The 68,149-nt window shown below is 42.3% G+C and overlaps 2 protein-coding genes across 4 annotated transcripts; both read left to right on the top strand.

Annotated features, from left to right (window-relative positions):
• Positions 1-10,332: 10,332 nt before the first annotated feature.
• cdc25b (cell division cycle 25B) lies at positions 10,333-46,556 on the top strand. 3 transcript variants are annotated; one of them, XM_073042136.1, is made up of 16 exons: positions 10,333-10,707; positions 11,724-11,797; positions 15,454-15,505; positions 22,530-22,571; positions 26,434-26,467; positions 27,919-28,035; positions 30,052-30,162; positions 32,354-32,482; positions 33,240-33,326; positions 33,428-33,604; positions 34,467-34,568; positions 39,101-39,163; positions 39,519-39,617; positions 40,807-40,937; positions 43,584-43,701; positions 44,523-46,556. In XM_073042136.1, exons 1-16 carry the CDS (start codon positions 10,484-10,486, stop codon positions 44,661-44,663), a joined length of 1,701 nt encoding a protein of 566 aa, XP_072898237.1. In that variant the 5' UTR covers positions 10,333-10,483; the 3' UTR covers positions 44,664-46,556. The 3 variants fall into 3 exon arrangements, with proteins under 3 accessions (XP_072898237.1, XP_072898238.1, XP_072898239.1); XM_073042138.1 differs by lacking the exon at positions 10,333-10,707 and adding an exon at positions 11,362-11,569; XM_073042137.1 differs by lacking the exon at positions 27,919-28,035.
• A 14,142-nt stretch (positions 46,557-60,698) lies between these two features.
• On the top strand, positions 60,699-63,343 carry ap5s1 (adaptor related protein complex 5 subunit sigma 1). Its single transcript, XM_073042135.1, has 2 exons — positions 60,699-61,113; positions 61,914-63,343. Exons 1-2 carry the CDS (start codon positions 60,902-60,904, stop codon positions 62,338-62,340), a joined length of 639 nt encoding a protein of 212 aa, XP_072898236.1. The 5' UTR covers positions 60,699-60,901; the 3' UTR covers positions 62,341-63,343.
• Positions 63,344-68,149: the final 4,806 nt, after the last annotated feature.

Genomic DNA, 68,149 nt, shown 5'->3' with positions numbered 1-68,149 from the left:
ACTTCATCCCTCCTCTCTCACCCATCCATCCATCTTCCCCTCGCCCAGCTTCACCTATCACCTTGCAGCTTGTACACTTCCCCTCCCCATCTTCTTCTGCCCCTTTCCTTTCCAGTCCTGATGAAAGGTTTCAGCCCTATACATTGACTGTTTATTCCTTTTCACAGATGCTGCCTGACCTGATGAGTTCCTCCAGCATTTTGTGTGTGTTGTTCTGCATTTCCAGCATCTGCGGAATCTCTTGTGTTTATAGCTTCTTTTCTGCTGTTAGAAGACTCGAGTGGATCTCCTGTAAAACAAAGATGAAATTTCGATCTTTCAGTCCACCTCCTTGTGGCCTTTGCTCCTTATTGTCTAGCTGTTCTGTAGTTTTCCTGTTTTGCATTCTAGTTTTGTTCTTCCCTTTATGCTACTTCGATGTACTTTATGTTCTGAAGTGATTTGTACGGGTAGCAAAATAAACAATGTTTTTCATGGCATCTCACCATAGTCAAATGGAGAAATAATGCCCCTGAAAACAGCTGAGGTAGGCCAAATGAGAACAGGCATACTCTTACCACAGATCTTTCATGTTGCAAGTGGGGATAAAGCCTATGCCACACTAGACCTTGTAGGGTCAATGGAGTCTTATCTCCATCCACAGACTTGCCCACAAAAGGTTAACTTCCAGGTTTAGTCAGTGGCAAGGAAGGCAAATGCACTATTAGCATTCATTTTGTGAGGACTAGAATATAAAAGCAAGGATGTAATACTGGGACCTTAGAAGATATTGGTCAGACTGCACGTGGAGTATTCTGAGCAATTTTGGACCCCTATCTAAGAATGGATGCGCTGGCATTGGAGAGGGTCCAGGGGAGTTTCATGGGATACGTCCCAGAAATGAAAGAGTTAATGTGTGAGTAGCGTCTGATGGCTCTGGGCCTGTGCTCACTTGATGCACCATCAATAACTGAGATGTGGGTTAAGGTAGGCTTTTATTGGCTGGAAGAAAGCACAAGCAGCAAGTGACCATCACACAACATCCTGGAGACTGAGGAAGGGTCTGTGGCTCCAATCGCCTTTATACCGGGGTCTGTGGGAGGAGCCACAGGAGCAGTCAGCCGGGGGGGGGGGGGGGGGCGTGTCCAGACAGGTATATGTAGTTCACCACATCACTGAAGTTTAGAAGAATGAGTGGGGATTTCATTGAAGCCTATCGGATATTGAAAGGCCACAGAAAAGTGGCTGTGGAGAGATTGTTTCCTGCAGTGGAGAGTCTAGGACCAGAAGGCACCAGAAGATATAAGGGATATCCCTTATATCCCTTGAATAAGGGATATATTCAAGGATATCCCTTTAGAACAGAGATGAGCAGGAATTTCTTTGGGTAGAGGGTGGTGAACTGGTGGAATTCATTGCCACAGATGGGTGTGTACACCAAGTCATTTGGGTATATTTAAAGCAGAGGTTAATAGGTTTTGATTAGTAAGGGTGTCAAAGGTTATGGGGAGAAGGTAGGAGGATTAAACTTGATTCTGATTCTGAATGGGACCAAGCGGAATAAGAAGTCAGTCATGATGAAATGGTGGAGCAGACACCATTAGACCAAATGGCCTGATTCTACTCCTGTACCTCATGCTCTTAGGGTCCACAAGGTACGATGAAGGAGGGTGTCCCTAATGGGCGGCTTAGATCCTGTCATTGAGAAGTTTGTGTGATCAAAGGTGATATGGGGACACCTGAGAAAGCAGCCTCACCTTGCAAATTAAGAGACCCACAGCTCAGAAACAGGCCCTGGGAGAACCACATCCAGCTGGGACCATTGCAGGGAAGTTGCAGGGGTCTCAAAGCAGGATGATTATTGGAAGCATGGAACGAGAAAGAGCAACACACACAAAATGGTGGAGGAACTCAGCAGGTTGGAGAGGAATAAACAGGACATCTGAAATTAATCCTTTTTTTCCACTATTTGCACCCCTGTGGTTTTGTCTCTGAGATTCCCCCTTCCCACCCCACCATCTTATTCCAGCTTCTGTTTCCTTCCTTTCCAGTCCTGATAAAGGGTCTCAGCCCGAAACATCAACTGTTTATTCCTCTCCAAGGATGCTGAGTTCCTGCAGTACTTTGTGTGTGTTGATCTGGATTTCCAGCATCTGCAGAATCTCTTGTGTGTGGAATAGGAACTAGAGTGACAACTGGTTCTGGATTTGAGGAGTTAACTATTAGGTGCGGTCTTTCTTTGATTCTATTGTGTTTCTTGGATTTACTGAGTAAGCCCGCAAGAAAACTAATCTCTGGGTTGTATATGGTGATGTATATGTACTTTGATAATAAATTTACTTTGAACTTTGAACTGTTCCTCTATCCACACATCCTGCTGAGTGTTTCCAGCGCTCAATGTACTGTTTCCCTTTCCTTTTCATTATTACAATATGCATACGTAATGTTGTTCTATGGACAACAACAATTCATCTGAAGCTAAGCATTTTTTAAACTATGTCATCAGTCTCATTGTTAGCCTGCATTGCAATATCGCGTTTGGGACGGAGTGTTCCAGGAAGTGTAAAATGGAAAAAAAGCAACTGCAGAACACCAGCGAAAATCTAATGAAGTACCTTGGTTTAAAGTTTAAGTTATTGCCTACTTCCAGTACTTGAGAAAGTGAATAAGGGAGATATTGAGACACTCACGGTATCCTTTAATACCTCTGTTAAACACAAATCAGTCCCCGATGTTCACAATTAAATGGAAGTTAATTATCTTTTGCAGCAGGGAGTACCACACTTCTATCATTCTGGAACTTCTGCAGAGGAGCTTCTGAGCTCAGTCTGTGAGGCCTGCCTCTATACTGTAGATTTCTCTCTCGGTCTTAGCTTTTCCAGCCGACAAAAATAACTGCTAGTAACCTACCAATTCTGTTCCCATAGGCCATGAAATACAGAAGCACTCTTAGGTCATTTGGCCCATAAAGTCTGCAGCACCAACCAATCAAGGCTGTTTTTTTTGGTAATTTATTTTTTAATTGAAGTTTATCATCAAACAAACATTTCCGTAAGATGTATTTCAGATACTGTACATGTATATCATATATTGGTCACAAATCTCCACATGATAATTATCTGAGGTATACACTCATAGAAAGGAGAGGAGAGAAAGAACCATTGAAATAAGAAAACTACGTCCTCACCATAACCCTTAGCCCCTTTACCAACCAAGAATTTCTGCCTTAAGTACACCCAGAGACTTGACTTCTCTGACTCTACATGGCAACAAATTCCACAGACTCACCACCCTCTGGCTGAAGAAATTCCTCCTCATCTTAGTTTTAAAGGACATCTCTTTATTCTGAGGCTGTGTTCTTGGATCCTGGACTTTCCCATGAAAGAAAACATGCTCTCTCCATCCACTCCATCCTTGCCTTACAGTATCCAGTAAGCTTCAATAAGATTTCCCTACCTCATCTTCCGAACTCCAGTGAGTACAGGCCAAGACATTAAGTGCTTCTCAATGTTAAGTCTTTCATTCTTGTGAACTTCCTCTGTCCTCTCCAGGATCAGCACATCCTTCCTTTGATATGGGCCCCAAGGTGGCTCATAATGTTCCAAATGCAGTATAACCACTGCCTTGTAACTCCTTAGCAGTACATCTTGATTTTATTGTCCTCTCTTGCTTGTCCTGTCAAAATGAATGTCAACATTGTATTTTCCTTCTTTAACACTGACAAGTTAACCCTGAGGGAATCTTGAAGGACTTCCAAAGACTGCACATCCAATTTCTGAATTTTCTTCCTATTTAGACAATGGTATACAATTTTATTCTCCCTACTTTCCTACAATGTACTCAGTCTGCATCTTCTTTATCACTTTGCTAACCTGTCCAAGTCCTTTGGCAGATTCTCTGGGGCGTTTCCTGTTCCTCCACCTGTCTTTGTATCATCTGAAACTCAGCCACAAAGCCATCAGTTCCTTCATCCAGATCATTCATGTATAAGATGAAAAGTTGTGGTCCCAGCACTGACCTCTATGGAACTCCACAAGTTATTGGAAGCCATCCTGAAAAGGATCCCTTTAACCCCACTGTCCACCTTCTGCTAGTCAGACAATCTTCTATCTACATTAGTCTCTTGTCTCCAACAACATGTGTTTTGACCTTGTTCACTTGCTTCATGTGTCACCCTGTCAAAGGACTTCTGAAAATCTAAGTAAATAACAACCACCAACTTTCCTTTGTCTATTCTTACTCTTTCCTCCTCAAAGAATTCCTACAGATTTATTAGGCAAGATCTACTTTTAACCTTTAATATGTTCTGTCACAGTATTTCCTAAATTAACAGTAATTGCCGCTTGAGGTTATTCAAGCCAAATTTCCTTGAATATTTGCACAGAATTCACTGTTTCCTTGAATGGTTGCATCACTGTCTGGTATCTAAGGGCCACAGCACAGTATCAGAAAAAGTTACAGAAAATTGTAAACTCAGCCAGCTCCATCATAGGCACTAGCCTCCCCAGCATCGAGGAAACTTTGGAAAGGAAATGCCTCAAAAAGATGGCATCATGCATTAAGGTCCCCCATCACCCAGGTCATGCCCTCTTCTCATTGCCACCATCATGGAGGTGGTACAGGATTCTGAAGGCGCACACTCAACATTTCAGGAACAGCCTCTTCTCCTCCATCATCAGATTTCTGAATGGACAATGAGCCCATGAACACTACCTCACTTAACAAGAGAAAATCTGCCGATGCTGGAAATCCAAGCAACACACACAAAATGCTGGAGGAACTCAGCAGGCCAGGCAGCATCTGTGGAAAAGAATACAATTAACATTTCAGGCTGAAACTCTTCAGCAGGACTTCATCAACACTACCTCACTATCTTTTTCCTTTTGCTTTATTTGACTCTATTTTGCACGACTTATTCGATTTAATCATATATATATATATATTTCTCATTGTAATTTATAGTTTTTATTATTAGAGAGCTGTGCAGAGGCCTTAAGCATATATATAGCTAAGGTGCTTAAGGATTTTGCACAGTATTGTATTTGTCAACGTGGAGCAGAGAGCGGGTTGTAAATCTGGCGGGAGCAAAGGATGTTGGCAATGGCGAGAGTGAAGGGGTGTGGAACACGTGGCAGAGAAGGTGTGCCAGGGGAGGGAGAGGTGCGGGTGCCGACTCATCCAGCCCTGAGACACCAAGCAAGGTCATTTGATTCCAAACAAATGGTTCGTTAATCGTTACAGAATGTCTCTCTGGTGCTTCCTGCTCCCTCCCCTCTCCCTTCCCCTTTCACCAACCAAGATTCCCCTCTCCTTGCCCCCTTCGCTCTCTCAGTCCACAATAGAGACTCATATCAGAATCAGGCTTTTCGTCGCTCACAAATGTTATGAAATTTGTTTTCTTTTTGAGCCCACAGTACAGCGCAATACATAAAATCACAACTGCACTGTGTGAAAGACTGAGGCACCCCATCTATAAACATGTGCCTAAAACTTTTCCACAGTACTGTAGGCATTGCAATGTACTGTGCTGCAAAACAGCAAGTTTCATGACAAATGCCAATGATATCAAACCTGACTCTGATTCTGAATTCAGAAAATTTGTGTGAATTTTGGGGTGTTTCAGCACCGCTGCTGTTTGGGAGTGTGCAATTATAGAACAAGAGGATTGGCCTGCTCGTGTTCCATGTCAATGCAAATGTGTAAAATTATAGCAGAGAAACTTGAAAGGAAGACCCCACACACACATTACAACACGACAATACAGTAATTCAATTTTCTGATTTTAGGTAAATATTCAAATAGGTTCTTTTACCAGATTCTTACCTGAAATAATTGCTGAACAGAACCTATGGACTTACTGTCAAGGACTACAACTCAGCTTCTCAGTGTTATTTATCTATCTATTCTGCCTGTCTATTCATTCATTCATTCATTCATTTATTTATTGCACAGTTTATCTTCTGCACATTGTTGCTTGTCACCCTTTGTAAGCCTTTCATTGTTTCTATTGTGTTTCTTTGATCCACTTTGAATGCCCATCAGAAAATGAAACTGAGAGTTGTATATTGTGACATATATGTACTTTGATAATAATTTTACATTGAACTTTTCAACTTTCTCAGGAGGTTAAAGATATTTCATATGTCCTTGTTGACTCTTGACAAATTGTATTAATGCAGCATAGAAAACATGCTATCGGGATGCATCATAGCTCAGAGCAGCAACTGCCCTACATGTGCCCACAAGAAACTGCAGAAGGTTGCGGACATTACAGAAAACAGCCTCCCCTCCACCCCTCTAACTTCTCACTGCCTCAATGAAGCAGCCAGCATAACTAAAGACCCAGCCCACTCTGGAGTTCTCTCAAAAACTTCTTCTCCCCCCTCCCCCCCCCCTCCCCCCCATTGGACAGAAGATACAAAGGTTTAAAAGTATGTACTACCAGGTTCAAGAACAGCTTATTGTAACATCCTTCATTGTCCTAGTCAAAAGCTGAGACAAGAAAACCTTATAGCCTGCCTGGGCTGTCTGCAACACAATTTCCCAGTTTTAGGTAGCATCACTTCCTTATCCCCTTCCTGACCCCTCATCACTCTCTCTCCCATCCCCCTACCTTTTCCACACATCCATCCACCATTACCTATTTCCATCCCACACTTGCTCCACCCTCCCAGTTCTTTCTACAGGATTCACCCACCTCTCCTCGAATGTTTCCCATTATCAGCTCCTTTATCTATCAGATTCCAGACGTGTTCCACTTATCACCATGCAGCATATCTCCAACTCTCTCCTACACTGTCTTCCTGGACTGTCTGCCTTCATCTGTTATGTTGTCCAATGCTACCTCCCCCTCCCCTACACCCCCATTCATTCTCTCTCTCTCTCTCTCTCTCTCTCTCTCTCTCTCTCTCTCTCTCTCTCTCTCTCTCTATATATATATATATATATATATATATATATATATATATATATAACTCTCCGATCATTCTCTTTTCCCCCCTCTTCTACACTAATTACTTTCAGACTTCCACATTGTATAAAGAACATATAGAATTATAGCACAGTGAAAAACCTTCGGCCCACAAAGCGGTGCCGACACTTTAACCTAAACCTAAACCTTCCATCTCTCCTACACCATCTTCCTGTATTGTCTGCCTTCATCTGTCATGTCCTCCAACTCCACATCTCCCCGTCCACCCACTCCCCCTACCATCCATTCTCTCTCCGTCATGCTCTCCAATCTCTCATTCTCCCCTCCTCTCTCTGTCTCCTGCATGTTCCCACTCTCTCTTTCTCATTCCATTTCCAACTACCTTATTGTATAAAGAACATATGGAAAACTACAGCAGAGTCCAGGCCCTTCAACCCACAATATCATGTCGACCCTTTAACTTAATGCAAGGTCTATCTAACCCTTCTGTACCACAAAGCCCTGATTTTTTTCTATTGTCCATGTGCCTATCTATTGTCTGTTAATTATCCCTAATGTATCTGTCTCTACCGCCACTGTTGGCAGGGGCTTCTGGATGTTAATTTTCAGTGATCCATGTACAAGGATACTTAAGTTCCCGTGTGATTGGAAAGAGTACTTGTCGGAGTTCCAGTTCCCCTGTCTCACTGCACTGCAGGTTGAATAGATACTGTTGAAGAGTGTCAGGGAGATATTTCCGTGCATTTTGTAGATGGTCTACCTCAGGTTCAGTGAGCCAGGACAGGGGAATTCTATCTCCTGCTACCCTCACCTTATTAGATCACTGATCCACAATGGATCCTGGTCCTGCAACAGCTCAATGTTAAAAGTCTCCTTTTTGATGTCAGATCCCTTCCCTTCTCCATAAACTACTTTCCTACAACATCCGGAGACCATAGTAATTCTCTGGATGTAGACTCTTGCCCTGATCGGTACAGGTTTTTATAGATGCACCACATAAAACGCATCCTCTCCAGGTGCTTCACAGTTTGTCATTGGCAACTGCTCTGCAAATGACCTCAATAAACGACGGAGGGTGGGGGACACAGCTTAGCACATCACAGGAAGTTGCCTTCGCTCTGTACTTCCAGCTGCCCCAGTAAAGCGGTCAGCATAATCAAAGACCCCCCCCCACTATGGAGATTCCCCCTTCTCCTTCTCAACCCCCCCCCAGGACAAAAAATACAAAAGCTTTAAAGTATATACCACCAGGCTCAAGAATAGCCGATTTTAACTTCCCTCATTGTCCTAGTCATAAGGCAAGACAAGAAAACCTCATATTCTGCCTGGGCAGTCTGCAACACAATTTTCTGATCTTAAATAGTATTCAATTCTTCTTCTCCTCCCCCATCCTCAGCACTCTCCCTACCTGTCAAACAATCCATCCACCATTACCCATTTCTGTCCCCCACCTGTCTCCCCTCTCAGTTATTTCCACTGTAGTTTCCCCCCACCTCACTCCCCTCCCCCAATGGACCATCTACCATTTACCTCCCCTCTAATGTTTCCCATTGTCACTTCTTTTATTCAGCAGATTCCAGCAATGGTAGCCCTTAGTGATCCCACTTATCACCCTCCAGCATGTCTCCACCTTCACCCTTGCTATCTCTCTCCTGCACCATTTTCCTGTAATGTCTGCCTTCATTTGTCATGTCATCCAATGTTAGCCCTCTCCCTCTCTGTATTCCAGCTACCTCCTTCTCTCACTCTCTCCTACTCTAACTTTCTCATTCATTCTCTTAGACTAATTGTTTTCCAGGTACCTCGTGGCATAAACAACATATATGGTACAGGTCCTTTGGCCCATCATGCTCTGCTACATTATGCTTTGTTTGCCCTAGTAGTTTTTATGTCTTACAGAGTCGTGCTGCCACAAAGCGATACAGTTCATGGCATCTATATCAGTGATAATAAACCTGATTCTTACTTTGGGAAAGCTGCTGGGTGAGGGGTTAAACTGGACAGCTTTTCACAAGGATCACTAAAATATTTAGCACCACATGGAGTTTGTTTTCAATGCACCATCTTGCTTTTCTTTTGCTCCATGTTTTGATAGTCATTCCTAGAAATGTTAGAAAGGAAAAAAATCTTATAAATAAGGATTAAAGGATAAAGATAAGCCTTCTTTGAAAAATTGCCATTTTTCGAGAGAATACTTACTGCTGTGTTTTAACATAGTCAGCATGTCAAATGCAGAAATGTCAACCTGGATTTTGGAATGTTTTCTCTGATGTTCAACTTGAACCCAAAGCCCTTGGATTCTGAACTAACAGGCTGAACAATAGTTAATTCGTCAAGTATAGTATTGTAATTTGTAAGGATTCTTTTAAAAATATATTTTATAAATTTAGAAAACATCGCTGCAATTTTGTATTAATATTTTAAAGTTAAAGCTAATGTTAGGTTCCCATTTAAAAAACAAAGAAAATCCTTACAAAATTGGTATTTTAATAGCATGTAAAATTTTATATTGCACATAAAAGAGCAACCTAATTAGAGAAGAAATTCTTTAATTAATTAGAATGATAAGAGAAAGAAATGTTTTTGTAACATTGTCTCACTGACTGTTTTGAATGCAGCTAAGTACATTGATATTTTCAGGAGCTAGGGTGGGGGGGATGGGAATTTGCCTTGTGAGTGATTTGGGGACTCAGTGTGTTATCAGAAGGTTGTCAATTTTCTATTGCGTGGAGACCTTCAGTTCTGGTGTACTACTAAAGAATTCATATTTAAGATATTGAATGAATGCAAGTGTGGAAGTTTCCCCCCTTTGTCTGTCTTCTCTCCTGGAAATAAAAAAAAATAAGCATAGCAAAACCAGATGTGAATGTGATGTATGAGGAATCTTAACCACAAGACTTTTGCAAAAGAATCCAAGTTTATAAAACTAATCTCAAGTGACATTTCAAAGTCGGGAACCTTGGTTTAAAATCCCCGCTCAGCTGTTTCCCGCGGGAAAGAAGATACAAAACCGAACCCCGCATTCACAGAGCAGGGAAGGTCACTAATATTTTTCACACTAACATGGGAAATTATAGATAATAAATGCTTAAGTAACTTAACACTATGTAAATAAACTTAGATATGTTATACGAAAGTTGTTATAGTAAAATATCAGGTGGGCTGGAGGACTTATAATAACTCGAAAGATTCTAAACACCGCTCTTCCCTAATGGAATGATCCAGCTGGCTTTCACGTAAGAGCCATAGCGATTGGCTAAGAGACGTGAGCGAAGAAGTCCTCGGAAAGGGCCGCCCCCATTGGGAGAATCTCCGCCAGCGGAATTGGAACTGCTTTCTGATTGGTGAAGATTCCCATACGATGCTGATCGGGGCGGGGCGTGGCGCGGTGTTGATTTTCGAAATAAAGGCGGCGGCTGGGAGCCGGGGCCTGGCTACATGAAGCTGCAGTGTCCCGGCTGGGCAGTGAGCGCTGGGCCCTTCCCCTCCCCAGCTGTACTATTCCCTTCCTATCTACGCCGTTGCTTTTAGTTTGGCATCTGGAGACGATTTTAATTTGGGGTCTGAAAGACGATGAGCGGAGCCGGCTCCTCTCGGCCCGTCCTGGACGCGGCCAGGCCCCCCGGGCCCCGTGGCGCTGACCTCGTTCCCCGGCGACCCTACATCTCCCTGCAGAAGGCCAAGTCGTGCAAGGCCCTGTTCACAGGCAGCGGGATCGATTACCCCCGCGACACACCAGTGCTCAGCCCCGTCACCAACTTGGCTCTCAATATGGACAACCTCAGAGGCCTGGGCAGGTAAATTGACCGGGAGAAAGGGAGACGTGGGGTGGGGGGCGGGGGGAGAGGTGAATTAGAGAATGATGTATTACGGAGGAAGCTTGTGTTGGTACTTTGGGTGTAAGGGCCTTGGAAGGATTGTGACCTTGCTATCGTGGCTGGAGCAAAGGGTGCAGAAACTTTTCTTTAAGAAAATATGTTCTGATGTTGGAGATGGTCCAAAGGGGTTTCACGAGAATGATTCGGGAATTAAAAGATTAGCGTATAAAGAACATGTACTGATTCCGCGCCTTCACTCTATGGAGCTTAGAAGATGAAAGTGGATCTCGCTGTAATCTTTTGTATATTGAAAGCTCTAGAAGAGTGGACGTGGAGAGGAGGTTTCCAATAGTGGAGGAAGTCTAGGACCAGGGGGCACAGCCTCAGGATTCAAGGAAGTCCCTTTATGGGGAGGGTAGTGAATCTGTGGAATTCGTTGCCACGGACGACTCTGTAGGTTAAGTCGCTGAGTATATTTAAAACGGAGGTTCTTGATTAGTCACAGTATCAAAGGTTATGGGAAGGACGCAGGAAAATGGATTTGAGGGAGCTAATAAATCAACCAGAGTGAAATGGCAGAAGCAACTCGTTGGACCAAATGACTTGATTGCGATCTTTTGTCCTACGTACAGTGTGGTGGGGGAGAGTAACGCAGCCAGGGACCGCTGCTGGGTCTAGAGGAACTGAGTCTTGGGGGGAAAGTTTTTAGATTTAATGATCAGTTAATCTTGGTACATATATGTGTAAATGTTGATGCATAGGTGTGGATTAAAACGTGGGCGTGAGGATTGGGTCGTATTTGCGGTGTATCAGGAAATGTGCTGTTTGTGAACCCTGCGATGTAGGAATGCCTTTATTTTAATATATTATTAATAATTAGTGAATTAAAACTACCGCATCTTCAAATTGTAGTTGAGTATTATTTGAAAAACTTGAATGGATCTTAATTTTAAATTTCTTTCAGATTCGTAATTTTTTTGTTTTCATTTTTATAGCAACAATGATACACCGAAGCGTCGACCAAACGGATCTCCTTTAATTAAGACTCTCTCATCTGATTCTGATGCCGGTAGGTGTACGATGTTCAGATTAATCGTTTGCTTGTAGTTGCATCTGTTGTATTAGTTTAGTAATAAACTATTTTTATCCAGAAGATCGCAAGGTTTTTAAGGATCAAGGCTAAGAGTGTGAGAATTGTTCCTCAGAACGATTTGTTAAGCCTCTTCCATTGAAGTGGCTTTCTTTCAAGGGCACTTCAGTTACATTTTAAGAAGGTGCTGTCTCATCCGAGTTCTTTTGGAGAGGGAGGGGCTCTGTTGGGTGATGCATCCCTTAGCACCCAAGAGGGCCTCCTGAATGGGAACAGTCCTATTACTTCAAGGAACAGTACCAAAAGCATTGACTATGAATTTAAGAATGAAAGCGATTGCATTGTTTGTTGTCGGTAATTTTTTGTCATGAAGTTTATTTTGGTATAAAGTGCCTTTTATAACCATATAACAATTACAGCACGGAAGCAGGCCATCTCGGCCCTTCTAGTCCGTGCTGAACGCTTACTCTCACCTAGTCCCACTGACCCGCACTCAGCCTGTAACCCTTCATTCCTTTCCTGTCCATATACCCATCCAATTTTACTTTATCAAAGAAATTTTGGGTTTATCAAAGAAACCCAAAAATTTAAAGACCCAAAAGTCTGATTTAATGACTGGTAGTATTGATAAAACCACATTCTGGGTGGTACTCTGTGTGGTTTCCTGTTCATTGAGTTTTAACAGAAAATAAATTGTGCAGGTACTGTTCAATCAAGTGTCAAGGCTGAGTCATGCCATCCTCTCTCCCTCCCTGGGTGGCATCAATTGCTATCGTTTTGTTTCATTTTCCCAGCGTGACATTGGAGGTAATGAAGCCTCATTCCATTAGACTGCCCAGCAGCTCTGTGTGATGTGCTGCTGTGAAATGCAGCCTGGCTCTGCAGATTGGGATATCGCTCCCAAGTGGTTAGTTTTAACACTGAACCACTCACGGCACGAAATTGTAGGGGAGTTGCAGGAGATTTGAGGGCATCAACTGATCCCGTGGTGATCTTAGTGTGCAGTTGGTTTTCTCTTTAAAATTTGCAGCCTGCTTTATACCTAAACTGCAGCTGGGCATTAATCTGGAAAATCATGATGCTGATTTGTTTCAATTATCTGGGTCTGTGAAGGTTCTAGTTTGACCATAATGCAACCAATATTGCACATTGGGCCATGATGGTAGCATAGAGTGTGACACTATTACAGCTTGGGGCATCGAGTTCAATTCCGGTACTGTCTGTAAGGAGTTGGTATGACCGTGTATTTCCTCCCAGTTTTCTGGTTTCTTACTTTCCAAAGGTTAGTGGCTCAATTGGTCATTGTGAATTGTCCTGCGATTTGGCTAAGATTAAATGGGTGGGTTCTGCTGATTGGCTTGTTGGGCCTGTTCTGCACAATATCTCTAAAGAAAATATATCAGAAGCAAAAGGAAATCTGAGCAGCACACAAAAAGTGCTGGAGGAACTCAGCAGGCCAGGCAGCATCTAGGAAGAGTACTGTCAATGTTTCGGGCACTCAGTCCAGATCCGTTCAAGCAAAGGGAGCCTGCTACCTCAGGGATTGAAAGGATGGAGGCAGAAAGAGAAGGAATCCATGTTTAAGTAGGATCTCGAATAGAACCCGAGCATCTTGTTGGCAGTTGCTTTTGTGCTGTAAGATTTACATTTGAAAGCAGCTGGGCTTTTGAAAGAGGTGACGTGCACCAGGCTGCTGGGTGCTGACTCTGTGGCTTATTCTGGAGCAGGTGGGCTCCGTGCTGGCAGTTTTCTGCATGTGTGCTGTAGCTCTTCTTTGTAACTGCCGTTGTTCCTGATTATGAGAAGTTTCCCCAAGGGTGAGATGGCAGCTGTAGTCACAGGTGGATGTGCAAGGAGCTTATGCACTGCATTTTCAGCTGTTAACTTGCCCTGGGAATATGGAGCATGAGCGGCAGTCAATGATGCACATTGTCTTGAATACTTTCTCTATTGCTGTAACTTGGCGTCTTTGTCATTCTTATTTTTACTGATTGTTAATTGTATTATATGAAGGTAGTGTTTTAAAGGGGATTAATTTAAGATGTGAATTCGTTCTTTGTTGAGTGCCCCCCTCCCTCCTTTGAAAATAAGGTTGCTGCATTCCTCAGATTTCAGGTGTTCATTGTAGTTTGTCCTGATAGGGTGAATGTTGAGAGTTCTGATTCAGACGTCAATTCCTGTCATTTTTCCTAATCTCAAATCCAAATAAAAATAGATTTATACTATTTGGATTTGAGATAAGGAAAATCCTTTGGTGCAAGTCATCTGGCATTGTAGAGATTAGTGAACCGCAGGTCTTTGTGTATTCAAGGAGTTTAAGATGAAGGTGAAATTTATGAGTTGCATGTACATTAATTTACAGTAAAATGCCTCATTTGTGTTAGTGACCGTCAGAGTCCAAATGTGCTGTGTTCAGCTGGTAAGTGTCTTTTATTTATTAAGATGGTGTGCAGAATCACCACTTCCAGCACTTTGACCCGTGTGGCCTAGTTTAACCTATCCTAATCACGAGACAATTTACGTTGACCAATTAACCTAACCAGCAGGTCTTTGCACCCCACTTCTGGCTCCAGCATGCCATACCTATGATGCACTAACCTTTAATCAGTTCATCTTTGGAATGTGGCAAAAAACCAGAATATCTGGAGGAAACAGTGACGGGAATTGAATACTGATCACTGTCAACATGGCTAATGGGAATCCATTGAGTACAAAAAACAGTTGAAAGATGAATTACTGTTACTAGTGTGTGTCACGGTCTTTGCGTAACAGTGTGGCATGTACCTGGGGGTACTTGTCTAACTAACAGAAGCCAGGTCAGTGCTCTCTAAGTTATTTCAAAACCCACCAATGAAGCTGGACAGTTTAAGTTTTAGTTGATAAATCTGGACGACAGTGGCATTGCCAGTAATGGTCATCATGAGATAATGGGCTGTGAAAAGCAAGTGATGGTTCACTGTTTTCCTTTCGTGAGATCTTTTCCTAACCTAGTTGCAATTCTGGATGCCTCGTGATTGATGCTTGGCCTCTGAAATGGCCAGTGGGTGCCTGCTGTTGGATAATTCCTATGCTTGTTTTTACATGATGGCCCTTGTGCATGTAATTGCTAAGTGAAATTTCAGTAATTACAGTGCAGTTGCTTATGTATTTTTCTAAAATTTTAGCCTTTAGTAGTAATCAGGCTATTTTATGGGTTGGTTGTTACCAATTTGGGTTTTCTCTAGTGAGTCTGAGACAACTGTGATTGCTTTCCTTGTGTTCTCTACTCTTATTAATTATTTTCCATTCTCTTAATAGAACTTTTGCAAGCAATAATCTTTGTCTCATAAACAAGAGAAAATCTGCAGATGCTGGAAATCCAAAAAACACACACAATATTGGAGGAACTCGGCATTCATGATAGGAGAAATACAGTCGACATTTTGGGCTGAAACCTTTCAACAGTCCTGCCGAAGGGTTTTGGGCCCAAATCGTCGACTGTACTTTTTTTCCGTAGGTGTGGCCTTGCCTGCTGAGTTCCTCCAGCATTTTGAGAGCTTTTGTCTCATTCTTGATTTCGGAGGAGACTTTGCATTGTAAAACGAGCAGAATCCAGAACAAAAAATAATGTGTTCTTTGATGTTTGTCTTGTACAGGGCTTTGTATGGATTCGCCAAGTCCAATGGATGAAAAGGAAATTGATGAAACGTGAGTCACACATTTAAAGTTGTTGACTGTGTTTTTGGTTCTTGATGTCAATGCAGTGGTTGCTTTTCAACTTGTCATTGCTGATGTATTCTGTGTGTACACTTTGATGCTTGTGTTGCACCTTGTTCGTTCGTTATGTGATGTGGGCATTCATGGTCTTCACATGGCAATGATTATTCCGGGTAAATTTTTCCACAGAAGTGGTTTGTCATTGCTGCCTTCTGGGTGGTGTACCATGGGCCCAATACATTCAGAACTAAAATCAGAATCAATTTTGTCACTGACATGTCATGAAATTTATTGTTTGGGGCAGCAGTACAGAGCAAGACATAAAGAAACTGTAAACTGCAATAACAAATATCATCATGTGCCGCGGCCTGGCTTGTTCTTGGTAAATTTTTCTACAGAAGTTGTTTGCTATTGCTGCCTTCTGGGCAGTGTTTGTACAAGATGGGTGACCCCCGATTATGAATACTGTTCAGAGATTGTCTGCCTGCCGTCAGTGGTCACACGACTAGGTCTTGTGACGTGCACCGGCTGCTCATACAAATATCTACCACCCGCTTCCGTGACTTCCAAGTGACCCAGGGCTAAGCAGGTGCTACAACTTGCCCAAGGGTGACCTGCAGGCTAGCAGAGGGACGGAGCACCTTGCACCTCCTTTGGTAGAGATCTATCTCCACCCTTTATTGCACCTAGCTACTTTATTCATGACTAGGTGCTGTTGTCCACTTGCACCGTTTGTAGACCACCTCTGTTCAGTCAGGGAGTAATCCTGAACTAGTTACTTGCCATTTCACCTTCTCGCTCCCATCCTGACCTTTGTGGCCTCTTCTACAGTTACAGTGAGGCCCAGTGAAAGCTTGAGCTATAACACCCTTCCATCTAGAGCTCCAGTAGTGGCCACAGGTCACGTGTTAAAGGTGGAAGCGGAAGATGAGGGAGATTTTCAGTCTGAGGTGTGGAGTGTGCTGCAATGCCCATTGCAACATTCAACAAGTTTAGATAAGTGCGTGGGTTGGAGTGGTATGGAGAGCTGTGGTACAGGTCAATGGGACTAGGCAGAGACTGGATGGGCTGAAAGTTTTGTTTGTCGTAGTGCTATGGCATTCTGACTTTTGTCAGGTGCAAGTGTATTTGCCCTAAGAATGATGCTCAATAGTTGCTGTTCAGTAAGCCTTCCAACCTTGATGTTTGCTGGCAAAGTGCAAGTGGTGGAAATCTCAATCCATTAGTATTTGGCTTGAGACTAGCATAGCCCTGTGCATAGCTTTGAATGAAGGGCCATGTTCCAGCTCCCTGATCATTGGCATTTTTGGAAAAACAAGAATTGTTGCTGTTTCAGTATTAGATACAACTGTAGAAGCTGCTGATAACGTCCAGTATTGCATGACTATTGAGTTATTCAATTTTAGGAGTTCCCCAGCTCCTTCTTTGGTCTTATTTTTCTCTTCACAACACACCCCCAACAGCCTTCTTTCTGTTGTCCTCTCACTACTTTTTCCCCCATCTACCCACCTCACACAAGGTTCACCCCATCCACCATCTGGATGGAATTGGTTTGTACTGAGTTACAGTGAAAAGGTTGACTGAATCCTGCTCATACAGATAAAATCATTACATAGTACACTGAGGTTGAACAAGGTAAATCAATAACAATAGGATTCAAGAAGATAACAAGGTTGATTCCTTCTGCTGGTCACCTCATTCTCACCAACTTATCAGGCACACAATCAGTTACCACTGCTGATATTTCCCACCAGCAGTTGTCTCTCATCACCCTCTACTCCTCTACCCTCTACATTAGACCATGAGATATAGGAGCAGAATTAGGCCATTTGGCCCATCAAATCTGCTCCACCATTTCATGAGGGCTGATCCTATTTTCCCCTGAACCTGAATCTTCTGCCTTCTCCCCATGTCCTGACCAGTCAAAAATCTATCAACCTCTACCTTAAGCATATGTAACTCTGGCTTCGGCTAGCGGCTTAATATAGGGGGTGATAGCCCCTGGCCCGGCCAAACTTGAAGTCTTATTTGGGTGAATGCTGCGCGATGTGCCCCCTGTTACAAATCAGCACCCCGAAATAACAAACACTACACAATATGCAATTAAACAATTAAGCTTTATAATTCTTAGTTGACTATATGGTTAGTAAAGAAACGGGGGTGGGGGGGAACGGCCCAATCTTGTCTGTTACGTAATGTTGGAGCTCATTGTTAAGTCAATCGTCCACTATCGACCTACTCTGATCGTCACTGCCCTTCGGACCTTTGTTCCCGGTCCATCTATCCGGTGGTCTTCCAGCTCTCTCCACAAGTGTCTTCCTTCTCTCGCCAACCAAAGACCGCGAAGATCTCTTCCAGCTCACAAGAAAGAACAGCAGCATTCCAAACCCCATTATGTCTGGTCATAACCCAAACATTGCTGCTATAGAGAAACCATTACATTATCAGGGACACCCTACAGCATGTTACACCCCCCACCCCCCATCAAATTTATTCGTGTCCTCGTGATGTTGAGATAATTTGCCAGCCCTTCCTGCAAAACAAAGCCCAATCCAGGTTTAAAAGCCAGTGACATAGCTCCCCAACACAGTAGGGGTCACACTCTGTTCCCTTGGTGCTATGTAGGTCAGCCTTTCAAGTGGTCTCCTAATTCTCTGAGAACTCATCAAGCTCTTCAGGTTCAGACACTACTGGGTCTACCTCCGATCCATCACTTAAGCCCACCTGCAACTTGAAGCCCTCTGTTCCGTGTTCAAACCCCGTCCTGCTGCAACCTAGGCTGCCCAAAGGTAGCTCCCCCCCCACCCCACCTCACCTGTCTCAATGGAAGTCTCACTGGGGAGTTAGCAAAAGGCAGCATGTACCACACATCCAGGTCCTCATCCTCCGAATCAGTATCTCTCTCAGGGGTGGGGGCCAGCCTAACCCCTCCTGTTGGGGGCCCAGTAGTCCCCCTGCGTTTCTGAAGAGTCCTCTTACTAGATTCAGGCTCCAAGTCGGACTCTGGGTCTACCTGCACCTCTTGTTCCAGGGGCAGCTGGTGGTTCAGATGGAGAATCTTGACCCTCCGGCTAAAGAATTACTCATCTGTTCTAAAAGGATGCCCCTCTCTTCTGAATGTCAGTGAATACAGGCCCAGAGCCATCAGCCATTCAATTTTAGTGAACCTCCTTTGAACCCTCTCCAGTTTCAGCACGTTCTTTCTAAGTGTTCCAAACCTACTCAATACTCACAATGAAGCCTTGCCAGTGCTTTATAAAATCTCAACATTACATCCTTGCTTTTATATTCTAGTCGTCTTAAAATGAATGCTAACATTGCATTTCACCTTATCACTGACTCAAACTGCAAATTAATCTTCAGGGAATCCTGCACAAGGGCTTCCAAGTCTTTGCCCGTTCTCCCATTCTGTTTTGTCCTTCTGAAACTGCTCTACTTCCTCAAAACTACCTGCCCCTCACCTATCTTTGTATCATCTGCAGACTTTGCAACGAAGATGTCAATTATATCCAAATCATTGACATATAATGTAAACAAAATTGGTCCAAACACAGACCATGTGGAACACCTCTATTCACCAGCTCTTTATTCCCACTCTGCCTCCTGCCAGATAGCTACTGCTTTGTCCAAGCTAGAATCTTTCCTGTAACACCATGGCTTGTAGCTTGTTATGCAGTCTCATGTGTGGCACATTGTCAAAAGATTTGTGAAAACCTTGCTCCAACAGTTTCCTTTTTGGCTGTCTCCATCTATCATTCACTTACCACTCACTGTCTTAGAATAGGAATTGGTTGGGTGGCATATGTCATGAAATTTGCTGCCTTGTGGTGCAGTACATTGTAATACAAACACTATACATTACAATAAGAAATATATTTAAATTAGTTGATAAACAAGAAAAAAGAGGCAGTGTTCATGGGTTCATTGTCCATTTGAAAATCTGATGGTGGATGGTAGAAATGAGAGGAGGGCATCTCCTAGGTGACAGGTTTTGAGGCGATGGGGGGTCCTTGATGACTGCTGCCTTTTTGAGGCATCGCATTTTGAAGGTTTCCTCTGATGGAGCTGGCTGAGATTGAACTTTCTGCAGTTTTTTCCACTTCTGTACAGTGGTCACTCCACACCAAACTGATGCCACCATTTGGATGCTCTTAATGGTCCCTTTGCAGAAGTTTCTGAAGTCTTTGGTGACATAGCAAATCTCCTCAAGTTCCTTAGATATAGACACTGTTGTGACTTTGTAATTTCATCAATGTTAGATCTTGACACCCAGGAACTTTCAACTGCTTACCCACTCCACCGCTGGTCCCTCAATAAGTACTAGTGTGTGTTCCCTTGACTTTCCCTTTCCTGAGGTTGACAATTAATTCCTTGGTCTTATTGACATTTAGCGCTGGGCTGTTGTGGCATCAATCAGCTGATAAATCTTGCTCCTGCATACCACCGTGTCTCCATCTGAAACTCTTACTACCATAGTTCTGTCATTGGCAAATTTGTAGATGGCATTTGAGCTGTGTCTAGCCTCACAGTTATGGGTGTAGTGAGTAGAGCAATGGGCTACTTGCACATCATTTGAAGTGCTTCTGTGATTTCAGCGGAGATGTTACTTCTGATCCACACTGACTGTTCTTCCTAAGGAAGTCAAGGTGGGTACAGAGGTCCAGGGGCTAGTTGATTAGAACTGAGGGTGTAATTGTGTTGAACGCTGAGCCGTAGTCAATAAACAGCAGCCTGATGTAGGTTGCGGGCAACTGGGTGATGATCATTGAGCCAGTTCGTGTTACTCTTGGGCACTGGTATGATTGTTAAATTTTCAAATGGGTGGAAACCTCTGACTGCGCAGCAGTGAGTTTGAAGATGTTCTTAAACCCTCCCACTTGGTTGTCATAGGCTCTCAGTCCCCAACCAGGTCTGATGCCTTGGGAGTGTTCACCCTCCTGAAAGATGCTCTGACGTCAGCCAGATGACATATCACAGGTTCACCAGATGCTGAAATGCCTCGGGATCTTCATAGCTGTAGTTTTATTCTCCCTTTCAAAGCATTCATAAAAGGCATTTAGCTCATTCATGTCAGGCTTTGCTTTGTAGGAAGTAATGGCTTTCAAGCTGATGTGCTTCTGATTCGGTCTCTTCAGAATTTTTTTCTCCGTTAACATAGTCGTACCTGGTTGTCTAGCTCTAGATCACTAGTCTTGATGCCACAAATCTAGCCCTCAGCAGACTACGAATGTCCCTGTTCATCTCTGTTTGGATATGTGCAATGTTCTCAAAGGCATACTCACCTCCCTGCCTACTATACTATACCCTTCCGCAGTGCACCTTTCTCAGAATCATTTCTCACCACTATTGGCCATCTCTCTACAGATTGCCCTGATGTTAGGTTCCGATCTGAAATGTTGGTTCACCCCCCCACTCTGCTCAACCTGCTGAGTTCCTCCATGCTTGTTAACCTATACACTCAAACTCCTGGAGGAACTCAGCAGGTCAGACAGAAGAATGTGCAGTTGATGTTTGGGCTGAGACCCTTCATCACGACTGGAAAGGGGTAGTTTGAATTTTTAATGGTCTTGTGGTAAGGTGTAGCACAAATGTCTGAGAATCTAGGCTATGTTCTGGCAGATGTTTCAAGTTAATAGCTTGTGCTCTATCTCCTTGATGTCTCTGCATTTGTAGCTGCTTTTGAAGTAAAACCTGTTCAGAATTTCCATGCTACTGAACCACTGCACTTTTTACAAAATGTCAGAATTCTTCCAGTTAATGGAGTAAACTTCTGAGGCCTCCAGTTAATTCTGGGGTGAATGCTATGCCATCTGCTCAATTCACGGGCCAACCTGCTGGATAGAGAGGGTCGCATGTGTTGTGAGGAACGAGCCTGCCCTTTCTGCTTGACCGGTTCTGTTGTGCCTCTGCTTTGTTTTGCCACGCTTGCGTCTTCCTGATTGTGGCATTGATGAAATGGTGACAGCTGTGGGGGTCGCGGCATGGCATATGGTGACGGGGACCATTCTCGAAGGCAGACAAAGCAGCTTATTTGCATACAGGTGGTGGGCAGTGAGTCTGAAGTCCATCACTATGGAAATGGTAATGGCAATTTTGAATCCTTTTTGAGCTGCAAACGCTTGGAATCCTTTTATCATTCTCTGTGCAAACTGCATTCATTGCAGTACTTCAGGGCTCACATGCTGTTCAGGAACAGATGTTATATCCCTACTGAAGGTAATAAGTGTGTATTCTAGCTAACTTATTTTTGTCCACCAGTGGTGATATGGGCTGTTAAAACTACCATCCTGGAAAAGAGTAACAGTGGAATGTGCCCAGTCCTGATGAGTCTCTGCCTGAAACATTGAGACACTGCCTGACCTGTTGAGTCCCTTCAGTGATTTTTTTTAAAAGAAGTGTCACTTGGATTTCCAGCACCTGAAGAATCTCCTCTGCTTACGTTCACGCTTCCTGAGGCTGAGATGGTGGACGTGCAGAGGATGTTTCCTATAGTGGATGAGTCCAGCACCAGAGGCACAGCCTCACAATAGAAGAATGTCCCTTTAGAACAGATGGGGAATTTCTTTAGCCAGGAGGTGGTGAATCTGTGGAATTCATTACCGTGGACTGCTGGGCCAAGTCATTGTGTATATTTAAAATGGAGGTTGATAGGTTCTTGGTGAGTAAAGGTGTCAAGGTTACAGGAGATGAGCAGAGAATGAAGTTGAGGGATGATAAATTGAATCTGATCTGCCATTCCACTGTGGCCAATGGTCTGATTGGCAAATTCTGTTCCTATGTGTTTCAGATTAGTGTATTATCTTAAAACCCTGACCTTCAAATCAGCACCTGCAAGGCTATTGTGCAGTGTGATAGTTAAACCACAGAACTTAATGTCTTCAGGTCTTCCTGTAATCTGCAAACCTGCAATTCATATTGTACATAATGCCTGCCTACCCTTTATTCATATTTGTTTTGTTTACTTTTTCAGTTGCTCTTGTCATCAAATTAAGTTTGATTTCTTATTCTCTTACAGATTTGAAAAAGCATTATTAGAATCTGGAAAAGTGCTTGTCAAGTAAGTTTGTCCCTGTCATATGTGACATAGCTGGTTTTGCTCTGCATGTACACTCCAATTAGCACATTAAATAAGGCCAGCTGTCAGCTCAAAAATTCTACATATACAGACTGATTATTTTGATCAGTCATTTTAAACACAGAAACACAGAAAACCTACAGCACAATACAGGCCCTTCGGCCCACAAAGTTGTGATGAACATGTCCCTACCTTACAACTTACTAGGGTTACCCATAGCCCTCTTTTTCTAACCTCCATGTACCTATCCAAAAGGCACTTGAAAGACCCTATCATATCTGCCTCCACCACCGTTGCTGGCAGCCCATTCCACACACTGCTCTCTGCCTGCTTTATATAAAAAAACACACACACAAACTAACCCCTGACCTCTCCTTTGTACCTACTCCCAAGCACCTTAAACCTGTGTCCTCTTGTGGCAGCCATTTCAAACCTGGGGAAAAAGCCTCCGACCATCCACATGATCAACACCTCTACACCTCTATCAAGTCACCTCTCATCCTCTGTTGCTCCAAGGAGAAAAGGCCAAGTTCACTCAACCTGATTTCATAAGGCATGCTCCCCAATCCAAGCAACATCCTTGTAAATCTCCTCTGGATCATTTCTATGGTTTCCACGTCCTTCCAGTAGTGAGGTGACCAGAACTGAGCACAGTACTCCAAGTGAGGTCTGACCAGGGTCCTATATAGCTGCAACATTACCACTCAGCTCCTAAACTCAGTCCCATGGTTGATGAAGGCGAATGCTCCGTATGCTGCCTTAACCACAGAGTCAACCTTCGCAGCAGTTTTGAATGTTCTATGGACTTGGACCCCAAGATCCCTCTGATCCTCCACACTGCCAAGAGTCTTGCCATTAATTCTATATTCTGCCAACATATTTGACCTACCAAAATGAACCACCGCACACTTATCTGGATTGAACTCCATATGCCACTTCTCAGCCCAGTTTTGCATCTTATCAATGTCCCACTGTAACCTCTGACAGCCCTTCACACTATCCACAATACCCCCAAACTTTGTGTCATCAGCAAATTTACTAACCCATCCCTCCGCTTCCTCATCCAGGTCATTTATAAAAGTCACGAAGAGAAGGGCTCCCAGAACAGATCCCTGAAGCACACCACTGGTCACCGACCTCCATGCAGAATATGACCCATCTACAACCACTCTTTGCCTTCTGTGAGCAAGCCCATTCTAGATCCACAAAGCAATGTCCTCTTAGATCCCTTGGCTTATTACTTTCTCAATAAGCCTTGCATGGGGTACCTCATCAAATGCCTTGCTGCAATCCATATACACTACATCTACTGGTCTACCTTCATTAATGTGTTTAGTCACATCCTCAAAATTCAATCAGGCTCATCAGGCACAACCTGCCTTTGACAAAGCCATGCTGACTATTCCTAGTCATATTATGCCTCTCCAAATGTTTGTAAATCCTGCCCCTCAGGATTTTTTCCATCAACTTACCAACCACTGAAGTAAGACTCACTGTTGTATAATTTTGTGGGCTATCACTACTCCCTTTCTTGAACAAGAGAACAACACCTGCAATCCTCCAGAACCTCTCCTGTTCCCATTGATGATGCAAAGATCATCGCCAGAGGCTCAGCAATCTCCTCCCTCGCCTCCCACGGTAGCCCGGGGTACATTAAAATAAAATTACGCTAATACTTGCCTGATAGTTCAGCATCGATTGTGAGTAATCCTATTTTTCCCCCTTGTGTCTTCTTTCCGGTTACTCATTTGCATTTTATATTCTCATTTTTAAAACGGTGAATTTAGTAAAACTAAAAGCTGGTAAATGTGTACGCCTAATTACTACATGGTATCTGAAATACTTGGAGTGCTGAGGTAACAATTGAAGTGCCAGCAACCCAGATTCAATCCACAGCTGTCTGCGGAGTTTGTACTTCCTTGCTATCGCTGCACGAGTTTCCTTTGGGTACCCTAGTTTCCTTCCACGTTACAAAGATGGGTGGGTCAGTCAGTTAATTGGTCACATGGGTGAATTTTGCAGCGCTGGCTCTTTAGACTAAAAGGACTTGTTATTGCGCTGTGTATTTAAGTAATAAAAGTAATAGAGTACAGGTCCTGCCCGGGTTACAATGGGATTCCATGTCCCTATTGAAATTGAGTGTGAATTTTCCTCATCAATGTGGGTTTTGTGATCCTCCAGTTGAATATGAGCTTCTTGGGGCCAGTGGTTACGGTGCCCAGTCCATTTCAAGTCAGAACAGTGGCGATGACCCAAGTTTCCCCACAGCTGCACCAGCTGGCAAATCTCTCTGGCTGATCTCTCAAATGCTTGTTCATATGTTTGGGCTGTATGGCATTTGGAGTTTATAAGCCACGGAGTTGCTCAATACTGGAAATGTTCCACAGATCAAGCAGCATCTGCAGAAAGAATTTTTCTAGTCAGTCTAGACCTCTGTCCCATTTCTGGTGATTGAATCTAAGATGCTAACTGTTTCTTTACATGAATGCTGCCTGACCAGCTGCGTGTTTCTGGCATGCAGTTTTTTAGTTTTGAAATTGGTTACTTTTCTGTATTTTCTGTAAAGTTTTTAAAGATGGGCTTAATTTGCCACATCTGAATTTGCGGTGAAATGCGTTGCTTCAAATTCAAATCAGTAAGGATTTCGCTGAGCAGCCCACAAGCGTCACCATGCTTCCTGTGCCAGCGTAGCATGCCCAGGACTTACTAACCCTGTATGTTTTTGGAACTGGACCGGAAACTGGAGTGCCCAGATGAAGCCCACGTGGTCACAGGGAAAATGTCCTGACAGACAGCAGTAGAAATTAAACCCCGATCTTACAGCATGGCGTTAACTGCTATGGATACGATGCTACCCAGTTAGCTGTTAGTCTTCAAATTTTCAGAAGTGAATACAGCCTTTGGCAAAGGTTATTCTGTAAATGAGTCATCCATTCAGGGAGATGCAGTTTTGTTTAATATTGAGCAATGTAAAAGGTTTTTTGTGGCTTTCCATAGCATCTAATCCCACTAATAATCCACCAGTTATGTGAAATTTCTTCATCAAAGATGTAATTAAAGTTGACAAATCCTGTAGAACTGTAGCTGAACATGAAACCCATGGGACTGATGGTTACAATGTTCAGTAAAACTAAATAGCGTTCTGGAAAACTAAATGACATGTGAGCAGAATTATGCCATTCATCCCATCAAGTCTGCTCCAGCATTCAGTCAGGGCTGATTTGTTATTGCACTTATTTGCATTTTCCTTCTCCCTGTGACCTTTGACACCATTATTAATCAAGAACCAAAACTTCTGCTTTCAGTATACCCAATTCCAGATTCTCCACCCTCTGGCTAAAGAAATTCCTCCTGAGGGATGTTCATCTATCCTGAGGCTGTGCCCTCTTGCTAGATTCTGCCCCCCCCCCTCCCCACTATAGGAAATGCCCTACATGTAAGTGCTATAGATTTTAAAAATATTTTACTTCAGATGTTTTAAGCACATGATCAAGAATTGAATATTATTAATTTTGCGGTAAGTGGCAAGAAACTAAATATATTGGTCTGTTATTTTGAGCATGGTAGCATAGCAATTAATGTAGTGCTCTTAGAGCACCGCTGACCTAACTTCTATTCCCGAGGCCATCTATATGGGTTGCATACTTTCTCCTCGTGACCACATGGGTTTCACTTGGATGCTCCTGTTTCCTACCACAGTCCAAAGATGTACTGGTTAGGAGGTTAATTGGTCATATGGGTAGTGAGGTCTCATTGGTCCTGAAGGGCTAGTTAGCATGCTCTGTCTCTAAATTATAAAATATAAATGAATTAACACTAACAGCTCTTCATTTCTTATTTTTAGCAAATTGTCCATAAGAAGAATGAACTCCCTTCCGGTGAGTAACCTTGTCAGTTTTGTATGGTTGTGCTGGCTTATGCTTCAAGAAACTTTGCAGAATTGAAAACTTTGGAACTGTACAATTACCCATGGAAATTGGGGCTTTCATTATATTGCTTTGAAGCTTGCCTTTCAGGTTGGGGTTAACACTGGCTGGCAGAGCTCACATTCATGATCCTGCCAGGGCATCCAATATGCTTTTAATTCTATCTGCCAAGGTATCGTCCATGTATTCAAGCTTCCATTCTTGTTTCAACCCATGTTTCTTAATTGCTAAAATATTACCTCCCCCTTGGTTTTCTTCTACATGTTATGCCAGTATTATTAACTGGCTCCTGAATATTTTCCAGCTTTTCTTTACACTTCTGTGCAAACTTGGGTATTTCCATTTTCTATTTCTAGCTCAATATTCCTGTTCTGTATTTTCTTGCCAGCTCTCACCACCACCTCCAACCCACCAAGCATTGACAGATTGCCTAATAACCTGCTACATCTGAATGTGATTGAATTAGCAAATATATCAAGTGCAAAACCCTCTTCTGCTTTTTCCATCATCGGTTCACCCTAATAATCTCCGGCTAGCTGCTTCCGGATGATCGTAGGTGGGAGCAATAGGCAACATGAATCCAAGTATTCTGGTTGGGAATTTTCTTGTCTCTTTCCTCATTTTGTTCTTGTTTAGTTGGCAGATTTTAGTCGTCTAATAAATAAAAATCATACGGAATGCACTTTTAAGTAATTCATCTGTCCACAGTACCATAGTTGTGTCATGGGAGCTGATTGGGTCATTTGGCACACGAACTCTGCTCCACCATTCTACCATGGCTATTTTTTTTAATCCCTCTCAACCCCATTCTCCTGCCTTTTCACTGTAATCTTTGACACTTATTTCAGATGCTTGGCATATTTTTCTGAATTTGTTATTTTACTCTAAAGAATTCTTCCTGAAACCTTTACTCTGGGCGTAGTGGGGTTCTGGGTTGCCCAGTAGTGGTTTAGATTTAGTAAGTTGTGGGCTGTGTTGCCGCATTGGCAGACGCACACAGGCGAGCTCCCTGATCCTCAGCGCTACACCATTGAGCTTGAAAGAGCAGTTGTTGTGAACCAGTCAACCAGCAGCTGCTCTTCGGTAAGATGCACAGCTGCTTGTCAGTTTTAAAGGAAGCAGAAATAGATGGCTGCGTGCTTGCATCGACTAGTTTCCTGAACAAGTTTTACTGAATTAGTAGCTCTTGGAGGTGCTTGCATTGCAAGAACTCCATACTGAATGAATCGACATGGTTGAGTTTGGATGTACTAAACTGGAATCAGTAACTATTTTACAATGGGAAAAGTCTGTTTTCCCTCTAGTATTAGACACACGTATGATCTTTTGCCCTGACTCCTGGCTTTAGTTCCTCAACTTAACTGTTTTTTTTTTCTGAGTGATCTTTTTTTTGTTAAATGTAGCTCACATTTCTTGGAGCAAGTCCTGCACTAAAGTCAATCCATTGCGACTCTCTGGGTTCTGAGGTGCCTTGCCCGGCAAATGGTGGCATTCACTCTAGTGAACGAAACAAAGAAAATGTAAGTTCCTTGTATATCAAAGAAATTGGTGTGCCGTTTGTAAAATTTGATTTTTTTTTTTTGGCTGGCTGCTAAATGCATCTGTTGGGGCATTTGGGTCTTTCCAAATTGAGTCATGATATTTTGACCACTCTGGGAACTACTGATTTTTGCCCAACCTGTATATTTTGGCCTTGACGTCAGTGGTGAGGGTTAGTGCTAAAAAGATGATGGAATGATACTGTTGAATACAATGCCGAAACACATTTTGAACAAGGATAGAGATCAACACAGACAAAGTGATAAAGGAACTTCGGCAGTATCTATTTGAGCTGAGGAGATTACTCATGAGTTGGGGCTTGTGGCCCTGTAGTCGTTAAGATTTCCAATGGAAACTGCTCAGAAGGACATTGCTAGATTATTTAACCCCTCACCAGAAAGCTGAGATCCAAAGTGGCTAAGGGTCATAAATTTAGACTGCGATGCAAAGATACTTCTGTTCTGAGTTGATTGCTGAAGAGAGTCATGGTGGTATACTGAGGTCAGAGCTGATCCATTTTCAATTAATAAATGTTCCTGGTATACAGTATAGAAGTTGGTGGGAAAACAGATTAACAACTACACTCGGGCACCTCTTCTACCTAATAAAGTGCCCACTGAATGTACGCACGTGACCTTATGCTACCCCATCCACTTAAAAGTTCGATGTGTTGTACGTTCAGAGATGTTCTTCTGCAGACAACCGTAATGGGTGGTTGTTTGAGTTACTGTTGCCTTCCTGTCAGCTTGAATCAGTCTGGCCATTGTCCTCTGACCTAATTTTAAAAAAGGCATTTTTGCCCACAGCTGCCACTTGCTGGATGTCTTTAGCTGCATCATTCTTTGCAAACTAGTAAATCCCAGTTTGAGATGCTCAACCCACATTATTTGCCACCAACAGTCATTCCATAGTCAGTCACTTAGATCACAAATTTTTCCCCATTCTGAAGTTTGGTCTGAACAACAGTTGAACCTCTTGACCGTGTCTGCATGCTTTTATCTGTTGAGTTGCTACCACATGGTTATTATTCCTGTTTGCTCCTTGTGGTGCTTCGGATGGCAACCTTGCCATTTCTTTAGTGTTTTTTTTACGTAGCTGAGTTGCTAGTTTGACACTCAACCCAGCACGAATGGAAAGCATTCAAGCCCACTCGCTGCAACACCATCAGCCACATAATTGGCCGATTAGATATTTGTGTTAACATACCCAATAAAGTGGGCAGTGTACAACAGAAAAAATATTACAGCCTGTCTGGAGCTCTCTCAGGTTTCCAGCAAGCGGTTCATTTCTGACTGTCTGTGTGGAGTTCACATGTTCTTGTGGTGTTGGTTTCACTTAAGTGCTCTAGTTTCTCTCCACATCTCAAATATCCAGGTTGGTGGGTTAAATTGGTAATTGGAAATTCCCCTGTGAGTGGTACAGTTGGACATTGATGTGAAATAAGATGAATGTTACATTAATGTAGTGGGCTCTTGCAGGCTGGTACAAACGTGGTATGATTCTGACTCCAAATCTATGGTTCTTCCCCCTTAATTGTCCTTTCCCTAATGACCTTTTTGATATTGGGTAGTCAATATCCCATAGCACAGTTGTTTTAAAAAATGATCTTTCTCTATTCGTCCACTGCAACTTAATTGTCCAGTTGCAAGCCCAGGAATACCACCTTATTTGGGTCAGCAATGTATTGCTCATTACAGAGTACACGTCAGAAGCCCCTGACTGTTGGAAATTTTGAGCATTTTCCTGCAAAAATGATCATTCTTCCCATTGGTGGACAGCCATGTACCTATCCAAATTTAAAGGATGGAGATGTATTATCGTGCAAAAGTCTTGGGCATATATATAGCTAGGGTGCCCAAGACTTCTGCAGTGTCTTTTCCACTTACTAAGTACTAGCTGTGTGCCTAGATTTTTGCACAGTACTGTACAGGAGTGACCTGTTGGTCAGAAGTCCCAACTGCAGACCATCTCACTTATTGCTTTTTGCCTCTTCACAGGAAGTATTTGAATTCAAAAAGCCTGTCCGACCAGTTTCTAGAAACCGCCTCTTTAGTTTCCACAGTGAGAGCCGACGAGAGCAGCGACCCAGTTCTGCACCTGCGTTAATGGCAAGTAATGTAGTGCCTTGTGACTGAAAAGATGTCATTGTTATTTTCACGTTGAACCAAGCTTCTCTCCACCCTGCCTTCTGTAAGGACTCGTACAGACTGCCTTTTGCTGTTAGAGCCAATGTAAGCGTGATGCCTAGCAGCTCACCTCTGGGAACATTGCGGCCTTCCAGTGGCTGGATTTGACATCTTGGGATCACTTTCTCTGTATTTGAACTGACTAATATTCTCTCTCCATTAGCTCACCCTGTCCTACAGTTCCAATTCACAACTGACATCCCTTTGTTCTTGCCTTCCACCCCCCCCCCCCCCCCCCCCAATGACCTTACTGGCTTGATGCCTTTTTTAACAACTGACGCTCATGTTGTGCCTTTCTATTGGAGATATTCCTTGTGTCCTAGCCATCCCTTCCTATTTCCTTGGCAACTTAACACCAATGCCTTTTTGAGGATCTGAATTCTGTTTTGCTGAGATGCTGTTTCAATGTTTCCACGTTACATTTTCATTTCAGATATTCAACATCTGCAGTTATTGCTTTTGTAAGCTGTAAATTGAAGCTTGCTATTTTCCCCAGTTCCCTTCCTGACTTGCGGATTTTGGGTTCAAAGTAAATTTATTATCAAAGTATTACTGTCAATGTTACCATATACTACACTGAGAATCAGTTTCTTGCAGACGTTGAAAGTGAGTCCATAGCTAATGGATTCATTTCAGAGTTGAGGAGAGTGAAGTTAGCCACACTGGTTCAGGAGCCTGATGGTTGTAGGGTAATGACTGTTCCTGAACCTGGTGGTATGGGACCCAAGGCTCCTGAACCTCCTGCTTGACAGTAGTGGTGAAGAGAGGCTGGCCTGGACGATGGCACATTCCATCTCAGACAAATGGAATAGGCTGTATCCATCACTTGATACTCTTCCATCCCTGGGCAATGGAGTTTCCACGCTAGGCCACGATATAACCAGATGGGATGCTCTCCATGGTGCATATGTGGAAGTTTGTCTGAATTTTTGGGTTTTAAGGGGGAAAAAGTGTAATGGCAGGGTTAGATATTTGGAAATGTGCTTAGTAATTTTGATTTGAAAGAGTGAGGAATTGATGATCGGTTTGAAGAAGCTTTGCCCTTGTTTACATCTAGGTGTGAGGTTCACATAGCTGATTTAAGTAGTGTGAATTAAGGACCCTGTTCATGCAAGTTTCTGAAACTTGCACCTTCTCCAGCCCAATTGATTATAAGTATCACAGATGTCTTGTGTATAACTTTAGTAGAACCATAGAACACTACAGCACAGTACAGGCCCTTCAGCCCTCCATGTTGTGCCAACCCATATAAGCCTTAAAAAAAAAGTACTTAACCCACACTACCCCATAGCCCTCCATTTTTCTTTAATCCATATGCCTGTCCAAGAGGCTCTTGAATACCCCAAATGTTTTGGCCTCCACCACCATCCCCGGCAAGTCATTCCAGGCACTCACAACCCTCTGTGTTTTTATATTTTAAAAAAACTTACCCCTGATGTCTCCCCTATACTTCCCTCCCTTAATTTTGCACCTATGCCCTCTGGTGTTTGCTATTGGTGCCCTGGGAAACAGGTACTGACTATCCACCCTATCTTTGCCTCTCATAATCTTGTAGACCTCTATCAAGTCCCCTCATTCTTCTACGCTCCAAAGAGAAAAGACCCAGCTCTGCTAACCTTGCTTCATATGACTTGTTCTCCAATCCAGGCAACATCCTGGTAAATCTCCTCTGCACCCTCTCCATAGCTTCCACGTCCTTCCTATAATGAGGTGACCAGAATTGAACACAATACTCTTAAGTGCGGTCTTACCAGTAGCGTCCATAAGTTTACACAAATGATGAAAAAATAGGTTGTATATCTGTAGTTCTACTGAGTGGTGCCATAAATAGACATTTGCATTCATGTTCCATCTCCACTGATTCCAACAGCCTGTTCTGTTTGAATGACTGTATATTTACGCTTCATATTCTTGTACAGCATTTGATTTCTTTGCCACATTTGGATGCTTTCAAGTGAGATTTGTCCATTTCTACTCATTCTGGATTTTGGGGTTAGGTCTGGCTCTGGAGTGACTGCTGCAAGTGTCTGATTGCCAGTGGAACTAATAGTGCCTGTTGATTTTGATAGCTAGAACTATGTTGTTAAGTATGTCCTATTTCTTTTAAATATAGCTCTCGTCTAGTGTGGGCAGTGACTCGGTGTATGTCGCTAGTCCAGTATCTCTGCACCAGTCTTCGCTGACCTATTCTGCTGACGATGAAGATGACGGGTTTTTGGAGCTGCTTGATGAAGATGTTGAGGTAAAACTGAGCTGTTTAAACCATTTGAATGTGGTAAATTGTTTTAAGATGGGAACAGCAACCTACTTGCACTATCTAGTTATTCGTGTGGTACCATTAATCTACACAATGCATTCTTCAGTGTGATTTATCCTTGATCACAATGGGGTGTATGGCAATCTAGTACCATATCATGCAACAATGTAGTTACAGGCTGATAAATTGTACTTGGTCTTTACATGTTATTCAGTTTAATAAATACTTCTGAAATTTGTGTCACTGTCTACCTGCCTTGAGATTTATTTTCTTGTGGGCATATACAGTAGATACAAAGAAATACAGTGGAAACAGTGATAAAACTACGCACAGACAAAAAGCAAGTAATAAGAACATAAACTGAATCCTTGAAAGTGAGCCCATAATTCGTGGAATCAGTTTTGACTTGAAGCGAGTGAAGTTATCCACGCTGGTTCAGAAGTTTGAAGGGTAGTAGCTGTTACTTCCAAATGGTGGCAGGGAGAAGAGTGTGGCTTGGGTGGTGATGACAGATGCTGTTTCTTACGACAGCGCTCCTTGTAAATGTGCTCAAAGCTGGGGAGGGGTTTTCCTGTAATTGACTGAGCTGTTTATTTTATACAGGTGTAGTAACCTGACCAGGTTGTAAGACTGATACTTGCCACCATACTAGGATCTGTCTTTTTGGAAAGGAAGGCTTAAGTGTATCTTACCATTTCTAATTTTATTATTTATTAAACACAAACTTGGCCCTTTTCTTCAGAATGAAACTGATGTACCTTCTGGCATGGCAAGTTTGCTGAATGCTCCAATTGTGACTGGAAAGGAATTGCCAGGGACTCTGAATGATGTAAGTTTATGGTTGTGTTCAAATATTTTAATGCACCAAACAATGCAATTGCAGTTTGAAAAAAAAATAAAAAAATTAAAAAAATCTTTTTAAATCTTAAGGGGACTCCTAGTAAATTATCCTGTGAAATCAGCTCCAAGTCACCAGGCTCGTCATTTGAAATAAGACCTATCTTAAAGCGACAGGATCGCCCCAAAGATGAAGAGACGCCCGTGAAGAATAAGCGGAGGAGAAGTCTTGCTGGCTCCACTGTGGCGGAGGCTGGAGATGAGAAAGTGGTAAGGAGGAATAACTGAGGAACAGACATGACACCAGACACTACAGTCTGGGGCCTGTAGTTAAAGCTTGTGTGTTTGAAGGTGTTCAGATGTTACCGTGAGCAGATCCAGTTTGAGTTGATAGTTTTGATCTTGCTGTAGGATGGAATTGAACTAGATATCGGCCCACCCAAACTGCAGTGATCCTCAATCACTTATCTTAGGCTCATTCTCATCAGCTCCCTGCTTGCCTACACTCTGGGTCAATGGTGGGTCAAAGTTAACCCACCAACTGGCACTTTGCGTTACGGAGACAATCCAACGTGCCAGAGAAAACCTGTGTAGTCAACAGGGAAATTTGCCTCCACATATAGCACCACATCTTGGGATCAAACCCAGGTTGCTGGAACTGAGGCAGCACCTCAATGAGCTGGATATGTACAAGGGAAGAGTTAGATTGATCTTACAATGGGTTAAAAGGTCAGCACAGCATCATGGGCTAAAGTGCCTGTGCTGTAATATTCAATTGTCTAACTGTTCCACTCTGCTACTGATCTGAAGGATTGTTAACTAAGTTGTGTTTGACCCCGTCTGTCTCTACATTGATCCCCAGAGAGTCCCTGTGGCTGCACTTGTGGGGTAAATAAATTTGCAATCCAGTGTTATTTGCCCTTCTTTCTGCTTCAAATTAGTGAACACGATGTCTGTTTCTTCCAATGTAATCAGATCAGGTTTAAAGCTTGCTCGCTCTTTGACAACTTGATGTTGGGATTTCAAATGTACAATTCCTGCTTGTAAAGTGCTATAACATTAGCAGCTTCACAGTTAAGTTTGTATAATCACACTGACAATTCTTGAATTAACCTTGCTCTACCCTTTGTAGAATCAGCGCACACTATTGCGGTCCAAGTCTTTCTGTGATGCCAAAATTGAAAGAGTACTGGCAATCGATGATGGTAGACGAATGATTGGAGACTTCTCAAAGGTACCAAACTTTATCTAGCATTTGATTCGTAACGTGAGTGCAGCAGCCAATGACGAATGCCCATCTGACTTTCACTGACCAGATCTGACATGTGTGTCTTCTCTGAATGCTCTTGCTCTTTAATGTACTTGCCTTAACATTGACCAAATTTGTTTCATGGTGTGCTCTTAAAGCTACTTCACCACTCATTTATTTTTGATGTTGTAGAACTTTTCTAATCACTTCAGCCATACAAGGACAAATGATCCTGTGTCTCAGTGCCAGTAACACCAATACAGTACCTACCAGATTGTCTTCCAGGGGAAGAAATCTGCCTGCTACTGAATCCATTCCCATCTGTGTAGTTGGTTGTGACATTCATAAGGCCATATTTTTCCATGTAGCTAGATCTTTTCTAGTCCAAACATAGTGTATTCACGTTCATTATTCAGAGTACGTGGGGTAAATTAATGAACTACCAGTAGTCTCAGAACTAGTTGTGTGGAGGGGGAACTCAAGTTAACACTGTTCCACTGCTATCCAGTTAAAAAGATAGAACTTAAATTAGATGGGCTTCACTTTTTACCTGTACATCAAAACGTACAGAGCAGTGTGTCATTTACAACAGTGACCTATTGCAGTCTGAGAACGTGCTTGGGGGCAGTCCAATTGTCACCATCCTTCTGGCACCAACAGCATGCCCGCAGCTTATCAACCCTTGCTAACTTGTGCGTGTGGGAGGAAACCAGGGCACCTGGAGGAAACGCTCAGTCTCTGGGGGGGGGGACGTACCAACTCCTTGTAGACAGCAGTGGGAATTGAACCCTGATTGCTGACGTTGTGAAGCATTATGCCAGTTGCTACGCTACCAGTCACCTGACAGTGCCAAGTGAGATTGCCGAGACCTTGATCCAGCTGATGTAATTATTCTGTCTTTGTGTTAAGCCAGTAATATCTACAAAGAGCAGATGTGGAAGTTGATAATATCATTTATTGCCCTCAGTTGTCTTGAACTGGTGCATATTTAGATCAGCCTTATTGATATGTCTGTCACTAGCCTGACTAGGTGAGTTTGGCAGGTTTTCTTCCTGAAATAAAATAACTTAATCAACCAGTTTTAACGTGAATGTTGTGATTATTTTTAAAGTCAATTAATTGTATTACTGGCTGAAATTCTAGAGTGGCAGCTGGAATTTGAACTTTCTCTTTCTCTGAATTTGAACCAATACTCAATTTCCCTTTATCTTAATGCTAGGCTCTGTCTCAGCACACAAATGCTCTTCAGTAGAACATTAAGAGCTTTAGAAAATGAGCAGGTCATTTGGTTCTTCCTCTTGAGGTCAAAGTTGATCTTCTGCCACAACCTCAGTTATATTCTGATGAAATTTTCAGAAATCCATTGAACGTTACCATTTCTCCTGGTCTTATTCCAAATGTTGTATCCCATATTCAGAGATTGATCTCTCAATCAAAATTAGCCTAGGAGACCGTCCTCCCTGCAACCAGACCTGTTAAACCTGATGACTGCAAGTTTCAAAGATAGCTCATTCTAAACTATTGAGAATAGTCCCATTTTACTGGACTGCTGCTCTGTTCCATCTATGGATCAGCCAGAATCTTCATAGTGTTCTGGTTATGACTCCTTGAGTGAGCAAGCTCAGTCCAGATGTGGTCTTAACACAGCACCATACAACTGCAGTAAGACATCTCTACTCCTGTACTCGAGCTGTTGTAATAATGGCCTACATTTGCTTTCCCAATTTGTTACTCCTGCATGGGAGGACACTTGGGTCTTTGGAAAGTTGTCACCTATTACCTGACGTCTATCTTTATTTAAAACAATCTGAATTTGTTTTGTTCAAAGTGGTTGACTTGCATGCAAGTCAGTCATGTGCATAATGTGATTAGTTCCCTTTTTTAGTTGTGGTTCACATGTCATCCTGTTAAATTGAACAAGCCTGTTTTTGTGATTAGACTGTGAATGTCAGCGAGCTTGTATGACAGCATTTGGCATTTCAGAATACCATAAATGGTTTGTCTATATGCAAGTTTCAAACCACCAGATTTAGTATTGCAACACATTTTTCCTTTAGGCCTGCTGAGTATTAATGCCAAAACCAAACTGTTGATGGTAGCAGCATATCCTGTATACTAACTGATGTGACAAGAATTTGAACAAGTTTTAAATCATTTCTTTGGGCTTTAATGTTGCTGAGTATGTGCTTTGAGTATATGTCCATATGATCACCTAAAGGAATTTAGCAAAATGCACGTTTGGAATTACAGTATGAGAACTTCAACTGATAGTTTTTTCAAAGTTCAAAGTAAACTTATTAAGTATATATGACAACATGTACAATCCTGGGATTCATTTTCTTGCAGGCATACTCAAAAATCCATAATAGAACAATAACCGTAATAAAATCAATGAAAGGCCACATCACTTGGGTGTTCAATCAGTGTGCAAAAGACAACAAACAGCAAGTATAAAAAAGAAATAATAAATAAGTAAGCAATAAATATTGAACTTGAGATGAAGAGTCCTTGAAAGTCAGTCGTTTGCTTTTAGGAACAGCTCTGTTGGGGATGTGACGTTAACCCCTCTAGATCAAGAGCCTGGTGATTGAGGGGTAACAACAGCTCCTGAATCTGTGGTCTTATGGTTCCTGTATCACCTTCCTGATGGTACCAGTGAGAAGAGAGCATGACTGGGGGAGTGCGGGCCAGACATGATGATGGATGCTCTTGATGGTAGGGAGAGCTTTACCTGTGATGGACCAGGCCATATCTACTACTCTTTGTAGGATTTTCCATTCTTGTAAAGTAAAATCAGGGCGACAACAGGGCTTTACTTCTAGATGAGCTCGATGCCTCTGTTTTGCTTTGCTGTCAAAGCATGGAGGAACCATCACGCATCCCACAACCCCTGATGATTCGGTGATTTAAGTCCGAGGTCAGTGTGCGAGCAGCCTTCAGGAGGGTGCGCCCACATGAAGCGTTTGGCCTGGATGGGGGTACCTGGCCAGGTAATAAAGACCTGTGCTGGAGTGTTCACTAAGATCACTAACTCTTGCTTTGGTAGTCTGAGGTACCCACCAACTTTACATTGCTTCACTTATACTGGTGCCCAAGAAGAATGTGGTAACCTGCCTTAATAACTATCGCTCATTAACACCTTCATCCTCTATGAAGTGCTTTGAGAGGGTGGTGATGAAACATTTCAACTTCTGCCTGAAAAGTGACTTGGATCTGCTGCAATTTATCTACTGGAGCAGCAGGTCCACAGTAGATGCCATCTCATTGGCTCTTTACTCAATGCTGGAACATCTGGACAAAGGATGGTCTTTATTGACCACAGCTCAGCATTCAATACTATCATCCCCTCAAAAGTAATCAATAAGCTTCAAGACCTTGTCCTCAACACCTTGTGCAATTCAACCGCAGATTTCCTCACTTGAAGACCCCACTCAGTCAGATTGGCAACGTTGCCACAATCTCCATCAGCACAGGTGCACCACAAGGCTGTATGTTTAGCCCTCTGCTCTACTTACTTTGCACTTGACTGTGGCCAAGCACAGTTCCACTGCCATATTCAAGTTTGCTGCTGAGAACCGATCAAATGTCATGACGAATCGGGGGAGAATGAAAATCTGGCTGAGTGGTACCGCAAGATCCTTATTGAGTTCAGTAAGATCAAGGAGCTGATTGGCTTTAGAAGGAGGAAGCTAGAGGTCCATGAGCCAGTCCTTGTCAAAGGTAGAGAGGGTCAGTAACTTTAAATTCCTTGGTATAATTTTGAGGACCTATCTGGGCCCAGCACAAGTGTAAGAAGAAAGCACGCCAGCGCTGCAGCTTGGGGTCTGTGAAGATTCGGTATGACAGCTAAAACTTTGACGAACTTCTGTAGTTGTATGGTGGAGAGTGTGTTGACTGGCTTATCACAGCCCAGTGATTGGTTATGTTAGCTGCAGTGATCTAACTTTTAATTTTGGCTTTGTTGTTTAGGCTTCTGTCTAGAGCTGCCAGTTGATCTGATTTCTAAAGCCCGTCCAGTTGCTTGTGTTCAGTTTTTGTGAGATTATGTAAATTTGGCCACCCGAGTTTCCAGTAACCACATTAAAGGATCATTGGTTATTACTTTGCCTTTGATGGAAACTATTAAGCTGCAAATCTCTATTTTTCAGTCCTAGGTACCACAGCACGCAGATATCTAAAGTCTCTTGTCACCCTGATTTGAAAATGTATTGCTGGTTTTCGGACCCTTGTTACTCAACTGTACTGGGAGCTTTATCACCTGAACTGAAGAGGCAGCTCCTTGAGTTCATTTCAGGACGGACAAGGATCTTGCCTATGATGTCCATCCTTTGAATTTGCAAAATACTATTTGTAATGAACACATTGTGGAATATGGATGTTATGTTAACTGTTTGGATTGGCATGTTTATTTTAAGTAGAAAGTTGTTGATAATCCTTTGGCATACCCACAATGGCTGCAAATATATTTTGCACAGATCTGTTACATGTATCTCAATGCGTGTCTGTTCTCTTTACAGCCGTATATATTGCCCACAGTAGAAGGAAGGCACCAAGAGTTGCAATATATAACACCAGAAATGGTAAGTTGAGATTGCCTTTTGACTTGTTCTATAAGGTAAAGGAAGTTTCCATGTTAATAACAACCTTTGTGCATGTCTTGCTGAGATTAAGCAGTTTCATTTTTGAGTTTATAGAAGTGAGATGTACAACATTTTTTCCCCCTCTGGGATCCTTGTTAAATTATTGCATTATTTATTCATTGCACTTCTTGGGGCTTACAATTTCCAGGTCTTCCAATCTCCCCTGAAAGTTTTTTCCCCACTGGATCTCCTGGAACACAGTCAATCACAGATGTGCCTGTGCCTTGTTATGGTGCTGAGATGTTTTGGAGGTGGCTGAAAATTTGAGTTTAACTATTTTCTTGCTGCATTTCAGGTGATTCAGTTGGTAACTGGAAAGTTTGATGGACTTGTTGAGCGGTTCTTGCTCTGTGACTGCCGGTACCCATACGAATATGAAGGGGGACACATTAAGGTAGGTTCAGCAAGCATGCACCAAAAGACACAGGAGCAGAATTAGGCAATTTCATCTGCTTTGCTGACCTCTTCTCAACCTCATTCACCTGCTTTTGCCCTGTAACCTTTGGTGCCCTTATTAATCAATAACCTATCCTCCATTTTAAATATACTCAATGACTTGGCCTCCATAGCCATCTGCGAGAATGAATTCCTCAGATTCATCACCCTTTGCTTAAAGAAATTCCATCTCGTTCGTTTTTAAGGGATGTCCTTTATTCTGAGGCTGTGCTGTCCGGTTCTTCACTCTCCCACTAGGAAGCATCCTTCATATCCACTCTATTGAGGCCTTTCAATCATTCATAGGTTTTAATCAGATCCCTGCTTTTCTAAACTTCAGCAAATAAAGGCCCAGAGACATAAGTGCACCTTGTACATTAATCCTTTAATTCCTAGGAACATTTTCAGGGAACTCTTCTGGGCCCTCCAACATTTAACTTTGTTTGAATTAGCAAGATTTCAGGACTGCACTGATTTCTTCCTGAGGGGTTAACTGCTTGCCCTTGCATTGTATGTTGCTACACCAGGCTGCAAGCTGATTCAGTTGGAATTCTGATCCTCTTTCCCTCTGAAACAAAGACTTATTCATCACAATAGAAATCGGAGCAGGAGTCTCCTTTGGCCTGTGCAGGAGATAAACGATTTAAACTTTGCAGATGGAACAATTGTATTTCTGCCCTGATGTGTTTGCTTGTCGGGAGCTTTGGCTGATCCTGCTTGGGTAGAAATTGAGTAACCATGACTTTGTAAAGGATCAGCATCAGCAGATAGGGGGGAAAAATTAGTCAATGTTTCGGGCAGAAACTGAGACGGCACAGCCGTTCAGTTCCCATTGCTGCCTATAAGGAGCTTGTACATTTCACCCCGTAACACGGTAACAGTAGGCTTCCTCCGGGTGCTCTGGTTTCTTAGCACATTCAGATAACCGACTGGTTGGTAGGTTAATTGGTCACACGGGTGTAATTGGCTGGTGCCAGTTCCTTGGTCTTAGGGGGCCAGTTACTGTGCTGTATCTTTGAATATATATGCTCCTGACTTGCTGAACTCCTCCAACCTTTTGTGTGCTGAGCAATGAATATGATGTGTATTAAATCACCTGTGTCCCTGGGGCAGTTGAAATTTTAAATGTTTTATTTCTTGACATTAAGGGTGCCCTTAATTTGCACATGGAGGATGAGGTGGAGGACCTGTTGAAGAAACCCATTGTCCCTGTTGATAAGGCGAAGCGAGTGATTATTATTTTCCACTGCGAGTTCTCATCTGAGCGAGGTCCCAGAATGTAAGTGACAAACTCATCGTGGCAAAGTGGCTTCTAATGTTGCATTAAATGTGAATGTAAAAAGGAGGTAACAAAATCGGCTATTTTATACAAATGCTGGTGTGTTAATGGTTATGAACGTCACTATTTTCTGATGGATTTTTGCAGTTTTTCAATGTCAGTACGAAGTAAATGTTTGCACGCTTAAACTAGCTGGAGATGAACTGAGGTTGGCTGACCTACCTTGTGGTATTTGCGAATGTATGCTTGTGGGTTCTGTTAAAGTGCTATTTTGGCAGCTTGTAGAGTGATTGGGTGTTGCCTTTGAAAGGATGAAGGTGCACTTCACATTTACAGAGTTCTGGGTTTCTGTGTGGTGAGTTAATCGGCAGAAAGATCCATGACATAGCACATTGACCTTTTTATTCTGGTTTCCAAGAAGAAACCAGAATTCAAACATGAGGATGCAACTGCAGTAACTACCTTGCTAATGTAAAAATACACGGGTGAATGATAGCAGAAAATTCACACTATATGAGACAATGATTAAGTAAGTCTATCAAAAATATGCAGTGAACTAAACTTGGCAACTCATTACAAAAGTTGAGAGAAAGCTGACATATTGGGTGGCATAACATGAAAACTGTTGATGATTTATTGCCTTTGCAAATTGCCAGACTTGGGTAAAAGGAAAAATGCATCCTCAGCTGACAAAAACAAGGAAGTTATGGACATTGACTGTTTTCATCCTTGGATCCATTTGTGTCAGAACTGAACATGTTATTATATCAGCAAAGGGACAGATAATGTACGCTGCTAAAGTTTGTTTACTGGCATTGATTTTAAGGGATCTTGTTTTCAAGATGCATAAATGGCTACAATCGGAAGGCATTTAAGTGGTGGCTGACAGACTGGATTTTAAAACAGGCTGTCTTCACTGATTCTGATATTTGGTTGAGGGTGGCTGGACAAAGCTTTTCATTTTTTTTTATATAAACAACTCATCTGCTACAGAGAGTAGCAGATGGATTTGTTACTAGATCCTGTGGCCAGTGCTACATGTTCATAGGTATAGAAACTGCATGGGGTGTAGTGAGGATGAAATCTTTAAACTGAATGTAGTTCCTGCCCAACCGACCATATTACAAATGCAACCCCAGGAGTGAGGAACATAATCAATATAAAAGCTGGAAACAGCCAATTGGCCCTGTGCCTGCTATGCAATTCAATAAGATTATGGCTGATCTTTGACCCTCCTGCATTACCATCATATCCCTTAATTTCCTTGAATATACTTGAAAGCCACAGTTTCTTGGAACTTTAGGTGCACTTGCATTTAGGTGGTTTGGGGGTGAGAAGCAAGGGAGTGTACAATAAGTGGAATAGTTGTGTGAAGGAACAGGCAATGCCTCAAGAAAACATCCATCACCCAGGACATTCTCACCTCATATTACCATCAGAGGTAATATAGGAGCCTGACAACACAACATTTCAGGAACATCTCTCCACCCCCATCAGATTTCTGAATAGACACTGAACCAACCCATGCTCACTGCCTCACTATTTTTGCACTTGCTTGTAGTAATTTTTTTATTAAAAAAAAAATTGCACTCTACTGTCACAAGAAGTTTCTTGTCAGTGAAATTAAACTTGATTCTGATTTGGAGTTTTGAGGTGATTTCCACTGAATAAGCACACAGTTCTGGTTATCTCATTAAATATGTGACTATATTGAAGAGGTTATGGGGAGATTTACAAGTGACTAGGAGATTGTGCAGATGGAAAAGCCAGGGATTACTTTCTCTGGGATAGTGGTTTGATCCTGCATTCTTGTCAATGGTTTTTACTACCTGAAATGACACTTTTTGTCCCGGTGGGAGGCAGAATCACCCCTTGAATTGGTCATTTATTCCATAATGCTTGTAATTGTGCACTAGTGGGTATTTTTCCAGTGCGTATTAGTCTTGTTGATCATGTTAAATAGCACAGACCAGAGTTCACTGTGCTTATTTGAGCTGTGGACCAGTGTTGTACTCATTCTAATATGGGGCAAGGGCATTCACTGAGGTTAATTGGAACAGAAACATGACCCACCTACCTAGTGTTCAAGGGCAAATGAAAGTTGTGTTGTGAAGATGATGTGAACCTTTGTGGTCAGAATGTAGGCTTTAATAATGCTCTTGGTACTGAGGAAAACTGGCCAAGATTTGCTTTTTGTTACCTCCAGATGTGGCTGATTTAAAGATATTAATTTTATTTGTCACATGTACATTGAAACATGTCTATCAGTGACCAATGCAGTCTGGTGATTGTGTTGGGAGCAAGTATCGCCATGCTCTCAGTTGCCAGCATGGCATGACCACAATTTACTGAGACATCCAGTTGTTCATGAAGCAATTGAAAATGTGTGCTGGATTGGGGTGTCGAATTGTTATTTTACTTTAGCTTCCCTGTGCTTGTACTTCTGAGCAAAGCATCAGGAACCAACAAACTCCAGGTGTCCATGTGATCATTCCTACAGCATGTGTACAAAGAGGAAAATACCTTGGCCAAGATTGTAGTCTCAAAGCTGTCCTGTTGCCAATTAAGTATTATCAGTGCAGTTTCCTCGACTGAGGGAATGAGGAAACAATTGGGGATCTGCCTTTAACCAAGCCTGTTTTTCAGGTGTCGATTTCTGCGGGAGAAGGACCGTGAGGTGAATGGTACAGACTACCCAAAACTGCACTACCCAGAGCTCTACGTTCTGAAAGGGGGCTACCGGGAATTCTTCCCAAAGTTTAAAGTAAGTATCAGCACTCTCATTGCCAGTAATAACTGATCATTCAGGACTGAACTCTGTAGACCATTTTTTTTTCAAATATGGAGTTGAAGCCTAGAGCATTTGATATCATTGGGCTTGCATTATAGAAAATTCCCCCCCACAAAACTCGCACCAAATCAATGGGATGGAAAATCTTGTGCTCAGTGTGAATTTTTTCCTGATCAGCCATACTACAGTAAAGCCAATATTAAAAAAATTAGATTAGCTTTATTTGTCACATGTATTCGGCACCATAATAGAGTAGCGGCTAGCACAGCACTTGCTGCTCGGGCCTTTTCGGAGTTCCATTCTGGCGGTATCTGTAAGGAGTTTGTATGTTCTCCCCATGGGCACTGTGGGTTTCCTCACAGTACTCCAGTTTTCTTGCACAGTCTAAAGATGGGTTAGGTGATTGTAAATTACCCTGTTATTGGGGTAGGTTAAATAGGTGGGTTGCTGGGCAGTGCAGCTTGATGGGCCAGAAGGGCCTGTTCTGTATCTTTAAATAATATATTGAAACATATACAGTGTGCGTTGTTTGCATCAAACCAAATAGCAAGGTCTGTGTGCCAGCCATGCTTCCAGCATCAACACTGTAAGCCCACAACCTGAATCTTGGAAATGTGGGAAGAATCCCATGCAGTTGTGAGGATTTGTATAATTTTGCCCAAACATTTTCCTCTTGTTATTAAACTAGACTGATCAGCGGTTCCCTTATTTCTCTTCCCATGTGGTTAAATACAAAAATGAAGTTGATTCTGAACTTAACTGTCTTCACATCTGTAAATTTAACTTTATTTTAGGTGTACTGCGAGCCTCAGGGGTATCGCCCAATGAATCATGAAGACTTCAAAGATGACCTTCGGAAATTCCGCTTAAAGAGCAGGACCTGGGCAGGTGAACGAAGCAAGAGGGACATGTATAGCCGTCTTAAGAAGCTGTGAAGTGTCTTATGATTCTTCACATTGAACTTTTTGGACTATTTCCTAATACATACGTTATGCCTGACCTTTGGTCAGCACCAGATACTTCTGTTGGGATGCGGCGCCAAGTTTCAACGGTGTTCAACAGTGAACATTCTGCACACTGAATTAGTGACGTGGGCAAGGACCACATGATTTCAAACGAGTCCTGGGCTTGGTGTGAAATTGATTATCTCAACAACCATGTTGGCATAAAACACATGTTAACTATAATTGTGTAAGCTTATCTGAAGGCATCATGATGGGGTTCTAGTTGGCTGTTTCAGTCAACTTGCACTGGTGATGTGCATTTAGTTCTGTCACCATCCATTTACTTAATGCTGGAGGCTTGTGGGGTATTACCTGAATAATTATTTTAAAAAAATGAAAGATGGTCTGTGGCAACCAGTGTGATCTTTGATCATGTAAAACTGCCTAGTGAAGCCTCTGCAACAAATATTGGACCTGTAAACTTAAAAAAAAAAACAAGTAAATATTTTAAGATACCTCATTTGCAATTGTATATTCTTTCAGAATAAGGAATGACAACTTTTTTCCTTGTGAATAGGTTGAAGTAATCAGACTCCTGATTTTTATTTTGCAAGTTTCTAGTCTTAAATTTGTGTCTGGCACGCAAGGTTTAACATTTTCTTATCTGCCAAATATATTTAAGTTGCTCTTTAATTGTCATGCATTTTAACAGCACTTAAAATTGTACCTCATCCTGACATATTAATCTATCAGACATGTGATCAGAAATCTTCATTAAGTGCCAAAAACCCAGTAGAACCATTTCTAAAGCGTCTTACTTTGTGCCTGACAACTCTTTGAAATTTTACTTTTAGTTCAATCAGGTTTATTGTGAAGTTTTACACGCCCAGTTCCTGGCTTTGTACTGGGTGTACAGCAAGTTTTTAAATCAACCTTGCTGTTTCAATATCAGGATAAACCATGGATTCATTATGGGATTTTACTATTCTTGGACGATTGAAAATTATACTTCCTAAATTTCCATTTGCATACCTTTTGATATTATAAATTTGCTTTCGTATTCCAAGATGAAGAAAAATCAGTGATACTAGAAAACTGACTCGACAGTAAGGAAACCTTGATTTGTTATCTTTTCTATGCAGGATGAGTGACTGTTTCCAGAGCTTTTCCAGTTATGGCTCTGTGACCACAGAATTCTTCATTAATACAAGTTCTTTTTTAAAAAAAAACAAAGTTTTTACACACCGAATGACAAAGAACCACCTGACTGCTGCACCCTTTATAAATGAACCTGTCTCGTTCCTGTGAAATTCTGGAAAACAGAGTTCATTGAAACTTGTGCTGCTAATGGGCCTGTATTTCAAAAAATGGGAGTGCTTGTTCCCTTACACTGGCCTGAATTTTAATCACCAGTAACTGTTTGAAGTAACTTCAGTCCGAGTGGTTGGGTTAATTGTTGACCTTCCACTGCTGTTTGCAGCACTCCTGATTTAACTCTATGGGACACCTTGCATTCAGACACTTTAAGCACATCAGTTCATCTATGGGCTGACTTATTCTGCCTATAATGTGCAGTAAGTCCAGCATTGGATTCCAGACCCATGCCTTTAAGAGCAACAGTTGTATACTACCATGTAAAGTTGTAGATTCTTTTACACTGCCTAAATGACCTTTGTTCAGTGATCTGACAGCCTGTGGTAACACTTCTGTACACTGGTTATTACTGCCTTGAAAGTTAACAATGCAAACAGTGTGGTACAAGGGATGGGAATTGGTGTGATTTTACGTGTGGCTGTAATAAGTGGTTTAAATGTATATTGTGTTAAGATGTACCTATTTCAGCCAAGCTGTCTGAGTGCAGAGAAATAAATGGCTCCAGATAAATGTGTTTCTTGCCCATCAATGACTTGACGGTGGTATTTTGTACAAATGTTGATCTTGATTTGAACACGAAATTCTGTACCTGCTGGAAATCCAGAGTAGCCCAAAGAAAATGTTGAAGGAACTTAGCAGGTCAGGCAAAGGAAAGGAGTCAATGCTTTGGGCTGAGAGATGTCTGAAGGTCTTAGCAGGTCAGACAGCATCTATGGAGAGGAATAAACGGTTGATATTTCAGGCTGAATTTCTCCCAGCATTTTGCAAGTAACTCTTAGCTTTTGGGATTTGTGCTACAATTTTCCATTTTAAGCAACTGCAAGCATCCTGTTCAGATTGAAACTTGTTGCCTGTCACTGGCATTTAAGGCAGCAATGAAAGCCCTCTATCTGGCCACTCAATTGTAGAAGCATTCTTCATTGCTGTTTCCATAAGTTTCAGCCCTGAGCTGAACCTGGAGAACTGATGGGCCACTTAGTCTGGCCTCTACCCTTTGACCTGTTTGACAAGGGTGCTTTTCCAAGAGCCAAACAATCCAGATAACATAGCTCTCCGGGTCATACAGGCACGCAAGTGTCCAAAGCACAACAAGGTTGGAGGGTATAGATTGAAGCTGAGATGTTACTTATTTCCACCCTTTACGTGCTCCCAAAAAACATGAGAAGGAAGTTAAGAGACTGGAAACTTCTGCATGTTTAACTTTCCTCCCTCTGCTGGCTGCACCCTTCAGGACCTGCTGAGAATATAGTGCAAAACAGACCCGCTGAGCAACCCACTGATTTAACCCTAGTCTAATCACAAGATAATTTACAATGACCAATTAACCTAATTTGTGCATATTTGGACTGGGAGTAACATGAGCTTGTCAAAAGCCATGTACAAACAGGAAGAACATGTCATATTTGAGGAAGTCAGAAATCAACTCTGAACTCAATGCCCTAAGTTCTAATATTTTCTCGTACTTCCCCCAACTACCACAAAGGCTCTTAAGGACAATTCAATGTATGTGTTTGGGGGTCAACAAAATTCCTATAGGCCCTGTGATTTGCAACATTTATAGAAGTTCTTTGCTTGTTTATCTGAATGTCTGTTCAAGACATTGTTTTGCAATGTCCCACTCACTTAGTGATTCTAATTGCCTCACAATGATCCATCTTTCTTTATGGCCAACAATGAATTTCTGAATTCCATTCATTTGGAAAATGGATCTTGCAAGCATTGTTAATATAAAAAAAACACCTTTGTCCAACCTGATCTCTGCTTAAGTTTAGAAGGACAGTTTGATGTGAGGTCCTATGGCAGGGCTTCCCAACCTTTTTAAGTTGTGGACCCCAGATAGGGACCCTGATAGGGTCTTAACAGATGCAAGCCCATGCTGCCTAATCACACCCATGTGACAATTAAATTGGTAATCTGTGTGTCTTTGAAACATGGGAGGAAACCAATAGTCACGAGGAGAACATACAAACTCCTTACAGCAGTGGTTATTGAATCAAGGCCACTGACACTAGTCAAATTATGCTAACTGTGATGCTACTGTGCCCCTGGAAAGAAAGGACTGGCAACTCTTATGGGAATTATCTAGCAATGATGCAAGGAAAAAGGCATTATAATAATAATAGAATCCATGTACCATTGTATTATGAATAATGTCCTTGAAGGGTCCTCAAATGAGGCTAACATAGGTGGAGATGAGAGGGATTGATCACTTTGAGGTGCTTGCAGTAGGCCTAATAATGTGAGACAGAGGCAGACATGCAGGCAAATTACAGAAGGGCAGGAGTAGTGGGGTTACTGTTAAGTGATTTCACTTTCTCCAATGTTAAGTTAGATGAATTGTAAGTGTAAATGGCTGTAAGATGGAAGGTAGAATTTTTGAAGTGCTTCCAGGACATCTTTTTGGGCCAGTGTTAAACAGGTCATGGTATCGGACCTAACCTGTAGCTGGACAAGTGGTTGGAGTGTCAGCAGGAGTGTTTTGGAATTGGTAATCAGAACTGTTAGTTTGAAGACCGTTATGGATAAGGTTGGAGGAATGACCATTTTTGGTCCAGGAGGGGAACCAGAGTGTAGGAACAGATGTATGGGAGAAGGAAGAAAAAGACAAAGTTCTTTGTACTGTTAGAGATAAACAGAGGAAGAGGTGGAGAATTTCTTAAATGCATTTATTTTAATGCTAGGAGCATTGCAAGAAAGGTGGATGAGCTTAGGGCATAGATTGATACCTGAAAATATGTTGTAGCTATTAGTGAAACATAGTTGCAGGAGGGGTGGGATTGGCAACTAAATATTCCCGGATTTCATTGCTTCAGGTGTCATAGAATCGGAGGGACAAGAGAGGGAGGTGTTGTGTTACTTGTCAGAAAATATTACAGTGGTGCTCTGGCAGGATAGATTAGAGGGCTTGTCTAGGGAGGCTATTTGGGTAGAATTGAGGAATCGGAAAGGTGTAGTAACACTTATAGGGATGTATTATTGACCACCTAATGGGAAGCAAGAATTGGAAGAGCAAATTTACAAGGAGATAGCAGATATTTGAAGTAAGCACAGGGTTGTGATTGTAGGAGATTTTAATTTTCCACAAAGACTGGGAAGCCCATACTGTAAAAGGAATGGATGGTTTGGAGTTTGTAAAATGTGTGCAGGGTAGTTTTTTTTTTGCAGCAATACGTAGAGGAACCAACTAGAGAAGGGGCAGTGTTGGATCTTCTGTTAGGAAATGAAATAGATCAGATGACAGAGGTATGTGTTGGGGAGCACTTCAGGTCCAGTGATCACAATTCCATTAGTTTCAATATAATTATGGAGAAGGTTAGGACTGGACCCAGGGTTGAGATTTTTGATTGGAGAAAGGCTAACTTTGAGGAGATGCGAAAGGATTTAGAAGGAGTGGATTGGGACAATTTGTTTCATAGGAAGGAAATAATAGAGAAATGGTGGTCATTTAAAGGTGAAATTTTGAGGGTACAGAATCTTTATGTTCCTGTTAGGTTGAAAGGAAAGGATAAAAGTTTGAGAGAGCCATGGTTTTCAAGGGATATTGGAAACTTGGTTAGGAAAAGAGAGATATCTACAATAAATATAGGCAGCACAGAGTAAATGAGGTGTTCGAGGAATATAAAGAATAAGAAGAATCTTAAAGAAATTAGAAAAGCTAAAAGAAGATACGAGGTTGCTTTGACAAGTAAGGTGAAAATAAATCCAAAGGGTTTCTACAGTTATATTAATAGCAAAAGGATAGTGAGGGATAAAATTGGTCCCTTAGAGAATCAGAGTGGACAGCTGTGTGTGGAGCCGAAAGATGGGGGAGATTTTGAACAATTTCTTTTCTTTGGTATTCACTAAGGAGAAGGATATTGAATTGTGTAAGGTAAGGGAAACAAGTAGGGAAGTTATGGAAACTATGATGATTAAAGAGGAGGAAGTACTGGTGCTTTTAAGGAATATAAAAGTGGATAAATCTTCGGGTCCTGACAGGATATTCCGTAGGACCTTGAGGGAGGTTAGTGTAGAAATAGCAGGGGCTTTGACAGAAATACTTCAAATGTCATTAGAAACGGGGATGGTGCCAGAGGAATTATAGGCCTGTCAGTTTGACGTCAGTTGTGGGTAAATTAATGGAAAGTATTCTTAGAGATGGTATATATAAATATCTGGAAAGACAGGGTCTGATTAGGAACAGTCAACATAGATTTGTGCGTGGAAGGTCGTGTTTGACAAATCTTATTGAATTTTTTTTGAAGAGGTTACGAGGAAAGTTGATGAGGGTAAAGCAGTGGATGTTGTCTATATGGACTTCAGTAAGGCCTTTGACAAAGGTTCTGCACGGAAGGTTGGTTAGGAAGATTCAATCGTTAGGTATTAATATTGAAGTAGTAAAATGGATTCAACAGTGGCTGGATGGGAGATGCCAGAGAGTAGTGGTGGATAACTGTTTGTCAGGTTGGAGTCCGGTGACTAGTGGTGTGCCTCAGGGATCTGTACTGGGTCCAATGTTGTTTGTCATATACATTAATGATCTGGATGATGGGGTGGTAAATTAGATTAGTAAGTATGCAGATGATACTAAGGTAGGTGGCATTGTGGATAATGAAGTAAGTTTTCAAAGTTTGCAGAGAGATTTAGGCCAGTTAGAAGAGTGGGCTGAGCAATGGCAGATGGAGTTTAATGCTGATAAGTGTGAGGTGCTACATTTTGGTAGGAATAATCCAAATAGGACATGCATTGTAAATGGTAGGGCATTGAAGAATGCAGTAGAACAGAGTGATCTAGGAATAATGGTGCATAGTTCCCTGAAGGTGGAATCTCATGTGGATAGGGTGGTGAAGAAAGCTTTTGGTATGCTGGCCTTTATAAATCAGAGCATTGAGTATAGGAGTTTGGATGTAATGTTAAAATTGTACAAGGCATTGGTAAGGCTGAATTTGGAGTATTATGTACAGTTCTGGTCACCGAATTATAGGAAAGATATCAACAAAATAGAGAATACAGAGAAGATTTACTAGAATGCTACCTGGGTTTCAGCACCTAAGTTACAGGGAAAGGCTGAACAAGTTAGGTCTTTATTCTTTGGCGTGTAGAAGGTTCAGGGGGGACTTGATAGAGGTATGTAAAATTATGAGGGGGATAGATAGAGTTGATGTGGATAGGCTTTTTCCATTGAGAGTAGGGGAGATTCAAACAAGAGGACATCAGTTGAGAGTTAGGGGGCAAAAGTTAAAGGATAACACGAGGGGGAATTTCTTTACTCAGAGTGGTAGCTGTGTGGAATGAGCTTCCAGTCGAAGTGGTAGAGGCAGGTTCGGTATTGTCATTTAAAGTAAAATTGGATAGGTATATGGACAGGAAAAGAATCGAGGTTTATGGGCTGAGTGTGGGTCAGTGGGACTAGGTGAGAGTAAGCATTCGGCACAGATTAGAAGGGCCGAGATGGCCTGTTTCTGTGCTGTAATTGTTATATGGTTAAACTGTTGAGCGGTCTGGGAGCAGCTTCTTGCATATCTGACAAGAAGGTTAAAGATTGTTTAGGACCAACGTTTACGAATGGGTGAGAGTTAAAGGAGTCTAGTCCAAGGACCCCTGAGTGTAAAGAGAATACATCCAAAATACAAGCAAATGGCAGGTAAACAGAACTGAAATTGGAAAGGCCCAAGGTGTACAGAAAATCTAGGTGGAGGAATACTTAAATTAGAAAGGCATAGCTGGTTCATAAAATACAACTGGTGGACAAGCTTAATAAATTTCGTGTATATTAAGGGCCAGGGAAAGAGTGGAGCCATTAAGGACCAAAGGGTTTCCCAATTTCAGTTCCCATTACCCACCATTTGCTCACATTCTTTGCTTTATCCAACCTTTAATGTCCCTTTACACCAGGGGTTCCCAACTGCTTTGATGCCATTCACCCCTACCATTAACTGATGGGTCCATGGACCCCCAGGTTGGAAACATAAGAACAGAAGAAATAGGAATAGGAGTAGACCATCCGGCCCATTGAGCCTGCCCACCCATTCAATAAGATCTGGCTGATCTGTCTGTAAACTCAGCTCCATCTACTGGCCTTTTCCCCATAACCCTTATTCCTTTACTATGTAAAAAAAAATCTATCCATCGGTATCTTAAATGTATTTAGTGAAGAAGCCTCAACTGCTTCACTGGGCAGAGAATTCCACTGATTCACCACTCTCTGGGGAAAAACAGTTTCTCCTCATCTCTGTCTTAAAGCTTCTCCCCTGAATCTTGAGGCAATGTCTCCTAGTTCTAGTCTCAACTACCAATGGAAACAACTTTCCCACTCCTATCTTATCTATCCCTTTCAAAATTTTGTATGTTTCTATAAGATACCCTCTCATTCTTCTGAATTCCAGAGAGTATAGTCCCAGGTGACTCAATCTCTCCTCATAGGTTAACCCCTTCATCTCTGGAATCAAACTGGTGAACCTCCTCTGCACTGTCTCCAAAGCCAGTATATCCTTCCTCAAGTATGGAGACCAGAACTTCACACAGTACTCCAACTGCGGGCTCAGCAGTACCCTGTATAGTTGCAGCATGACCTCCCTGCTCTTGAATTCAATCCCTCTAGCAATGAAGGCCAACATTCCATTTGCCGCCTTAATAACCTGTTGCACCTGCAAGCCAACTTTTTGCGATTCATGAACAAGCACTCCCAAGTCCCTCTGCACAACAGCATGCTGCAATCTTTCACCATTTAAATAATAATCTGCTCTTCTATTATTCTTTCCAAAGTGGATGATCTTGCATTTACCAACGTTGTATTCCATCTGCCAGACCTTGGCCCACTCACTTAACCTACCTATATCCCTCTGCAGACTCTCCACATCCTCTGTACAATTTACTTTTCCACTTAGTTTAGTGTCATCAGCAAGTTTTGCTACGCTACACTCAGTCCCCTCTTCCAAATCATTAATGTAAATGGTAAACAGCTGCGGGCCTAGCACTGACCCCTGCGGCACCCCACTCACCACTGTCAACTGGAGAAACACCGATTTATACCAACTCTCTGCCTTCTATTGGTTAACCAATCCATTATTCATGTCAATACACTTCCTCCGACTCCATGCATCCAAATCTTATTTATCTTGTGCGGCACCTTATTGAACGCCTTCTGGAAATCCAAGTATATGACATCTACCTGTTCCCCTCTATCCACTGTACTCATTATGTCCTTAAAGAACTCCAGTAAGTTTGTCAAACAGGACCTGGCCTTTCTGAATCCATGCTGCATCTGTCTAATGGAACAACTCCTTTCTAAATGTTTCACTGTTTCTTCCTTAATGACAGCTTCAAGCATTTTCCTGACTACAGGTGTTAAGCTAACTGGTCTATTATTGCCCGTTTTTTGCCTACATCCTTTTTAAAAAAGTGGTGTGACATTTGCTGTCTTCCAATCTGCCAGGACCTGTCCAGAGTAGAGAATTTTGGTAAATGATTACCAATGCATCTACTATAACCTCTGCCAATTCCCTCAGCACTCTGGGATGCATCCCATTAGGACCAGGGAACTTACCTACCTTCAGGCCCTTTAGTTTGCTCACCACTATCTCTTTAGTGACAGTGATTTTATTGAGGTCCTCACCTCCCATTTTGTCCATAACATCATTCTTTGGCATATTAGATGAGTCCTCCATCATGAAGACCAACACAAAATAGTTGTTCAATGCCTCAGCCATATTCCTATCACCCAATATCAATTTCCCCTTCTCATCTTCCAAGGGACCTATGTTGACTTTAACCACCCTCTTCTGCTTTATATATTTAGAAAGACTTTTGCTATCTGTTTTTATATTTTGTGCTAATTTACTTTCATACTCTATCTTTCCTTATTTCTTGTTTAGTTGTTCTTTGTTGCTTTTTCTTTTCCAATATTTTTATTAGTTTCTACATAGAGGAAAACAGAGTACAAGAAAGTGTATATAAGAGGTCAGAAAAGATTTTTAAAAAACCCACCAGTTACATTATATCCATTCATAATAACAATTACATTACCCCGTATTCATATGTTATATTAGTTATAATAGTTATATTAAACTATACTCATTTATTACATAAATTGTTGTTTAAGCTGTTCATTAAGGAGAAAAGAAGGTAAATACCTTTAAAAAAATTAATAATAGCCAACATCTGAGTTTAAATAATGAATTGAAGGTTTTGAAAATAATTCAGAAAAGGTCCCCACAATGTTTGAAAGTCTTGACAAGATTCAGAAATTGAACAACGAATCTTCTCCAAATCTAAACATGACATAATGTCACATAACCATTGAGCATGAATAGGAGGAAGAACATCTCTCCAATTAAAGAAAAGCGTCCTCCTAGCTATAAGAGAGCTTAAGGCCAAAATATGTAGATCGGATGCCTTCAACTTAATATTTTGTCCTGCAACAATACCAAAATGTGCCGTCAGAGGGTTAGGCTTAAAATTTGTTGCTTTTTAAAGTTTTCCCAACCCTCCAGTCTCCCACTACTCTTTGCGATTTTGTACACATGAACATTTAATTTGATACCATCTTTTATTTCCTTAGTTATCCAAGGCTGGCTCTCCCCACCCTTACTTTTGTTGAGCACTGTGAAAAATCTCTCTATCTCTTCCTCAGTTGTCCTACCAAATAGCCTGGGCTACCAATCCACATTAGCCAACTCTTCCCTTATCCTGTTGTAGTCTCCCTTGTTCAAGCACAATACGCTAGTTTTAGATCTAACGATTTCATCCTCTATCTGTATGCAAAATTCAAACATACTATGATCACACTTTCCAAGAGGATCCCTGACTACAAAATCATTAATCTTACCTGTCTCATTGCACAAGACTAGATCTAAGATAGTATTTTCCCTTGTGGGTTCACTAACACGCTGCTCAAGAAACCCATCACGGATGCATTCTATGAAGTCCTCCACAAGACTTCCTTGACCAACCTGATTCACTCAATCTACAAACGTATGTGGAACCCTTACTTTACACCATGGATTCCTCAAACTTGCCTTCCTAAGCTTTCACCTATTTGCCAATGTTAGCCATAAACTCTCACCATTTCAAGAGCCATCACTTGTTGGATGATCTCACTTTAACGTCTCTTTATCTTGTTATGTTATTGATATTTATTGCTATTTACTTATTTTGCATTTGCACAGTTTGTTTTCTGCGCTCCAGTTGATCTTTCATTGATTCTGGAATAGTTAGTATTCTATAGATTTGCTGAGGATGCCTGCAAGAAAATGAATCTCACAGTTGTATATGGTGATATGTATGTATTTTGATAATAAAATTTACTCTGAACTTTGGTTTTGCAAGAACTTGTGTGGAACCAATAGAGATAATTGTGATCTTCAATAAATACTCTTCAGTATTCACAAGGAGAAGGACATTGGGTGGTATGGCAGTGTAGCAGTTAGCGTGATGTAATTACAGTGCCAGCTATCCGGATTCAATTCCGCCAATGCCTGTAAGGAGTCTATACATTCTCCGATGACCATGATTGTTTTTTCTGGTCCACATTCCAAAGGGCTAATAATTGGTCACGTGGAAGTAATTGGATGGACATAAATGCTTGTTAGGCCGCAGGGGCTTGCTACTGTGCTGTATCTTGAAATAGATTAATAAATAAAAATTACACTTGAAGATTTCAGGGTAAGTGAAAGTGAAATTCCAGAATTTGTTATTAAAAGGATTAGATATTGTAGTGGTCTTAGAGCAGATTAATCCTTGGAGCCTGGTAAGATGAATCCCAGGCAGTTTGAGACATAATGGAAGAAATTGCTGCAGTTCTGATAAAGATTCTTATATCTCCGTTGGCTCCCTGTGAGGTGCCAGATGACCGGAGGAGGGCAAATGCAGTACCTTTACTCAGGAAGGGCAATAGGGTTAAGTCAGATAATTAGAGACCAGGGACTCTCATATCAATGGTAGAGAAGTTATTGCAAAAGAAAAATGAGGGGTAGGATAAAATTCACATTTAGAAAGGCAAAATTTAATCATGGAATGAAAGTATGAGAAACTGGCCTAAAAGGTTAGAGCCTCTGGGATTCAAGAAAAATATAGTAAGTTAGATTCAGAGTTAACTTGATAATAGGCAGACAGTTTAATTTTGTGCTTGGAAGCCTGTGAATAGCATGTACTGATTTCAACAACTGGATTAAGGTGGACACAAATTTCCGGAAGTGTGTAATTGGCAAAATGACCAAGGCAAGGGTCAGCATTGGAGTGAGGAAAGCAAATTACAACAGAGTCCTCCAAACAGATCAAGCTCTTCTCCTAACCAGTACGTTGCTTTGTCAAAGGGCCTAAGTAGAAGATGTGATAGCACAAGGATGCACAAGGAGCAGGATTGTAGGTTGCCCTAGTTCTTCAAGTTTGCCCCACCATTCAGTATGATCATGGAAAACCTAAACCTAAAATTAAATTAAATTATCCAATTTTCAACTCTTCCTCCGTGCCAGATCACTGTAGCTCTTGATTCCCTGATTTATCAACTTTTATATTAATTATGTCTAAGAATTTTGCCCCACAACTCTCCAAGGGGAAGAATTCCAGAGTATCAGGGAATCTCTGAGAGAGATTGTGAGAATTCCCACTTGCCTCATTTTCAATGATTGTCCCCTTAACTTGAAACTATGCTGCTTGTTTGAGAATCTCCTACTTGTGAAATGATCTTAATATCTTACCCCACAACCTTATTAGAAACACAGAAACATAGAAAACCTACAGCACAATACAGGCCCTTCAGCCCAGAAAGTTGTGCTGAACATGTTCCTACCTTAGAAATTACTAGGCTTACCTATAGCCCTCTATTTTTCTAAGCTCCATGTACCTATCCAAAAGTCTCTTAGAAGACCTTATTGTATTGTTACCGGCAGCCCATTCCTCGCACTCACCACTCTGAGTAAAAAAGCTTCCCCCTGACATCTCCTCTGTACCTACTCCCCAGCTGCTTAAACCTGTGTCCTCTTGTGGCAACCATTTCAGCCCTGGGAAAAAGCCTCTGACTATCTACACGATCAATGCCTCTCATCATCTTATACAGCTCTATCAGGTCACCCCTCATCCTCCGCTGCTCCAAGGAGACAAGGCTGAGTTTACTCAACCTATTCTCATAAGACATGCTCCCCAATCCAGGCAACATCCTTGTAAGTCTCCTCTGCACCCTTTCTATGGCTTCCACATCCTTCCTGTAGTGAGGCAACCACAACTGAGCACAGTACTCCAAGTAGTGTCTGACCAGGGTCCTATATAGCTACAACATTACCTCTTGGCTCAATTCAATTCCATGATTAATGAAGGCCAATACACTGTACGCCTTCTTAACCACAGAATCAAACTGCGCAGCTGCTTTGAGCATCCTACAGACTTGGACCCCAAGATCCCTCTGATCCTCCACACCGCCAAGAGTGTTTACATTAATACTATATTTTGCCATCATACTTGACCTACCAAAATGAATCTATCTGCCACTTCTCAGCACAGTTTTGCATCCTATCATCGTCCCGCTGTATTCTGACCTTTTGCCCCTTCCTTTGCAGTCCTGATGATGTACCCCACCCATTTCTCCATGGATGCTGTCTGACCTGCAGAGTTTCTTTAGTATTTTGTGTGTGTTGCTTTGGATTTCCAGCATCTACTGAATCTCTTGTGTTCTCAGTATCTCTGTTTTATGCTTCATTAGGATCCTATAAGTTCCAATAAGACCAATTATTTTCCTAAATTCCAAAAACTACAGACCCAACCTGTTAAGCCTCTCTTTGTAGAAGGAAATTCTCATCCCAGGAATTAGCTTGTTGAATCTCTTTTGGACTAACTTTATGCTGCAATATCCTTTTTCTGGTAAGGAGACAAAAACTGGTTCCTTAAAGTTATTATAGCCAGGGGTGGTAATAGGGACAAGCTCTCACCACCTATCAAATGTTCTCAATGGTGTGCACCTCAAATAGCCTCTGACAACCAAGTCCATCTCCTGGGCTTCACATGTGACTTAGTTACTAAACCTGGCAGAACCATTTTTACTGTCAGGAAAATGGACATAGGTGGGTTACCAGCCCCTTAAAACCTGTCACTTCAGGCAGACGGGGCTCATCAGCTCTGGTTGGCAGCTCATCCAGGAGAAGGAAAACTCTGATCTCAAACCTCTGCTGCCTGGCCACTCACAGGGGAGGCATCGGGAGTAAACCTCGAGGGGGAAAATCTGAAGCTGAAGTCCCTAAGGCAGTTCTACATTGAGTTCAATGCTGACTGGCAACTCCTGTGACATTTCTGGTAGCAAACTTTATCGGTCTATGCCGTTCCTTTGGATTCATCAGATGTGTGGAGAGTGGGAGCTTGCTACGTGGTCAAAGTTGATTGCTCATTACCACCCCCAGCTAGAACAACCTTAAGGAACCAGTTCTCGTCTTCTTACTGGAGAAATTATAGAGCAACACAGAGTTTGTCCGAAAGAGATTCAGCAAGCTAATTCCTGGGTTGAAACGTCTGGTCTAGACAGAGGGGTTTAACCAGTTGGGACTGTAGTTTTTGGAATTTAGAAAAATAAACGGCAATCTTATTGGAATTTATCGGATGCTAGGAGGCATAAAATAGAGGAGATATTGGGAACACAAGAGATTCTGCAAATGCTGGAAATCCAGATCAACACACACAAAGTGCTGGAGGAACTCATCAGGTCAGGCAGCATCCGAGGAGATATGGAAAATGCAGGTTTCCATTATCGTACTGGGCAGATTTGCTTACCTAGACATCTTGGATGCAACGTCCGTGGTCAACTCAGGTACAAACTGTGAGAGAGAATTCCAGATATGCCCTTACATCCAACTTTCCCGTTGCAACAGAACTTCCCTTTGTCAAAGTCCAAACCCTTTGCAACAAGAACTCTGATCAGCTCCCTCGATCTGGGCATTTGGAGGCACAAGGGACTTCGGATGCTGGAATTGGTAGCAACAGACAAGAAGCTAGAGGAACACGATGAGTCATAGGGCATCTGTAGAAGGAGACTGCCAGTTGGCGTTTTGGTTCGAGTTTCTTCATCTGAGTATTTGTATCTGTTGGCCCATGTTTCTGTCCGTATGAGAGTCTGTAAGGATGTTTGCATCATCAGTGTCACTTACTGCACCACAGACTGCCTTCTGCTCCAGTTTGACACCTCCATAAGACCTGCCCTGAAGAATTGCCTTCAGAAAGGGGGCAGTGCACATGCTCCTGTCTACATCATGTTGATCTGAATTGCTGGTTGTGAATAGCGTTCTCTGGTCCAACCATGTTGATGCCACAACAAAGAAAACCTCCAACACCTCTACTTCCTCAAGAGACTAAAAATGTTGACACGTACCGCTTGCCTCTTGCTATTTTTTTTACTGATGCACCGTAGAAAGCTTTTTTCTAGATATATCATAGTTTGGTATGTCAGCTGCTCTGTACATGACTGCAAAAGACAGCAGAGAGTTATGGACAGAGCTCAGCACAGCACAGGGAACAGCCTTCCCTCTATAGACTGTCTATATTTCTTGCTCCCCCAGTAAAGCACCCAGCATAATCAAGAACCATTCTCTCTTCTCCCCTCTCCCACTGGGCAGAAAATACAGAAGCTTGAAAGCAAGTACTACCAGGCTCAAGAATGAAACCAGGATCAGAATCAGGTTTACATCACTGACATATGTCCTGAAAATTGTTGTTTCGTGATGCAATACATAAAACAACTACAAGATTAAATAATAAATATATACAAACTTAATTTTTATAAATTTCAGTGGGATAGAAGAGAGCTATTTCCCCACTCCGCACTGTATGATAAGATGGATTTTTGGCCTTACAATCTACCTTACAAGATCTACAGATCTTGTACCTTATCATTTATCTGAAGTGCACTCTGTCATTAGCTTTTACATTTGATTCTGCTTGGTTACTGTTTTATCCTAAAGTACTGTGTAATGATTTGGTCTGTATGAACAGTACACAAGGCAAGCTTTTCACTGTATCTTCATACATATGATGATAATAACCTGGTACCATTACCAAGAAGGAAATGGAGTGGACACTTTTGGGAAGTTGCAAAACAATTCAATTCTGTCTGATGAAGGCAGCCAGGGCAGAAATCTGTCCAGCATCACCTGTCCAACCGATCCACCCTTACAGTATGACAGCAGAAGCAAGTCATCCTTAGCACATAAGTAAAGAAAAAGAAAGTGAAGAGTAACACACAAAATGCTGGAGGAACCCGGTAGTTCAGTCTGGTTTCCTGATGAAGAATCTCAGCCTGAAATGACCACTATTATTTCCCTCCATGCATGGTGCCTGTGTGTGTTCCTTGGATTACCAGCAGCTGCAGATTTTCTCTTGTTTGTGATTACATTTCCTGAGAGTCTGGTGTCAAGATAAGAACAGATTTCCCTCTGAGAAATGCTAGTTTAAAATTTCAAACTTTCTTAACTGAAAAAAAATCAAAACAGACAACAACAAAAAAACTTTTGATATTAAATCTGTAAAGCAGCACCCCCAAAACTACCTAACTATAGGTATATGTTATACGCTCAAGTGACTGAAATGGGGATCGAACCCTCAACTCGAAGGTGGGTGGTGATGACGCTCCGACGTCTGGAGGTGCCGCATCCGCGCAGCACCCTGGGTAATGTAGTCCTTAATGCAAGACATCTGCAGATGCTGGAAATTTTGAGCATCACACAGAAAATGCTGGAGGGCCCCATTAGTCAGGCTGTGCCTATGGCTGCTGGAGGATCTCTGCCAGCCTGTTGTCTTCTCCACCATAGATTCTGTCTGACCTGCTGACTTCCTTCGGCACTCTCACTGACGTCTTTCCCCGTGTTCTCGCGAGAGGCGTTGCCCACCTTGCTGCGGTTGCCATGGTACGGGGCTTCGTGCTGCTAACGCTCGGCCGCGGACGGACCCGGCTCCTCTACTCGCGGCTGTTCGGGCCCGAGGGACCGCCTGCCGAGCTCCCGGTTCCAGCCTCCGATCGGGACGCCGAGCTCGGGGCTCCAGTTTCCGACCAGGCCAGCCTCGGCCTGCAGCGTGATAGGCTGCGGGCGAAGGAACAGCTGATGGCCGTCGCCAGGTCGGGGGACAGGCAGGGGTCGGCGGGTTATTGGCGGAGGCCGGGGTAGTACAGGGATGGGTGTGTGATGGTGGTGGTGGGTACAGGGTGAGGTAGAAAGAGGCGTTGGATTGGGTGGAGGTGGGTGAGGGTGTTGGGATGGGTGAAGGGATTGGGGTGGGTGAAGGCTTTGGGAGAGGTTGGTGAGTGAGGGTTGCGGTGGGTGGAGGAGGTTGTGGGTGCGGAGTAGTGAGTGAGGCGAGGTTGTGGGGTTGGGGAGAGTTGGAGTACTTGGAGCAAGGTCTGAGGAGGGATTGTTGAGATGAGGGGTGCCATTAGTGGACAAGTGGCAAGGTTCCGAGAGAGTGATAGAGCTGCATTGTAAAATAGAGCGGCGCAAGTGGAGGGGAATGCTGGTGGAGAATGACGATAGCAGAGGTGGGTGACGAGTGGCATTATACAGGGGATGAGCAATATTTGGGGTGAACATCTGAAGTGTTGGTAGACTGAGGGGGTAGGAGCTTCAGGAGCAGGTGTAGCAGAGTGAAGGCTGGGGTAGACTGCAGTTTGAGTTCTGGAGGAATGTATTGGGGGAAGAGGCAGAGGTGGGAGGAGGCAAAGATAAAATGAGTGCGAACATTTGAAAAGTTCGGGAAAGGGAACAATGTGGTTCAGAACTTGAGGAAGAAGTGATATGAGCAGGTGTCAATCTAACTCTTGTTGAAGTGTGGTACATGACCTCCATAGCTGCAGGTACATGTGTCAGTGAAACTTGGAATATGTATGCAGTAGAATAAAGTCACTGTGCCTTTTGATTTCAGGCAAGTGTCTTCTTCCTGTATTTTGGCCCGGCAGGCAGCAGATAAACCCCTCCCTGACTCAGGGGCTGCTCTGAGTGAGGAATCCATTGGGTCCCAGGAGCCGGATTTGGGTGTGTTCCGACTCCCTGCTGGCGATATCTTCACCGAAGAAACAATAGTTGTGTGGATAGGAGTCCACTTCTTGGGCTTTGCCCTAATCTGTGATACTTACGAGAACCTTATGTTGGCAGAGAACACCCTGCGCCTGTTGGTCAGGTACTTTAAAGAGCATCTGAAACTGTTCAACCACAGTAATGATATTTTACTGAAGACAGATCGAATTGAGGCAATCCTCAACACGTTTCTACCTCATGGTCAACTGATGTTTCTTAACTGTTGCTTTATTCAGAGTTTGGAGAAGGAACTCAATGCTTCCATGTTGAAGTAAGACTAAAGCAGAAGTCACAGCAGCAGTTTAGAGAGAACCAGTGTTCAAATTTATGCTGACATGAAATGTCATCTTCCTGATGAGATACCTCTGTTTGTTTGTTCCTAGATGCTACCTGACCTGCTGAATATAATCAGCGTTTTATCCACTGATGCTTTTGGATGTTGAAATGCAAAGCTTTCATTTTCTTTACAGATTTTTTAAACAAACTCTTCAACTTTCTGCCCTGTTTCTGGCGTATAGATCACCCAATCAGTTGCTCATTCATTCTGAACCTGAAATAGAAGGGCAAGACATCTGATTCCAACCATGTCCTGTTCCAGTTCAATAATTGCACTTTCTAACTGCAATCATCGTGTCGTGATAGGGACCCAATCTAGAGCACAAAAACATTCTGGTGTAGTGGTTTTGTCTCAGAGATGAAATAGCCGATGTTTTGCCGTGGATGCTCAGTGCAACAATTCAGGCTTCTTGTCTTTTAGTTAAAATATTAAGCTGAGGTCCCATCCACTCCAGGTGAAGGGTCCCAAAATATCGACTGTCCCTTTCCCTCCACATATACTGCCTGACCGCTGAATTCCTCCAGCATCATCTTTGCTGCTCGCATCTGTCATATTCCATAAGTGTAAAACATCCCATGATATTTTAATGAAACAAAGGGGAGAGGGTGACTTCCAGTGTATTGTGGAATGACTTTCCCTTAATTTGAATTTGAAATTCTGATTGTCCATTCAAATCGGCTACTGCCCTTCTTGGAGCAATTAAGACATCCTTTATTGGTTGTAAAACTTTGGGACATTCTGAGGCTGTGATTGGTGCTACAGAAATGCAAGTCTTCTCTGTTTTGTCAGTGAAAAATGAAAAAAGATGTTCATATTTTAATGACAAATTTCATATTGTATCTGTGCAGTCAGATAACTAAAATAAACAACTTTGTTTATTCAATTTTGAAAGCTCATGACTATATCAATGCAAAATCAAATAAAGGAATTGGAAGAATTAATGAATTATTTAATGGATACCTTTTAAAAATAAAATTTTGGTTACCCAGTAAATGGTAGGGCCCTGGAGAGTGTGTAGAACAGAGAGGCCTAGGGGTACAGTTACATAGTTTCCTGAAACTGATGACATGGGTAGACAGAGTGGAGTGGTGAAGAAGACATTTATCAGTCAGGGTATTGAGTACAAGAGTTGGGATGTCATATTGCATCTGTATACAGTTTGTCATATTGGAATATTGTGTGGAGTTCTGGTTGTCTGTCTATAGCAGGGGTTTACAAGCTTTTTTATGCCATGGTCCAATACGATTAAGTGAAGGGTCCGTGGACCCCAGGTTAGGAATCTCTGGTCTATAGTAAGGATATTATTAAGATGTAAGGATGCAGAAAGGATTCACAAGGATGTCACTGGGACTGAATAGTGAGAGTTATAAGAAGAGGCTGGACAGAACTGGGACTGTTTTCTTTGGGGCACTGGAGGCTGAGGGGTGGGTGACCTTATAAAGGTATATAAAATCATTCAGGGCATAGATAAGGTGAATAGTTACAATCTTCTTCCCAGAGTAGGGGAGTCTAAAACTAGAAGGCATAGATTTAAGGTGAGAGGGGAAAGATTTAAAGGGGACCTGAAGGGAAAATTTTTCACAGTGATTGATGGGTACAGGGAACAAGCTGCCAGAGGTACTGTAGAAGTGTGCACAATTACAATGTTTATGAAACATTTGGACAGGTAGATGAATAAGAAATGTTTAGAGCAGTGTGGGTCAAATGAACAAATGAGACAAGTAGACAACTTGGCTACCATACATGAGTCGGGCCAAAAGGTTTGCTGCTGTGCTGTATAGCTCTGTGACTCTTAATTGAAGCTGTGTATAGGTAAGAAATAGAGCTATGACAGCACCTCGGAGCAAGAAAGTGTGTTCATGATGCTCTCATTATTAAGCTCCATAATAACATGACAGATGCCCTAGTCCACATTTGCCATGTCATTATGGAGCTTAAATTCTTCTTCACTTCTCTTGCTGTATGTCCTAAACACTTTTATTTGAAACAATGATGTGTTACTTCACAAAATAAAATATGTTTTAATTTCACTGCCGAGAATAAAGAGTTACTTGGCTTTAATTCCGGTTGTTTTGGATAACAAAGTAAATATTATGTCCAAGAACCATCAGGCTTACACCTCAGCCCAATGTGTGTTCATTCATTCTGCAGAAGGCCTTTAATTTCCTCTTGCTGCATATATAACTCAGGAGGCTTAAACCACAAGGACCAGTTTGGTGAAGGGAAATAAGAAATTCAGGGGGTGGGGGTGTGGTCACAGCTTGAGATGTTGGAACAAATAAAATTGGATAGAGATGGAGAGAAATTTGCTTTGACACACTTGATACCGGGAGGATGGAAATTAAGAGTCATTCATGAGATGCAATGTAAGTATTGGAAATCTAGAAATCTTTTTCAAACAAAGATGTGGCTTCCGCAGAAACCAATTAACCAATCAGAACTGAGATCACGAGATCTGCAGTTGCAATTAAGAGCAAGGCTGGAAAAATTGTGGCTGAGGTAATTGACCAAGCACAATGCATTTGAAGGGAGAAAAAGATTCAAGGGCTTGATGGTGATCTACCTTTTGAACATTCCCTGATGAAATGTTAAGCTCAAATGTTAATTTGTTTCTAATCTGTCCCACAGATGCTGCCTCACTTCAGGTACATTTTCATATTCCGACTAGCGGCATTTTGTCCTTGGTTAGCGGTCAGTGATTTGACAGTGGGGATTTCTAGTAAAATTAAAACCAGCAGAAGATACATCGAATGCCCCGCAGGCCACCAACCCAAGTGGCACCGGGGAAGTTTAAATTAAATGGCCACATGACTTGAGTCTCAATGGCCTGGAAGGCATTTAGGGCTAAGCAACATACAATCTGTTGGATGAACTTGGCATCTGGTGGATGGGTGGAGGTGTGGGAAGGAGTTGTAAATGTTTCCAGTTGAAACCTGGCATCAGGACTGATAATGGAGTCTTAGAGGAAGAAGTTTGTCCACGTGCTGAGAGTCAACCAGGCAAAACATAATTACAGGTTGAACCTTAAAAAATATAATCTGTTGAAATCATACAGAGGATGTTGCCAGGGAGTGTTGTATTGAAGTTGTTATAAAATAATTTTATATGTTGTGCCAGGGAGTTGTGGAGGGAAACAGATCTTTTGCCTTTGAGTTACGAGGGACAGCAAGAGAGGAAAATTCCAAGAGAGTGAGTGGTGATAATATACATAATAACGTGGTAATTGTAGGCCAGGATGTATCATTCCAGCGAAGCACTTCAGCTATGGGCTGACTCCTGGGGAAACAGATGCAGTTTTGAGCTTTTGCAGCTGTCAGAACCAGCCTGTTGTTACATTGAGTCATCTACCTGTAATATTGACTTATTTTTGAATGGATTATGAATATTACTCTTTTGAATGCTGGGGACAGCCTCAGAATACAAAGATATCCCTTGAGAACAGATGGGGAATTTCTTAAGTCAGAGGGTGGTGAATCTGTGAAATTCATTGCCACATTTGATTGTGGAGGCCAAGTCATTGGGTATATTTAAAGCAAAGATTGATAGGTTCTTGATTAGTAGGGGTGTCAATGGTTTTGGGGAGAAGGCAGGAGAATGGGGTTGAAAAGGATAATTAATCTGCAATGATGAAATGGCAGAGCAGACTCGCTGAGCTGGATGGCCTAATTCTGCTCCTATGTCTTGTGGTTGGTAAAATGAAAATCCAACATGGGGTTCAGACCTTTTGAACGACCTCTTCCCAAAATTGCTCTGCTTTGAATGTACCCAACTCTGGGAAAGCTCTGGGGTTCCATGTGGACTCAAATCTCTGTGCACGCAGTTTGACTGTTAACACAGTGTAACTCGTACTAAAATGTATTGTGTGAACCATAGAACATTACAGCACAGTACAGGCCCTTCAGCCCTCCATGTTGTGCCGACCCATATAATCCTTAACAAAAAGTACTAAACCCACACTACCCCATAACTTTCCATTTTTCTTTCATCCATGTGCCTGTCCAAGAGGCTCTTAAATACCCCTAATGTTTTAGCCTCCACCACCATCCCTGGCAAGTCATTCCAGGCACTCACAACCCTCTGTTGTTTAAAAAAAACTTACCCCTGATGTCTCTCTTATACTTTGCTCCCTTAATTTTGTACATATGCCCTCTGGTGTTTGCTATTGGTGCCCTGAGAAACAGGTACTGACTATCCACCCTATCTATGCCTCTCATAATCTTGTAGACCTCTATCAAGTCCCCTCTCATTCTTCTATGCTCCAAAGAGAAAAGTCCCAGCTCTGCTAGCCTTGCTTCATATGACTTGTTCTCCAATCCAGGCAACGTCCTGGTAAATCTCCTCTGCACCCTCTCCATAGCTTCCACATCCTTCCTATAATGAGGTGACCAGAATTGAACACAGTACTGTATAAGTGTGGTCTCACCAGAGATTTGTAGAGTTGCAACATGACCTCTCTACTCTTGAACTCAATCCCCCGTTAATGAAGCCTAGCATCCCATAGGCCTTCTTAACTACTCTATCAACCTGTGCAGCGACCTTGAGGGATGTATGGATTTGAACCCCAAGGTCCCTTTGTTCATCCACACTCTTAAATAATTGACCATTAATCCTGTACTCGGTCTTCTGGTTTGTCCTTCCAAAATGCATCACCTCACACCTGTCCGGATTGAACTCCATCTGCCATTTTTTTGCCCAACTCTGCAGCCTGTCTATATCCTCTTGTAACCTTCGACCACCTACAGCTCCATCCACAACTCCTCCAATCTTTGTGTCATCCGCAAACTTACCCATCCTTCCGCCTCTACATCCAAGTCATTTATAAAAATCACGAATAGCAGGGGTCCCAGGACAGATCCCTGCGGCACTCCACTAGTCACTGACCTCCAGGCAGAATACTTTCCTTCCACAACTACCCTCTGCTTTCTTCTTTTAAGCCAATTTTTTAATCCAAACAACCAAGGTTCCACTTATCCCATGCCTCATGACTTTCTGGATGAGTCTCTCATGAGGGACCTTGTCAAATGCTTTGCTAAAGTCCATGTAGACCACATCCACTGCCCTACCCTGATCAATTTCTTTTGTTACCTCATCAAAAAACTCAATCAGGCTCGTGAGGCACAATCTTCCCTTCACAAAGCCATGTTGACTATCCATGAGTAGACTACTTCTCCAAATGCTCATAGATCCTATCCTTAAGAATCCTTTCCAGTAGTTTGCATACCACTGACGTAAGAATATAGTTCCCAGGTTTCTCCCTTTTTTAAACAAGGGAACTACATTTGCCATTCTCCAGTCCTCCGGCACTTCCCCTGCAGCCAAAGAGGATTCAAAGATCATGGCTAATGCTCCTGCGATCTCTTCTCTCAATTCCCACAACAACCTGGGGTGTATCATATCCGGCCCTGGGGATTTATCAATCTTAATGTTTTTAAGAAGATCCAGCACTACTTCTTCCTTAATCTCCACACTGTCCAGCGCACAGGCCTGCTCTACTTCGACCTCATCCTGATCAAGATCCTTTTCACTTGTGAATATTGAAGCAAAGTAGTCATTTAGGACCTCCCCAACCTCCTCCGCCTCCAGGCCATGTTGCCATCTTTATCCTTTAGCAGTCCCGCCTTCGTTCTCATCATCCTCCTATTCTTCACATATGCATAGAACACCCTGGGGTTCTCCTTAATCCTACACGCCAAGGCCTTGCTTCCTTTTTCCTCTTGATGAGTTGCCTCACATGTTTCATCAGCCAC

This window comes from Hemitrygon akajei, chromosome 4, assembly GCF_048418815.1.
Source record: "Hemitrygon akajei chromosome 4, sHemAka1.3, whole genome shotgun sequence".
Taxonomy (NCBI): domain Eukaryota; kingdom Metazoa; phylum Chordata; class Chondrichthyes; order Myliobatiformes; family Dasyatidae; genus Hemitrygon; species Hemitrygon akajei.
Note: the sequence above shows the minus strand (reverse complement) of the source record. Positions and strands in the feature narration are given on the sequence as shown.

Bases quoted from the DNA above. Each gene is read 5' to 3' on its own strand.
- cdc25b (XM_073042136.1), top strand. From the start codon at position 10,484: ATGAGCGGAGCCGGCTCCTCTCGGCCCGTCCTGGACGCGGCCAGGCCC. The intron at 11,798-15,453 runs GTAGGTGTACGA...TGTCTTGTACAG, and splicing joins CTCATCTGATTCTGATGCCG to GGCTTTGTATGGATTCGCCA. The intron at 43,702-44,522 runs GTAAGTATCAGC...ACTTTATTTTAG, and splicing joins AATTCTTCCCAAAGTTTAAA to GTGTACTGCGAGCCTCAGGG.
- ap5s1 (XM_073042135.1), top strand. From the start codon at position 60,902: ATGGTACGGGGCTTCGTGCTGCTAACGCTCGGCCGCGGACGGACCCGG. The intron at 61,114-61,913 runs GTCGGGGGACAG...TTTTGATTTCAG, and splicing joins CAGCTGATGGCCGTCGCCAG to GCAAGTGTCTTCTTCCTGTA.